At 37.3% G+C, this 61,741-nt stretch overlaps 1 protein-coding gene across 1 annotated transcript; it reads left to right on the forward strand.

Annotated features, from left to right (window-relative positions):
- Nucleotides 1–20,185: 20,185 nt before the first annotated feature.
- Nucleotides 20,186–57,887, forward strand: LOC147404854 (CBS domain-containing protein CBSX1, chloroplastic-like). Its single transcript, XM_086440948.1, has 8 exons — nt 20,186–20,519; nt 44,304–44,391; nt 44,472–44,536; nt 45,688–45,736; nt 53,062–53,114; nt 57,010–57,125; nt 57,240–57,297; nt 57,610–57,887. The coding sequence occupies exons 1-8, from the start codon at nt 20,304–20,306 to the stop codon at nt 57,682–57,684; spliced, it is 720 nt and encodes a 239-aa protein (XP_086297074.1). The 5' UTR covers nt 20,186–20,303; the 3' UTR covers nt 57,685–57,887.
- Nucleotides 57,888–61,741: the final 3,854 nt, after the last annotated feature.

Below are 61,741 nucleotides of genomic sequence, written 5' to 3' on the forward strand. Positions count from 1 at the left end.
TTTACGCATCTAATGAAATGATTGTTAACTTCCCAAATTGCAAATGCAAGGTTAGGATAGGGTCGGATCAACGAATTATACCCTACTCTTCGATTCAATGAATCGACAAGGTAATGTTAGGATAGGGTTGGATCAACTAGGATTGTCAACGGATGCTTATCAGTTCGGATACAGCAATATCTGAATCTGAATCCAAAATTTTTATCTGATATTCAAATTCGAATTTGAATCCAACAGGTGTTCTAAAACTCTATCCGAATTCGAATTTGATTATCTTTTAGAAATCAGATAATATCCAATTAGAATTCGAATAATTTGTAAATAAAAAAAACATAATTTTTCTTTATCCAACTGATTTTTCATTATTAAAAATACTTATTATATATTATATTATTTATATAACAAATAAATAAAATAATATATATAATATATTATTTACATAATAAATTAATCAAATAAAATATTATATATCATATATTATTTCGAATAAGAAATTATCAGATTCGAAATGTTAATATCTAAATCCGTATCCGATAAGGATTTGAAAATATATAAAACTATCTGAATTTGAATCGGATATCAAAAATTTTCGAATATTATCTGTGGAGGGATAAAATCGTCTCCTATCTGGATCATCCATTCACACCATCAATACTTATCTCGAGGTGGACACATGGCATCATTTAAAGAGAGTTCTATCTTATTAGGGAAGATTTCAAATTTAAAAGGTTTATTCTCCTTGTTATGTAATTGTTAAGTTGGATAAGGGGCAAGATAGTCAATTGTAATTAATTAGGGTTAAGACTTTAATTAGGATTTCTCTATTTAAAGAATAGGAGGTTATTGTAAAGGATGAGGGGGAGAAAAGATGAAAAAGGAGGAGAAAAGATGGATAGGGGGAAAAGAGGTTATGTAAATCTGAGATTTATAGTGAAATGGCTCCCTGAGCCCGTGGACGTAGGCACGTTTGCCGAACCACGTAAAAAATCTCTTTGTATTATTTCTCTTTTTCATTATTTTTCCTATTATTTATATGATTTATTGGTAAATAATTTTGTTAATGATTAAATCTCGAGGTCAATCATAAAAATGACCTCCACAATTAGCGTCGTCTGTGGGAATCGAATGAAGAACACTCACGAAAACCACATTGGTGAAATTAAATTGAAGAAGCCACGTTTAGTTATGGGGTCTTTATATCAAAATTTTGGGATTGTCACCTAGAGGAACTGAAAGCGCCCTCGATCCACGGGGTGCGTGGATCCGCTTTTGACCTTTGAGGTTTAGGAGTCGCCACCTAGTTATTGCGGTCTAGGAACCAATCATTGACTCTATAAAAAAAAGACAACTAATCTACAAAAGAAAATATTAAGTCCGGGGATCACATTACGGGGTTAGAAGGTGTTAGGCACCAACCCCGCCCAGCAAATGCCAGTCTCTACTAATTTTCAAATAAACTACATTGATAAAAAGACCTAAATAAAAATAAATAAATAAAAAAAATTACCTTCACGAACGCAACGGTTTTGTTCCCTCAGATCTGGTAGAATAGCTCCTTGTACAACATTCCTCGCTTCGTTCTATCATCAGATTCGTTTCGGATCTCCAAAAAGAGGTACTTTCTTCTTAAATCTAAATTTTCTAATTTTTTTTCTGAATTTCTCAGTGTTTTTGAAGAGTTTCTAAGTGTTTTTTGAGCTAAAGTTGGGGTATGGATGTTAGGTAAGGAGTTGGGGCTTCAAAATTAGGGTTTATGGGAGGTTAGGGAAGTTTTTTGACCTACGTTTTCTAAGATTTCATTTTTTATACGAAAATAGGGTGTGGAGGCTCTTATTTATAAAGTTTTTTAAAAAATTAAGGTTTAATTAGGATTTCTTTTAGGGTTTTGACTTTAGTCTTATGAGATTGACTTAGTCTTTAGGATTTTAATTTAGGGTTTTGACTTTAGTCTTATGAGATTGACTTGATTATTTTAGATTAGGATTTTGACTTTAGTCCTATAAGATTGACTTGATTAGATTAGGATTTTAATTAGGGTTTTGATTTAAGTCCTATGAGATTGACTTGGTCTTAGGGTTTGACTTAAGTTTTACTTGATTGACTTGATTTTAAGATTTGACTTAAGTCTTACTTGATTGACTTTAATTTTAATTAGGATTTCACATTACATTAATTAATATTTTAATTATTAATTTTAGAATTTTTAATTATTAAAATTGTAAAATTATCGTTTTGCCCTCGGAGATGATTTTTCGCGTTTTAAGTCATTTTTCAATGTTCCAGGGTGTTTTGGAATCGATTTTTTTAAGGAATTCAATGGAAATGTTGGTTTGTGTTACTTATGAATTTTTGTGCAAAATGGTCGCGAATCCTATGAGGGGCATTTTCGTAATTTTGTCAAATTTTGTGAAAATTGGCGAAATGATTTATTTGGTTTCAATGTGTTATTTTATGTGTTCGAAAGGATTTTCCTACGCGTGATGTGGGCTCTAGGGTTGTTTTGATGTTAGGGGTATTTTGATAATTTGGTCATTTTTTAGTGATTTTTATCGTAAAACTTCTTTTTGTCTACAAGATGATGATTTCTATGTTTTTGGGTTTATATTTTCCTAGCGTAGCGTAGTTTCTAAAGTTTTGTTAGTTTGAGATACCTCATCCGAATTTCTGAAACACATCTAACAATAAAATATAGCATTGGAATTAACACCTATCATTGGGAACCGTTGCAATCGGATTGACGAGTTGACTAATCAGGCGAATGCAAAAATGGGGTGTCTACAAATGCCCCTCTTTGGCAAAGGGTTGAAGCAAACTAGATAACAAATCTATTTTGGTATGTAATGCGATATCTGAATGCTAAAGCTAGTGACAATTCATTTTGCAGTCTGATTTAACAATTCATTGGGGTGTTCGGATCCTTGAGGGTAAAACTCTCCCCGCACTAAAAAATTGTCAAGTCCTTGAGCGTGAACTCTCACTGACGGTGTCAGATCCTTGAATTTTAGAAAATTCTCCTTGACTAATATGTGCAAGTGTATACACTTGAAATCTGAGATAAATCTCAGAGGGTTTGAGCAAAATCTAAGCATAAACTGAGCATAACTGAGCATAAATTGAGCATAATCTGAGTAAAATCTGAGCATAAAAAAGTTGAATGTCTTACTTTACCTACCCTAGGTGAAAGAGTAATGAATAATTTTTTTTTTTAGGGAGTCCTACTCTACCTACTCGGGGTGAAAGAGTAATGAACTAATTTTTTAAAAAAGTTTTACTCTACCTACTCGGAGTGAAAGAGTAATGAACTAATTTTTTGGGAGTCTTACTCTACTTACCCAGGGTGAAAGAGTAATGAACTAATTTTTTTAGGAAGTTCTACTCTACCTACTCGAAGTGAAAGAGTAATGAACTAAGCTTTTTGGGAGTCCTACTCTACCTGCCCAGGGTGAAAGAGTAATAAACTAATTTTTTGGGAAGTTCTACTCTACCTACTCGGGGTGAAAGAGTAATGAATTTTTTTGAGAGTTCTACTCTACCTACTCGGGGTGAAAGAGTAATGAACTATTTTTTCTGGGAGTTCTACTCTACATACTCAGGGTGAAAGAGTAATGAACTAATTTTTTGGGAAGTTCTACTCTACTTACTCGGGGTGAAAGAGTAATAAATTTTCTACTCTACCTACTCAGGGTGAAAGAGTAATGAACTATTTTTTCTGGGAGTTCTACTCTACATACTCGGGGTGAAAGAGTAATAGACTTATTTTCTGGGAGTTCTACTTTACCTACTCAGGGTGAAAGAGTAATGAACTATTTTTTCTGGGAGTCCTACTCTACATACTCGGGGTGAAAGAGTAATTGACTTATTTTCTAGGAGTTCTACTCTACCTACTCGGGGTGAAAGAGTAATGAACTATTTTTTCTGGGACTCCTACTCTACCTACTCGGGGTGAAAGAGAAATGAACTTTTTTCGGGAGTTCTACTCTACCTACTCGGGGTGAAAGAGTAATGAACTATTTTTTCTGGGAGTTCTACTTTACATGCTCGGGGTGAAAGAGTAATGAACTATCTCAGTAAAATCTAAGCAAAATCTGATAAAACCCTCGGCGGTATCTGACTAAGCATAATCCAAGAAAGCCCTCGGTGGCAACTAGCTGAGCATAATCCGAGAAAACCCTTGGCGACAATTGGCTGAGCATAATCCGAACAAACCCTTGGCGGCATCTGGGTGAGCATAATCCGAGCAAACCTTCGGCGGCATCTGGCTGAACATAATCCGAGCAACTGAGCAAAATCCAAGATAATCTTGGCGACAACTGAGCAAAATTCAAGATAACCCTTGGCGACAACTGAGCAAAATCAAAGTTAATGATGAGTATTTCCCAAACACTCAATTATACGCACATTTTCTGGATATTTATCTTGATTTTTGTACCTATTCCTACATATTAAGATAATAATCATGATAAGCCTCAAACCACTACGTTGCATGTTAATTAGGCTTAATTATATATAAATAAATTCATTTACTAGATAAATCTAATTACGTGTGTTTCTTGTGTAGAAAATCAATAATTTGGAATCAAAATCTCAAGGCAAAAGCATTTGGGCCCACTTTGTAATGCCCTAACACTTTGGAATGCCCTAATCCTTTGGAATGCCCTAATCCTTAACTCATATTCTCCTCTTTTGTCTTTTTGTGCAAAGAAAAGTGGAGGCTACTTTTAGACTCTTCTACACACATTTTTCTCTATAAATAAAGCCTTCATTTCTAGAGAAAGGGTCTCATCTTGGTTCTCTTATCCAAGACTCCTTTAATCTAAGGCTCTTTGCCTATTCTCTTATTTTTTGTATTTTCATTTTCTAGTTATTTCCTTTTGGCTAATTAGTCTTGTAAGAAGTAGAAGAAGAAGAAGTTGTAATTTTCTCCATGAAATGAAGAAAAGTTCTTTCATCTCTTATCTTCCCTCTCTTGCAATGACATTAGGCTAAGTTCCCCTCCATTGGAGAGTGGAAAAGCCTAGAGCAAGTTCTTGTGTTATTTTTAATTTCATGCCTTTCTTTTATTTAAAATGCTTATTAATTCTCTTTAAGTTTCTTGCACCTATTATTCTTAATATAGATACTTTATACTTAGATTAGATCAAGATAAAGTATGCTTAAACTAGATAATTGGTAGTAAGAAGTTTTCAAAGAATTCTACTTTGTTTATGTTCCCTTATTTCATTTCATTTGCAAAACTTTCCGATCTAAGGAGCTAACACCAAGCCCTTACGATTGAGTTATAAAAAGGCTTGAAACTAAGAATTGCTCATCAACTTGTTCTAGGTAGATCCACCTCTAATGGTGTTTTAATTTCATAAGTTTACTTACTTTTAATTTCATTTACTTTAGTTTCTTTTCTAGTAATTTTACATTTTCTTATAAATTCAAAAATACAAAGAAAAATAGTTTTAATTCCTTTTAGTTAATTTGAATTTTATCTTCTTAGCTTAACTCTATTCCTCCTTTCTCTTGGGTTCGATCCCCTACTTGCCCCACAAGTAAGGTAAACGTAAGATTATTATAACTCCGGTGAGAAGAACAACGATAGTCTCATCAATTAACCCTTGCAGCAACTAAGCAAAATCCAAGATAACCCTTGGCCGCAACTGAGCAAAATCCAAGTTAACCCTTGGCGGAAACTGAGCAAAATCTAAGATAACCCATGGCGGCAACTGAGCAAAATCCAAGTTAACCCTTGACGGCAACTGACCAAAACTGGCTGAGGAATGAATAAATTTTGGGAAAACATGAATGAATCTGGACAAGAATGATTAAAATGAATCTGGATGAGATTGAAAATGAATCTAAAAAAGAACGATTGAATCGGGGAACGAATGAATAAATTTGAAAGATAATGAATCTGGAAAAGAATGATCGAATCTAGGAATGAATGGAGCTGTGAATGAAAGAATGCCCTATCTCCTGTTCTAAGTAAATGAGTTATTCTCTGGGAAAAAAATCAAAATGAGATTAGGAAAGCTTTTGTTTGAACCTCAAGGTTTTTTTTTTTTAAGTTTTATGAATTTAAAACCTGAGTTTCTATTTCTTTTGAACCTCAAGGGTTTTTCGAAAAACTGTTATCAAGAGGGTAACTTTAAGTTTAGGGTTCCCCTTATCTTTTAGAATTAACATTGCTCAAAAATAAAATGCCCCTAGTTTGACAATAAACATGGCATTGGAGATAATTGAATACAACTCGAAAAATAAATGCCCCTAGTATAAGGGGGAAACTGTACTCTTTAAAAAAAGGAAGTGCCCTTGTTATGAAAGTTTGAAATCCTTGATTACCGCAAGCGCAATAAAGGTTTAACTTTTAATTTTGACTTTTTATATTGAAGATTTTGAGTCAGGCTCAAAGAAATTGGAACAAAATATTTCTTTCTGAAATTCATCATAGAATTTGTTCTTTCTCCCCGTCGGTTCGCTTAGGGACATGAAACTCTTCAGATCAATCATAAACGAGATACTTGTGTCCATTGAGTCTATATTTGGTTCAAACTGGGTATTGAAACTTGATCATTCGGACTTTTGATGTTTTGGCTTGGACCGCCTTTACAACTTCTCAACTCAACGGAGATTTTCTTTTATTTTATGGTTGCTCTAAATTTTGCCTAGATTGCCTTTCCAGGTTTTCAATCTAGCGAGCATGCTCTAGCTTTTGCCTAGATCGTATTTTTAGGTTTTCGATTTAGCGAGCCTATAATTTTTTTCTCTTTTCTTTTCTCTGATTGTTGTCAAGGTCGTCTTTTCAAATTTTCAACATTGCGAGCTTGCCCTAATTTTTGCCTAAGTTGCCCTTCAAAGTTTTCAACCTAGCAGGCTTCATTTTTCTTTTTCTTTCATTTTAAACTTCTGGAGTTACTGTCTGATCATGCTTTGCTATCTTCCTTGACTTATTCTCACAATACTTAGGAGGACTTTTATGGGTAGGCTTAGGACTGGGCATAAAAAGAAAGGGATTTTGAGGCTCAAAAACTCGAATGCCCCTTGTGTGGTATTTCTTTTATTTTGCTTTGAATTTTCTTTCCCATTTTGAAGATATTTCTTTTTTCTTTTGAATTTTTTTGTGTGGGGAAATAGATTTTTTTATTTTGATGTGGTCAGGCCTGAAGTAACTTCTCAGGTTGCCTACGTACCCCAAAATTTTGGGATCAGACCAAAACATAATTCAAATCTTCCCTTCCCTAGGTTAGGTGATCAAGCTGAGAAAGGCATCATTTTTTTTAAAATGCTACAAAGGGCTGAGAAAGGAAATATTGAACTAGATAGCAAGAAAATTGATTCAGCCAAAGATGACCTCCTTAAATGTAGTACCGCTTGATCTGGTCAAGGTTGATTGACTCTAGTAGTTCAATTCTATCATGATATTGAAATCTGACGATTTTTTAAGACAATATTTTCTTAATGAATGAATCTCTCCAATTAGGTTTAAACTTCCCTCTAGGATAAAAAATAACTACTCAATTCTCTTTGAAATCTGATGATTTTCCAAAGTATTATTTTCTTACTGATAGATGAATCTCTCCAATTGAATTCAGACTTCTTCCTATGGTTGAGGACGAGTGCTCAATTTGATGGTTAAATCATTGACTTGTAAGTGGAGAACTTTGATTTTCTTATCAAACGTGTGAGTGCCTCTTTTTTGATGAGTTTGCATGTGGTACAAAACTCTAAGTTGTTTTTCTTCAATCAAGTTTAATTCTTCGTACCCTTGACGAGTCTAGTCTATTTTTAGCAATTGACTTTCCAGCAAGACCTTGAGGTACGGGATTTCCATTTCAACTGGTAAGACTGCTTCCATATCATGTACTAGAGAGTAGGGAGTAGCTCTAGTGGAATACTATATTGAAGTATGATATGCCCACAAATATGAATGACAACTTTTCTGATCAATCTCTATGTGATTAATACATTCTCCTAATGATTGTTTTGAGATTTTTATTAGCAACTTGCTTCAACCGCTCCATTAATCTGAGGATGGTAGGGAGATGATGCCGGATCTTGAACTTTGAACACAGAGGAATGACCTAAGCTTTGAAATACGACCTATTATCCAAGATCAGCTCAAAAGGTACCTCCATATTGACTGAGAATATGCACTTGAATGAACTTTACAACTCGAGATACCGTGAGAATAACACTGATATATTTTCTAACATCTTCTATGATTTCATCGATATAGACGAGTATCTATTCCGTGTTGAACAATACCCAAGCTTGCACCTCAAGTCTTTTAAAATTTTTGAGTAATTCATTACCCCCTCGTGTTCTTTTGGGAATAGGATAATTCTAATTCGAATTTCTTGAGAATTATTTTTTGTTCTGAGATCAATGACCTTTGATTTCTCGATTAAAGGTTGAGTCTGACTCTTATCTTTTTATTCAGGAGAGGAATCTATCCTTGAAACCAGATCATTAGTTAATTCGTTAATACGCTCGAGGTATTCAAAAATTTCATTTATCCAATCAAATTCAGATGGGGTGATAGACACCTCTATGACTCGACAAACTAACTCGACTCAATAGAAAAAAAGAGTCGACTCGAAAAGAAGACATGACCTTGATGAATAAAAGGGACTCGAGCTAACCTAAATGACTCATGAAAACTCAAGACTACCCACAACGGGCTTAATTAGGACTAAGAACTGAGACATTGCTTACAACCGGCATGACTGAGGCACTGTGATTTTTAAGGAACAACTGGGAAATGTTGAGATATTCTAAAGGATTTCTGATGATTGATTTGGCGTTGACGTTCATTTTAACTGACCGGACTAGTAACCTTAACAAAACGGTGAACGATTGAGCTTAGGTGCAATGATAACCTTGAGACCCCATCAAATGTGAATCTGATCAATTTCAGTGTTACCCCCTTGATAACATTTTAAATGAACCCTAAGGTTTTATCGAATTATGTGCACCAATCCATTAAACAATTCATTCATGTAATGATTATTCAGAAGGAAAATAATTTTACTGCACAAATCTGATTATTTTTCACAATCATTTTTTAGGAAAATATATTTTAGTAATTTTTCAAGGTCCATGCAAAAAAATATATTTTTTTGTAAATCATTTTTCCTTGAAAAAAATAGATCTTTTGTAAGTCATTTTTCCTTCATTTTCTTTTCTTTTGAAAAATATTCTCTTCTGGAAAATCATTTTTTCTCTGAAAAATATTTTTCATTTGGAAAACATTTTTTTTGGAGAACATCTTTTTTAAAAATGGATGGAAGCTCGAATTCAACAAAAAGTTTGAATACCATTTTTATTTGAATGGTCCAACCCATCATGATTGTTGGATCGAGATGGACTGGGTCATTATGAATTATTACGAAAAATGGATTCTTTATTGGGTCGGTGCACCCATTTTAATCAGGTAAAACAAAATCTTAATCATTGAGAACAACAAAATATTTTGATCTCATACGTACATTTTGATCTCATCATTCACATCATCACATACATTCATCAATCACAAGCTCCCATTCAATAAATAACCCGGGAACACTCACGATAAGTTCGAGTCGTGACCTACAGGGGAGGTTTCTAGACTCTAAGCTTATTATATGCAATGCATTTTTATCTAGCCACCCTTGCCCAAGTACACCTATATACCAAACGGTACATGATGACTTGGTTTGATATACCGTATAGGTGATAATCTAAAACTTCAACTCACTTTTCTGAAGTCAAAAATAGCCAGTTTGATCCCCAGTTGAAAGGTGGTGCACGATGCTGAGCAAGGGCCCATTTAAATACCTCTCGTCTAGAATAGACGTAGTCTATCCCCCTCGTACAGTAGGGTACAGCAGGGCAGGATCTCGCTTAGGCAACGATTTTGATCAAGAAGTGCAATTGATGTACTTAGATTATCTTTGATATACCTATGGGTACAAGTCAATAATTGTAGCTTTCATAAATAGTTTGACATCCCACGAAGGGACCCACCACGTATTAGTACTACGTTGGCAATCGGGACATGTAATTGTGTGGCTTACAATAAGTCAAAGGCTCAGGTTGCTCTAGCCTGGGTGCATCGATATACCTTTCAAAGTCACCTGATCAGACGGTACTGATGCCCCAGTTTGATATACCCTAAGGTACGTGACTGGAGTTGTGGTTTTCATGAATGACGTCTCATCTCCGACGAGATCAGGCCACGCACTAGTGTCACGTTAGCTATATGGGACGTGCAAGCGTGCAAAATAGGGTAGGGTGTGCCCGGGGCCTTTTCCAAACACTGGGCCCATGAGCCTGATCATACCATCATAACATTGATACCATATATACATGAATCAAAATAAACATTATTCCAATCACATTATTAAATATACGCACATCAAACCTATCAAGATCATGTCACTGATAGATAGGCAATTGAGACAAGGAATAATAATTGGATCCAATTGTTGGCACAAGCTCATTATTTTTAGTCCAAACCAAGGATATTCTTTTTATGGTCCAATTAAGGGTGGTTTTTGGTGACCCGAAATAAATCGAGGCTTCAATGACATTAAATTGAAGATAACATGATAGTTGTTGTGATTTGGAGTGATGAATCCCTTTTTTTATTTTTATTTTTATTTAAAAAAAAAACTAATTGATTTTAAAGAAAATAAATTCCTTTTTTTTTTTGGTTGCCAACACACAATTTTTTATTGCTGCCAAAACATCCAACATGCCGTCAGCACATACACCACTCATTTTTTCCGTATATGTTGCTATCTAATAATACACAACAACAACAGTACAACAGCAACACACAACACTCAACAGCAACACCAAACAACAACAACAACACACAACAGCAACACCCAACAGCAACAACAACACAACAACAATACCTAACAGCACATCAACACACAACAACAACACCCAACATCACCAGCACATTTTTTTTTGTTGCTGCCAACAACACACAACAACACATTTTTTTTAGAAGAAAGGAAAAAAACAATATGCTGCCAAAGGTCAAATCGACACGTACCTAATGAACAGCCAATAAAATTTTATTCTCTTATGTATATCATCAAAGAACAAATCGGCACACACCCAAAACTTTTTTTTTAAAAGGATAGATCTAGATAAAAAAAATATATAAAAAATAAATAAATAAATAAATAACCTGATCCGATAATCATTATTCTACCATCAACAAAAATCACATCTTTGCAATCTCGCATTATTTTGGGTCATCTTAAACGACCCTCAATTGAACCACAGAAATAATACTTGATTGAACCAAAATAATATGCTAAAAAAATAAAAAATTGTCGAGAGAATATAATACAAAGCTAAAAAATAAACGAGTCAAATAAACTAAATAAAAAAATAAAAAAAAAATTTAGGTCTAAATGGCAATGTTCCCATACTTGGGCTTTTCAAGTTTGATCCTCAAAAGTTCTTAGTGGAGTCACCACTAAAAGTGCCTTCGATCCGCGGGATGCGCGGATCTGCTTTTGACCTTTGAGGTTTGGGAGTCACCACCTAGTTATTGCATTCTAGTAATTGATCATTAACTCTAAAAAAAAAGACAACTAATCTACGAAAGAAAATACTAAGTTCGGGGATCACATTACGGGGTTGGAAAGTGTTAGGCACCAACCCCACCTGACAAACGTCGATCTCTACTAATTCCCAAATAAATTACATTGCTAAAAAGACCTAAATAAAAATAAATAAAAAATTATCTTCACGAACGCAACGGTTTTGTTCCCTCAGATTTGGTAGAATAGCTCTTTGTACAACATTCCTCGCTTCGTTCTATCACCAGATTCGTTTTGGATCTCCAAAAAGAGGTACTTTCTTATTAGATCTGAATTTTCTGATTTTTTTCTGGATTTCTGGGTGTTTTTGAAGAGCTTCTAAGTGTTTTTTGAGCTAAAGTTGGGGTATGGATGTTAGGTAAGGAGTTGGAACTTCAAAATTAGGATTTATGGGAGGCTAGGGAAGCTTTTTGACTTACTTTTTCTAGGGTTTCATTTTTTATTCGAAAATAGGGTGTGGAGGCTCCTATTTATAAAGTTTTTTAGAAGAACTAGGATTTGATTAGGGTTCCTTTTAGGATTTTAATTAGGGTTTTGACTTTAGTCTTATGAGATTGACTTAGTCTTTAGGATTTTAATTTAGGATTTTGACTTTAGTCTTATGAGATTGACTTGATTATTTTAGATTAGGGTTTTGACTTTAGTCCTATGAGATTAACTTGATTAGATTAGGATTTTAATTAGGGTTTTGACTTAAGTCCTATGAGTGACTTGGTCTTAGGGTTTGACTTAAGTCTTACTTGATTGACTTGATTTTAAGATTTGACTTAATTCTTACTTGATTGACTTTAATTTTAATTAGGATTTCACTTTACACTAATTAATATTTTAATTATTGATTTCAAAATTTTTAATTATTAAAATTATAAAATTACCGTTTTGCCCTCGGAGAGGATTTTTCGTGTTTTAAGTCATTTTTCAATGTTTCAGGATGTTTTGAAATCGATTTTTCGTAAGGAATTCAATGGAAATGTTGGTTTGTGTTACTTATGAATTTTTATGCTAAATGATCGCAAACCCTATGAGGGGCATTTTCGTAATTTTGTCGAATTTTGTGAAAATTGGTGAAATGGTTTATTTGGTTTCAATGTGTTATTTTATGTGTTCGAAAGGATTTTTCTATGCGTGATGTGGGCTCTAGGGTTGTTTTGATGTTAGGGGTATTTTGGTCATTTTCTAGTGATTTTTATCGTAAAGCTTCTTTTTGTCTGCAAGATAATGATTTCTATGTTTTTGGGGTTATATTTTCTTAGCGTAGCGTGGTTTTTACAATTTTGTTAGTTTGAGATACCTCATCTGAATTTCTGAAACACATCTAACAATAAAATATAGCATTGGAATGAACATCTATCATTGGGAACCATTGCAATCAGATTGACGAGTTGATTAATCAGGTGAATGTAAAAATGGGGTGTCTACAGGAACCCTTCGATGATTGAGCATTTTTTTTATTTTAATTTCGCCGAGGAAGAAAGGGAGAGGATTTTGAGAAGGCTGTTGTAGAACCGTGTGGGAGGTACATATTGGCAGTAGATTATACTGAGGGTTAATGGTGGCAACCATGGTTCAAATCGTGCCCATCGTCTAAGGGTACACACGAATTCTTAATAATAAACTTAGATATTATACAGGTTCGAGAGCTCTAGCAGTAGGAATAAAAAGGGGTTGTAAAAAAGAAAAAGAAAATGAGAGACGAAGGAAGAAAGGGTAGACTATTGGGTTTCTTGATGGGGTTGCCTTCTGTTTTTAACTCACTGATTTTATCTTTGGTGGGTGCTGTTGTATGGGTTCTGGTAAGCCATGGAAATTCTTGGCAAGATCTCGAGGAAGAGACTAAAGGCTTTGGGCATTTTGGAAGGGATTAAAGGCTTAAGTTTTAGAGAAGGGTTCTTAGCTTGGCTAGATATGGTTCTATGATTGTTGATTCTTATTCTAAAGGCAAGATTGATGATGCCAACCGGGTGTTCGACGAAATGTGGAGGAGAATAAAAATGAAAGGAGTAGAGGACAAAGAGCTGGGCATTAAGTTGTGAAGGTGTTGATATCGCCAGGACCAACATGATGTTTCCAAACTTATTTAATGGGTTCATGACCCATATTGATTTATGTAGCCATGGGTTGTCACCAGCAGCTACAATGCTTGAAGGTGTTGATACCGCCAGGACCAACATGATGTTTCCAAACTTATTTAATGGGTTCATGACCCATATTGATTTATGTAGCCATGGGTTGTCACCAACAGCTTCAATGCTTGCTCGGGGGCTCGTGCACTCTCACAACGAAAGTACTCTGCAGGAAGGATACTTATAAGTAAAACACCGATTCTATCAGGTATTATTTATTATTTACATTAAAAAGGTAAATATAGAAAATTTAATTTTACTACATTGCTTATTGCTTATTCGATAAAGTAAATAACAATAGCAATAAAAGGTACACGTATCAATACTTGATGTATATTAAATCCATATTCTTGTATAAGGAAACACAAGACAAGAAGGACATGGGTCTAATTTAATTCATTGGGATCCCCAATCCCCATCGAATTGCATCAAACAACTGTATTGCTCAGGGGTTCGGGTCGCACCCATAATAAAGTGCCATGTGACACAATTATTACGACTTAACTCATCTTTTGAAATTAACATGGGGGCTAATATTTTGGGGCCTAGTTTGAGCACAATTCATTTGTTTGGGTGGCTCGACAAAAGAAAATTTGGGGAATAGTTCTATGTCCAACTCGGTCAAGTCTACAAACTCCAATGAGTTAAGTAGCTTAATTTATAATTCAATTTATTGATTGTATGATTGGAGGCTTAGTTCGAGCTCGTAATAAGGGTCCTATGTGACCCAATTTGTTACTTGAGGAGGCTTCGATTTAAAAGTAGTATGGGGGTTAACCTCGTATCCAATTTGATTGAGTTTAAGGACTATGTTGAGGTGGGAGGTTCAGCCCATAATTCTAACCCACCAAGATAAAATGATTATATTTTATGAATATTGTGATCTCTGTTGGTTCAAAATTTTCAGGTCGATTTAGCAAATTTTTATAAGGCGAGAAGGGCGGTTCCCTCTGTGGACCAGTGTGTTACTCTATGAGGTGAGTGGCACGAAATTCTAATAAGGTCAGTTCCCTCTGCGGACCTGTGTGTCATTTTATGAGGTGAGTGGCACGAAATTCTAATAAGGTCGGTTCCCTTTACGGATTCGTGTGTCACTCTATGAGGTGAGTGTCACGAAATTCTAATAAGGTCGATTCCCTTTGTGGACCCGTGTGTCACTCTATGAGGTGAGTGGCACGAAACTCTAATAAGGTCAGTTTCTCACGGACGCATGAAGACCCGAGTGTCACTCTATGAGGTGAGAGATGCAAAATCTAATATGGTCGATTATTCTATTATTTATCAAAGTCTTGGATCATTTTGGGATCTAAGCCCGACTTGGGATTTCGGTCGGTTCTATGGTTATTTATCTAAGTCTTGGATCATGTTGGGATCTAAGCTCGATCTGGGATTTCGATCGGTTCTGTGGTTATTCATCAAAGTCTTGGATCATTTTGGGATCCAAGCCTGATTTGGGATTTCGATAGGTTCTATGGTTATTCATCAAAGTCTTGGATCGTTTTGGGATCTAAGCCCGATCTGGGATTTCGATCGGTTCTTTTCTTATTTATCAAAGTTTTGGATTATTCTGGGATCTAAGTCCGATCTGGGATTTTGATCGGTTCTTCTATCACTTACCAAAGTTTTGACTCATTATGGAAATCAAGACCAGCTTGCGGTTAATTATATTATTGAAGCATTTGCTAATTATGGGAGTTCAATCGAGTTGGATATCAAGTTTGCAAAAAATAGGTTCAGGAGAATAATAATCATACTAATTCAAAAATCAGGGATGGAGTTCACTCAGGTCAGAAGTATTTCTCGAAGGCGGATCTTAATATATCGATCTCCACCTTCGAGAGGGGGCTATGTGAAAGGATAAAATCGTCTTCTATCCGAATCGTCCATTCACACCATCAATGCGCATCTTGAGGTGAACACGTGGCATCATTTAAAGAGAGTTCTATCTTATTAGGGAAGATTTCAAATTTAAAAGGATTATTCTCCTTGTTATGTAATTGTTAAGTTGGATAAGGCGCAAGATGGTCAATTGTAATTAATTAGGGTTAAGACTTTAATTAGGGTTTCTCTATTTAAAAAACGGGAGGTTATTGCAAAGGAGAAGGGGGAGAAAAGATAAAAAAGGAGGAGAAAATATGGATAGGGAGAAAGGAGGTTAGGTAAATCTGAGATTTATAGTGAAATGGCTCCTTGAGCCCGTGGACGTAGGCACGTTTGCCGAACCACGTAAAAAATCTCTTTGTGTTATTTCTCTTTTTCATTATTTTTTCTATTATTTCTATGATTTATTGGTGAATAATCTTGTTAATGATTAAATCTCGAGGTCAATCACAAAAATGACCTCTACACTATCCAATTTTCAAATTAGAATTCGAATGGGATTCGAATTTTTGACTATCCATTGACACCCCTAGGTTCAATGAAAAGGGAAAAAAAAGGGAGAAAGTACCTGCGCCAGTCCCTTGAGTGATTCTTCAAACAAGAAGTCGGGATCTTTGTCCAATAAGTCGTAGACAACCCTCTTGTTGCCCAAAAGACGAATTGACTCCAAGATTGCCTGAGCCACCTCACCCTCCTTCAAGGTAGAGTAAGACTCGAGAATAGATTGACCTTAGATCAAGAGGATGGTAAAAAAAGCCTTCAGCACAGAACAGGTTGGTTGAATTCCAGGGGCCTAAAAAGAAGACCCAGACCCCTTATTAGAAGTTGCGTGTGACTTTTGGTTGGTAAATGTAGCAGAAGCTACATTCACCTGCTGATCCTGAAGGAGATAATTTTTTTTTGCCTCTTGGTGGGAAGAGGCAAACCGTCCTTGAGACTGGGTCAGAACCAAGATTTGGACGTTAGGATCCTAATCAATATGGGTAATAGGGGGTTGGCAGAAGAGCGAGATGGGGTGGTTTACGAACTAGAAGGGGGTTACTCATTTTTTATTTATTTTAGTCACGCAATTGGTAAAAAGATGATTGGGGGGGGGGGGTAATTGGCTTTGGGGTAATTTTGGGGGTGGTTCAGAGGTTGAGGCTGGAAGAGAAAGAAGTCTCGGGTGAAGAGGAAGAAAGTGAAGGGATGAGATTGAGGGTGATGGGTTTTGATAATGAAGGGTCGATGAGGTGTCACTTTAGCTTTTTGTCTCGGAAAATGGCTTCGAGAACAATAGGAGGAGGAGGGTTGTCATCCTTTGGGTAGCCTGCAAAGCAAACAACAAATATGAGACAAATGGAAGAGAAGTTAGGGTTCAACAGAGGAAGGGTTTAGAGAACTTACCCCCAATACCATTGTACTATAGAGGAGGGTCGGGGCTGACCAGGATCGTGTTCTAGAACCCATTCAGTTCGATTGGAAAAATGGACTACTTATTATCAGAGTTGGGGGGGGGGGCTAAAAAACATGTCCCTCTCCTTCCTCTTCGTCAGGTAGAAATGACCTCTCTTTGGGCCTCATGCCATAATAAACTGGGCTCGGATGTAGTCAAGCCTGAGCTATGGTGCTCGTTCAACTTTAGGTATACTAGCTCGATCATACGGATGAGCCGGTAAAAATTTCCAGTCCTCAAAGCCTTGCGATAATAATTAAGAATGTCAGAGATATTATCAGAGTTGGGGGGGGGGGGGGGGCTAAAAAACATGTCCCTCTCCTTCCTCTTCGTCAGGTAGAAATGACCTCTCTTTGGGGCTCGGGCCATAATAAACTGGGTTCGGATGTAGTCGAGCCTGAGCTATGGTGCTTGTTCAACTTTAGGTTTACTAGCTCAATCATACAGATGAGCTGGTAAAAATTTCCAGTCATCTGCCTCAAAGCCTTGTGATAATAATTAAGAACTTTGCGGGTCAGGGGGTTAAGGTGTATTTGAAAGCCAGCACAAAACTAACCCCAGTAGATACAATGGTGCCCTCATCCCACTATTGTAGGGGCCTGGGATGGTTAGTGTTGGAAATGGCCACTGAGTCAGGGATTTTGAATTGATCCCTGACAGATTCTATGTTGGGGCAATAAGGAGGTTTGTAGGGCTTCCTTCCCATGGTAAAAAAAAATTAAGGAAAATAAATTGAAGAGAATTAAATGGTAAGGAAAGAAAAGAGTACTTGAGAAAAAATGGAGATGACAAAAGCCAAACAAGGGGACATTGAGAATGGGAGAACAAGAGAAGGAAGAAGGTAGTGATAAAGAGGTAGAGGAGGCAGGACACTCCTTAAATAGAGAAGAGAATCTTGGGATTGACAAAGAAATCAATGGGCAAGAAAACATCGAGATTTGATGTTTCAAAGGGGATGAACATCAAAGAATGAGATCATCAAGGAGAAAAAATGAGCATAATGAGGCGAAGAAATTGATGCGGCCATGTAACAACGACGCCTTACCGAGCCAATCAGAATGTGACATGTATGCATTAATGATGCGCATCCAACATTGTGACGCACAAGGTGGAGGGGTGTCCCAAATACGCAAACGACGTAGTGAATATGACTGATAGTAAAACGACATGTGGACAAAGCATTGATGAGGAAGTTAAGGCGTGTAGTGAATGTGACCGTTCGACTAAGAAAAAACCAAACGATGCCATGTGATTGGTACACCGAGCCTTAAGATCGGATAACAAGTTTCAAAAATTTAGGTTACACCTGAATTCCCAAGAGGGGGCATTGTGGAGGAAAAATTCGTCAACCTCGGAATAAAGACACGTGGCATGATAAGTACTTAGATCTTATCAAGGAATGGTAAATCAGAACAGTTTGAGAAGAAAGATCTAATAACCTCCTTGAATCCCACAATATCAGGGATCCTAGATAAGACGGTCAAGTCTAAATCGAAAAAGAGGGAGAGAATCATGGAAATAGTTCGATGAAAATAAGGATTGAAGTAAAGACCAAGAGAAAGAGGAAATCAAGGAAATTTCTTTTTTATAAATAGGGCATTCCACAGAGAGGAAGGTACGAAAAAATGAGAAATCTAAAAAAATTCGTAAAATTTTCTATGAAACTAACTTAAGCATCGAAGTTTCTGTGTAACAGGGGACGGAGACGATAGTAAGGAATAGAAGAAACAAGCTTAGAGGAACAATACCGAGATAATCACAAAAATTACCTCCACTGTTCTTAATACCAATAATACACCCATAAATTGTAGATGTATATTGCTATTATTATAATTTAAAAAAAAGAGTGGGGAAATCAAAATTTGCAAGCTTGAGTTAGAACAGTTTGACACGCTATGTGGAATAGTCCTATTTGTCAGCCACGGATCTTCTTGTTCGTCTAGAGACACGGCTTCTAGGTGTAAATTTGATTTCTTGTAATAGAACAAAACCCAACTTACTTATCCATTGACTTTTGGGCTTTGGAAATTTGAAAGAGTACATGTATACATCTTGCCTTTGTGTTGAAACAAATGGAACAATGTGATGCGACCAACAAGCAGCCATTAACATTGACCCAAAAGATTTTTCTATGATTGGAGTGTAGGATGAAAAAATAATCGGAAAATTACTTGATGGGGACCTAATATGGATTTTTATTCATCTTTTAACCTTAATACAAAAATGCATCCACATTTACTTTAACCTCATTATTACCAAGGTCATTTTGGTCAAAAGAAATACATGTGCGGCCACATACAACCAAACCCAATATTTGTTCCTAAATCCTAATAAAACAATGCTTTGGGCAAACTTTTGCTTTTTAAATACCTCTTAACAGTAAAAGGAAATTATGATTCCCATGTAATTACAAAAGATTAGACATAATTTTTTATGAGTCAGGTTAGCTTATAAGTAAACAAGATTTTGAATTTTACTAAGAGAAGGTGGCATGAGTAAAAGCACATACATCAAAAAGATTTATTTATAATTTAAAATATTGATTAGAGAGCTCTTGAAGACTATATAATAAAAAATAATATTTTTGTAATTTTAAAAATTAACCATTCTTATAAGGTATAATTTTCTTGGTTTTTATCAAAATATCTTAATTATAGAGAGTTGATATTGGCACCCCAACCTTCACTTATTACACCCCAATTTCTTCTTTCGTAACGACGGTGAGCATTATGTCTGATCAAGACACTAGTCTACCCTCTAATAGAGAGTGCTATGGAAAAAATTACGTACTGAACTAAGGTTTAGCAGTGCTTATCACTCAGAATCAAATCAATGGAAAATCACCTAATGTGATAATCCATGGGAGTCCAATGACCCTTACTAAGATTTGAAATCTTACTAATATAGGAAAGTATTTTTTAGTTTCTAATTTCTATCCATTCCACCTTTGGTGACACAATCAACATGAAGTGATTACAACCGTTCATCTCAACCGTCAATATCATGGAGAACATCAAATTGAGAAGCCCATTTTGGTAAGTGTCATTATCAAACGTAAGGGGGGTTATTAGCATAGAATCACCCAAAACAGGAGTCAAACTGTAATTTAACAATCCCATATTCTCATAAATCTTCTTGATTCCAACTATATATAAGAGCAGACCGACATCACTACTGCCATAATTAGCGTCCAACATCCCTTCTTCCCCTCCATTCCCCCCATCTTTAGATTTTAATACTTTCGAGAGAGGACGGGAAGGAAAAAACAAAAAACAGATGATGGACTCCCTTTTGGTGTCGAGCGCTTCCGTACACACGAGGCTTTACTTTCCTTCGGCCACCGCATCACCTCCTTCTCGGCTCCCTTGTTCCATATTCTTACTTCCCTTCAGACTACCTTATCCATCTCTCACTCCTTCTTTCTCTCTATCCTTCGATCGTCGCATCTCCGCTGTTGCTGGGACTGGTGCTTTGATGTCTAACTCTGTACCGGTTCGTCTCCTCCTCCTCCTCCAATTAAATATTTCAAGTTTATGTGTTTCTTACACTTTAGGTTTGTTATATTTCAGATTTATCAAGATTGATTTACTGAATTTTGTTTAGTTTGAATTTGATTAGTGTGAATTATAGCAAAATTCCTTGTAAATTATTTGCTGTTTATAATATAATTGACCTCTTAATTCATTATGTTAGATTTAGAATGAATATTTAGAGTTGGTTTTTGCGGGGTTTTGATTTGGATTGACAGATGTGATATTGAAAATCTTGGAAATTATGAAATTATTGATTGCTTGAGGTTGTTTTTGTATCATTATTATTTTTTATTGGAAAGCTGGGGTTTGAAGTGATCTGCAGATGCAATTTTTTTTTGAGATCCCGATTAAGATTGTCACGCCCCGAAATCCCAACACGAATCCCTATGATTCATCGGTTAGAATCTCGAGGTATGAGGTAATCAATCACACAATCTAACAGAACATTCATAAATAATAATAGTTATGAAAAGAAAATACACGCAGCGGAATAAACATTTAACTAACATCTATACGAGAGTCTAGAGTAAACAGAAGAAATCGACAAACACTGATATAAGTCAAGATCTTTAATCTCATAATTCATCAGGTTACAAAAATTTCTAAACTACCATGTTTCTTATCTACAACCAGAAACCGCTAAGATCCTCTACTAGTCCTCAAAGACATGGCGGCGGCAAGACATCAATCTGATCCTCCTCGAGGACCTCCTCAAAAGACTCCTCAAAGAACGGTTCTTCAAAAGTTGAATAATCTGAAAGGGGAAGGATAGGGTGAGTAACAGGGGAATGTTACTCAGCAGGATGAACGCCGTTCTAACAACGAGTCATACTGCACGAGTAATCAGTTGAACAGTTAAATAATGTAAGTTTTTCATAATGTAACATACGATAAATGTCTAAGCATATTCAATAAACAGTTAAATAATTTCAACCTATCATTTAAAGTAACATATGCATCTTTTAAATGAAAACATCTATCAATCATTACAAAATAAGAAAAAGATACATAATAAGAACACGGCGGTGTAATCGATAAGAGAGCAGAGGAACACGCCGATATAACCGCCTCGGCTATGGCAATACGATATTCCAAACTTAACCTCCGATGTGGAATCCCATCGTTATAATCTGATTTTGTGGCCGGTCTAGCATACCACGGTTGGATGACCATTTATCCGGCTCAGACTGGCCGTTGACCAAGAACCCAATACTGAGTTCAACTAACGGTGAGGTCGACCGTTTGACGACTACAGACTAAAAGTGATCACTAACTAGCCCAGGAGACCCCTCGCGTCGAAGCCTATCAAGAGGCAATGCATGTGAACCCCGCCTATCTCTACACTATACAGAGACCGCCTTTACACACAACGTTCCCCAGAAAATAAGTAGGAGAAATTCCCGGATTTCATAAGCTGTAATATGCTCTAAGGTATCCCATACTACCGAAGAGCATATGACATCTAGTGTTATCCTAGATTGACTCGCCGCTTCCGGATACACAGCAACGCGTCACTCTTTATGGGTTTTCTACAAACCTTTACTGGTAAACAAAATAATTTATTTTGTATATAATATATCATTTCTTTTTAATCGAAAATACAAACAAACTCTGGTAGTGCCTTCCAGTGACAGTTATCTGTCATTTCCATCCATCAACCATCTCATCCCTCTATCTATCTATCACGTTTTACGTGGCATGGCCACTACGTAGAACTGGAGGCACTGTCCCATCAATCAGTCGAGAACATACGTTCTCTCTATCCATCCATCGATTAAATCGATCAATCTATCATCTAATTTCCTACATATCTATCAAAGTAATTTTACTTTTAAAGAAATTCGAAATCCATAGAGCATCAACCAATTCCATTCGATGGTTTTGGTTGATTAGAAAGACTCGAAAACGAAGATAAAACCATAAGACATAAAAGCTGGAAATCTATGCAAATTTAACTAAGTGTTGAAAAATAATTTTTTTCAAAGTCGAAATTGAAAATGAACTATTTATTTATTTATTAAAGAACTTAAAGTAATACTAATTATTTTTAATGAAATAAATGTAGGAAATGGGTATACATACTATATGGAAGCAACACAAAACAAATTAGAACCAAACTCAACATTCGGATACTTTTCCGAATTGCTGATTTTTCGTCGAAACTCGACCAAAATCGATCCAAATATCATATTAACTATAAAATGATTATATTACATCAAATGAACTAAAACCAATCATAAATAAGCATGCAAACATGATTCAAATTGTTCAAATATGTATAAACTTAATGAAACAATCGATTTATCAACAATCATATGGATTTTCTATGAAATTATCGCATAACTAGAAGGTAGAAGGGAAGGCAACCTACATTAAGCTATTTTCAACGGTTGAACGGACTTTAAAATCGCCTCCGGCCAATCTCCAAACTTTTCTTCCGGCGAAAATCGGATTTCTTTGCGTCCACGCGTAACCCTTGGCGAGAGGAACAACTTTCCTTCTTACGCCTAAGCTCGGATCGTTCTCGTTTGGCGTAGATCTGAGTTTCAAATATTGAAGGAAAAGGGTTGAGATTTGTTTGGAGAGGAGAATAAGAAAAATCTGATTTTTCTAATAGAATTTAGATATTTATATCACTTAAGTTGGGACATACTTGTCATTTTGGGAATTGTTTTTCCCGAATGCCGAATTGGACAAACTTATACTCTATTTTGGGTGATTTTTCGACACGAATCTAATGGTATGATCGGTTTCCTTAAATTACGTCTCTAAGGTGTCGTTTACCTATTGGGAAAATATCTAATGCGAAACTCGAGGATTTGATAACTTTTAAATCAATGCACAGATCTAAAATTCTTTCCTCGAGATACATTTTAGGATTTCAGGTCATTACATCCTCCTCCCCTTAATAAGAATTTCGTCCTCGAAATTAAACATACCTCAATCGAAGAATAATTCTGGAAATTGAGCACGCATCTCCGTTTCTTTCTCCCAAGTCGCTTCCTCGACATTGTGATGTCTCCAAAGCACCTTAACTAACGGAATAACTCGTGACCTCAACATTTTCTCTTTACGGTAAAGAATCTGTATTGGCCCCTCTTCATACGATATGTCTTCCTCTAGATTCAAGGACTGCCAGTCAATAACGTGGGATGGGTCCGGTTCATACTTTCTCAACATCGATATATGAAATACGTTATGAACCCTTTCTAACTGAGTAGGTAAAGCCAACTTGTATGCAACCGTGCCAACTCTGTCTATGATCTCAAACGGTCCTACATACCTCGGCTTTAGTTTACCCTTAATCCCAAACCTACTGATTCCTCTTCTAGGAGAAACCTTCAAGAATACAAAATCACCGATCACGAACTCTAATGGTCGTCGACGATGATCTGCATAACTTTTCTGCCTGCTCTGTGCTACCCGCAACCTTTCTCGAACTGTCTTAATCTTCTCAGTAGTCTCCAAGACGATGTCGGGGCCCAACAGAATACTATCTCCGACTTCTGCCCAACAATTTGGCGATCTGCATGGTCTGCCATATAACGCTTCAAATGGTGCCATGCCTATACTAGATTGGTAACTATTGTTATAGGCAAATTCAGCTATTGCCAAGTGATTCTTCCAGTTACCTCCAAAATCTAGTACACAAGCCCTCAACATGTCTTCCAATATCTGAATAACACGTTCTGACTGCCCATCAGTCTGTGGGTGGAATGCTGTACTCATCTTCAACTTCGTACCAAATGCAACTTGAAAACTCTGCCAGAATTGAGATGTAAAACGTGGATCCCTATCAGATACAATAGAAACTGGGACTCCATGTAACTTCACAATCTCTGATACATAAATCCTGCTCAGCTTATCCACAGTGTAAGTCATCTTGATAGGTAGAAAATGAGCAGACTTAGTAAGTCTATCTACGACCACCCATACAGCATCAATCCCATCACTGGCCTTCGGCAACCCACTAACAAAATCCATAGTCACGTGCTCCCATTTCCATTCTGGTATAGGAAGTGGTTGCAATAATCCTGCAGGTCTCCTATGCTCAGCCTTTACTTGCTGACATATCATACAACGACTCACATACTGGGCAATGTGCTTTTTCATTCCTGGCCACCAAAAATTTCTTTTCATGTCCTGATACATCTTGGTACTCCCTGGATGAATAGAAAAATGCGACTTATGGGCTTCATCCATTATGTCCTTCCTCAACAAGGCGTTGTGAGGAACCCAAAGTCTACTATTGAACCGTATACTACCATCATCATGAATCCTCCAACTCTGCTCACCAAAGTCCTCTGCTTTCTCTTGGTACCCTTCCAATTCCGTATCAATCTTCTGCGCTTCAATTACCCTTTCAACAATCTGGGGTTGTACTCTCATGTGAGCTACATAGGATTTCTGCTCATCTGTTTCTGAGGGAATGTTGAATGCATAATCGGTTGCAGTTTCTAGCATTTTCCATTCCTCAATCTTTATGTGAGCAAACACCCCATCTTTCTTACGACTCAACGCATCTGCTACTACATTAGCCTTACAAGGATGGTAATGCAATGTAAAGTCATAGTCTTTCAGGTACTCCATCCATCGCCTCTGTCTCATATTTAATTCCTTCTGCGAGAATAAATACTTGAGACTCTTGTGATCTGAATACACTTCAAAGGTCTCCCCATACAAATAGTGTCTCCAGACCTTGAGTGCGTGCACTATAGCCGCCAACTCTAAATCATGGGTCGGATAGTTCTTCTCGTGGATCTTCAACTGTCTCGATGCGTAAGCAATTACCTGACCAACCTGCATTAATACACACCCAAGTCCCGTATGAGAAGCATCAGCATAAATGATATATTTCTCTCCTGGCTTAGGGACTATCAAAACGGGTGCCGTGGTTAGTCGAGTCTTCAACTCCTGGAATGCTGTTTCGCAACTATCGGTCCATTCAAACTTGACCCCTTTCTGAGTTAACTTCGTTAATGACGAAGCTATCTTCGAGAAGCCTTCTACAAACCTACAGTAGTATCCCGCAAGTCCAAGAAAACTCCTGATCTCAGTAACTGTAGTAGGCCTCTGCCAGTTCATAACCGCTTCAATCTTCGAAGGGTCCACCGATATCCCATTCTTGGAAACCACATGACCCAAGAACTTCACTTCATCTAACCAGAATTCGCACTTAGAGAATTTAGCATACAACTTCTCTTGGCGCAACCTATGAAGTGTGACATTCAAATGATCCTCATGCTCAAATTCCGTTTTCGAATAGATCAAGATATCGTCAATGAAGACGATAATGAAGACATTCAAGAAATCCCAAAACACTCGTTGCATGAGATCCATAAACACCGCAGGTGCATTAGTCAAACCGAATGGCATTACTAGGTACTCAAAGTGCCCTAACCGAGTTCGGAATGCTGTCTTCGAAACATCCTCCTCTTTGATCCTCAACTGGTGGTATCCCGATCTTAGATCAATTTTTGAGAAGTACTTGGCACCTCTTAGTTGATCAAACAGATCATCAATCCTGGGGAGCGGATACTTGTTCTTTATCGTCACTTGGTTCAGTTTTCGATAGTCAATGCATAATCTCATTGACCCATCCTTCTTCTTTACGAACAAAACTGGAGCACCCCAAGGCGAGCTGCTCGGACGAATGAAACCCAAACCTGTCAACTCTTCCAATTGACTTTTTAGCTCCTTCATTTCTGCTGGGGCCATTCGATAAGGTGGAATCGATATGGGTCTAGTTCCTGGAATCAGTTCGATTGAGAAGTCAATCTTCCTGATTGGGGGTAACCCAGGTAACTCTGCAGGAAAGACATCGGGATAGTCACATACTATTCGGATTGCTTCCACCTTTAGTGATTCTTCATTCATCTCACTAACGGTAGCATTCATGCTATACAAACTATCCCAATCAGTCTCATTCCTAGATGGTTCTATCACTCGGATTACACGATTCCGAATTCCCTTAAACTTGAATTTGAACTCTGGCTGTCCCGGCACACCAAACTTAACTGTCTTCGCATAACAATCTATAACCGCATGGTATGCAGCTAACCAGTCCATGCCTAAGATGATGTCGAAATCTCGAAGTTCTAAGACTATCAAGTTCAGTTCAAATGAACTATCTCCTATCTTGAGAATGCACGAGTTATACACTCGATGTGGCATTGTTTTGTTTCCCAGGGGAGTCATCAACGAAAGTGTCCTATTGGTGTCTGTTGTAGAAAGTTTTAACTTTTCTACCATGCTAGAAGATACAAATGAATGTGTGGAACCTGAATCCATCAATACATGTGCTAAACAGTTATATAACATAATTATACCTTCCACAACATCCTCTGAAGCTGTAGCGTCGGCTTGTGTCATAGCATAGACCCTAGCCTGAGTCATCGAATCACGGGTCTGCTGGGGGATTTTGGGGCACTGTCTCCTCAGATGTCCCAACTCTCCACACTCATAACATCTAATCAGCTCTCTACTGGCCTGACCCGTAGGTGCCCTCTGCAACTGTAGTGGAGGTCTAGCAGTCTGAACCTGAGGCCTCGAAGTCTGTCCCTGGCCTCTAGTCATCTGACTCTGCGAAGTGATCTGCAGATGCAATTTTTTATTGGAAAGCTGGGGTTTGAAGTGATCTGCAGATGCAATTTTTTTTTGAGATCCCGATTAAGATTGTCACGCCCCGAAATCCCAACACGAATCCCTATGATTCATCGGTTAGAATCTCGAGGTATGAGGTAATCAATCACACAATCTAACAGAACATTCATAAATAATAATAGTTATGAAAAGAAAATACACGCAGCGGAATAAACATTTAACTAACATCTATACGAGAGTCTAGAGTAAACAGAAGAAATCGACAAACACTGATATAAGTCAAGATCTTTAATCTCATAATTCATCAGGTTACAAAAATTTCTAAACTACCATGTTTCTTATCTACAACCAGAAACCGCTAAGATCCTCTACTAGTCCTCAAAGACATGGCGGCGGCAAGACATCAATCTGATCCTCCTCGAGGACCTCCTCAAAAGACTCCTCAAAGAACGGTTCTTCAAAAGTTGAATAATCTGAAAGGGGAAGGATAGGGTGAGTAACAGGGGAATGTTACTCAGCAGGATGAACGCCGTTCTAACAACGAGTCATACTTGCACGAGTAATCAGTTGAACAGTTAAATAATGTAAGTTTTTCATAATGTAACATACGATAAATGTCTAAGCATATTCAATAAACAGTTAAATAATTTCAACCTATCATTTAAAGTAACATATGCATCTTTTAAATGAAAACATCTATCAATCATTACAAAATAAGAAAAAGATACATAATAAGAACACGGCGGTGTAATCGATAAGAGAGCAGAGGAACACGCCGATATAACCGCCTCGGCTATGGCAATACGATATTCCAAACTTAACCTCCGATGTGGAATCCCATCGTTATAATCTGATTTTGTGGCCGGTCTAGCATACCACGGTTGGATGACCATTTATCCGGCTCAGACTGGCCGTTGACCAAGAACCCAATACTGAGTTCAACTAACGGTGAGGTCGACCGTTTGACGACTACAGACTAAAAGTGATCACTAACTAGCCCAGGAGACCCCTCGCGTCGAAGCCTATCAAGAGGCAATGCATGTGAACCCCGCCTATCTCTACACTATACAGAGACCGCCTTTACACACAACGTTCCCCAGAAAATAAGTAGGAGAAATTCCCGGATTTCATAAGCTGTAATATGCTCTAAGGTATCCCATACTACCGAAGAACATATGACATCTAGTGTTATCCTAGATTGACTCGCCGCTTCCGGATACACAGCAACGCGTCACTCTTTATGGGTTTTCTACAAACCTTTACTGGTAAACAAAATAATTTATTTTGTATATAATATATCATTTCTTTTTAATCGAAAATACAAACAAACTCTGGTAGTGCCTTCCAGTGACAGTTATCTGTCATTTCCATCCATCAACCATCTCATCCCTCTATCTATTTATCACGTTTTACGTGGCATGGCCACTACGTAGAACTGGAGGCACTGTCCCATCAATCAGTCGAGAACATACGTTCTCTCTATCCATCCATCGATTAAATCGATCAATCTATCATCTAATTTCCTACATATCTATCAAAGTAATTTTACTTTTAAAGAAATTCGAAATCCATAGAGCATCAACCAATTCCATTCGATGGTTTTGGTTGATTAGAAAGACTCGAAAACGAAGATAAAACCATAAGACATAAAAGCTGGAAATCTATGCAAATTTAACTAAGTGTTGAAAAATAATTTTTTTCAAAGTCGAAATTGAAAATGAACTATTTATTTATTTATTAAAGAACTTAAAGTAATACGTAATTATTTTTAATGAAATAAATGTAGGAAATGGGTATACATACTATATGGAAGCAACACAAAACAAATTAGAACCAAACTCAACATTCGGATACTTTTCCGAATTGCTGATTTTTCGTCGAAACTCGACCAAAATCGATCCAAATATCATATTAACTATAAAATGATTATATTACATCAAATGAACTAAAACCAATCATAAATAAGCATGCAAACATGATTCAAATTGTTCAAATATGTATAAACTTAATGAAACAATCGATTTATCAATAATCATATGGATTTTCTATGAAATTATCGCATAACTAGAAGGTAGAAGGGAAGGCAACCTACATTAAGTTATTTTCAACGGTTGAACGGACTTTAAAATCGCCTCCGGCCAATCTCCAAACTTTTCTTCCGGCGAAAATCGGATTTCTTTGCGTCCACGCGTAACCCTTGGCGAGAGGAACAACTTTCCTTCTTACGCCTAAGCTCGGATTGTTCTCGTTTGGCGTAGATCTGAGTTTCAAATATTGAAGGAAAAGGGTTGAGATTTGTTTGGAGAGGAGAATAAGAAAAATCTGATTTTTCTAATAGAATTTAGATATTTATATCACTTAAGTTGGGACATACTTGTCATTTTGGGAATTGTTTTTCCCGAATGCCGAATTGGACAAACTTATACTCTATTTTGGGTGATTTTTCGACACGAATCTAATGGTATGATCGGTTTCCTTAAATTACGTCTCTAAGGTGTCGTTTACCTATTGGGAAAATATCTAATGCGAAACTCGAGGATTAGATAACTTTTAAATCAATGCACAGATCTAAAATTCTTTCCTCGAGATACATTTTAGGATTTCAGGTCATTACAAAGATCCCACACATAAATCACTACTAACACAAAAAAGAAAGAATACGAGATATTTTTACGTGGTTTAGCAAAGATGCCTACATCAATGAGCTCGGGGAGTCATTCCACTATAATCCGTATTCCAATGTTACCTGATTGCAAGGTAGGTTGTTAAAGGTGTTAGCGGGGCCTAGGTGACAAAAAAATAGTATTTTTTTAGATTTATTAAAAATAATGCAAAAAATAAGAAATAAGAACAAAATAATGACAAATATGCAATTTCCAAGGTAACATCAACTAATTAGCAAACTTGCAAGTTAATAATCAATTAAAACTCATAACCCAACAAGTCAACCTAACATTAGCAATTTAAAATCCATCAAAGTAACAATTTAGAAAAATATGTAAATAGAGTATCTTAACTTTAGTTTTCATAGATATCAACTAAATTAACAAAATCCTCTAATCTGAATTCAATATTGTCCTCATCCCTCCAATTGACTGGGGCATTGTCGCCACCACCATCATCGTTGCCGTCATCTCCCTCCTCCACTTGAAAGTGAGCCCCAGCTTTCAACTTTGAGAAGTCTTAGAAATATAAATACTAAAAATATTTTTTTATAAAACCACTCAAAGTTTTAGTGAATATTTTAGGCATCCCTATGTTTTAAAATAATCTAATAGGACATCCTAGACCATGGTCTTTTTGAAAAGACTAAAGAAAAAAAAAGTTTTTTAAAGAAATTCCGCTTTAAGCATTGGGCACGTGAGTAGGCTAGGCGGTCGCTCCTACACTTAGACCCCGCTTTTGACAACCATGCTTGATTGCATATAGCCCTTTGGCTATCCACATTCCATCTCCCCTTTCCCCCCTGATCTTTCTTTTCCCATCCTTATCCAAATATAATAATTATCGAAAGAGGGAAGAATCCTCCCAAATTAGGATTCTTTCCTAATTTGATAGGATCTCATCCGAATAATATTACTTGTATGTCTTGAGATACGTGATGATTGGTGCAACATGAATTGTCTAGATGAGAGTGAATTTTATCCCTCTGCAATAGCTTCCTCTCGAAGGTGGATATTGATGTATTGATATCGACATTCGAGAACTTATAACACATGAAATACTTCTTGAATGAGCCCCGCCTCCGATTCCCAAATTAGTATTTATTTCTGTGCTTCTGAGCTTATCTAATCCCTATTTAGTACAAATTCGATTTTCCACTGAATCAAGCTTTTCGTCTAATAACCCGACCAACTTGGGGGTCGGGATTGGGATCGGTTCCTTGGGATGAACCAAGTCTTTCCGTTTCCATCTTGTGCATCGACCAACGAAGAGGTTGGACTTGGTTCCTTCTTCCGTTTTCATTTCATGCACTGGCTGACAAAGATGTTGGACTTGGTTTCTTTGGAGAAAAATTTTTTTTCGTTTCCATCTTATGCACCGACAGCTTAGTTCCTTGGGAGGATCCAAGACTTTCTATTTTATGCATCGAGCACCAAAGAGGTTGGGTTTGGTTCTTTGGGAGGAATTAAGACATTTCGTTTCCATCTTATGCATCGACCACCAAAGAGGTTGGGCTTGGTTCCTTGGGAGGAACTAAGACTTCATTTCCATTTTATGCACTGACCAACAAAAAGGTCGGACTTGGTTCCTTTGGAGGAACCATGACTTCCAATTTCCATTTTATGCTCCAACTAACAAAGAGGCCAGATTTCCATCTTATGCACTGATCAACAAAGTGGTCGGGCTTGATTCATTTGGAGGAACTAAGAATTTCCTTCATACAAAAATCTTAGGTAACACCCAATTCCAAGTCCTTCACTAATTATACTCGGATCGAGCTTCCTCATATAAATTAATTATATGACATAACGGTATTAAATTGAGCCCTCTGTTTGTACCATTTGACTTGGTCGAGTAACCAATTAACAAATTGGGTCGAATTAGAACCTTTGATGTTTGGAGCAATAGTTAACAAACTTGACTCTATGAGTGGGCTTAGACTAGGTCTTATTTGAATCAATGAGTTGGGCCTGAAATTAACTCCCATGCTTTCCTTTTGTCGGGCCGACACAACAAAACAAATTGGATCACATGGGATCCTTATTAAGCCCCCTAGCAATTAATTGGCTCGGTATAATTTGATTATAATTGGAGATCCCAAATTGGACCCATTTCCCTTTTACTCTTTAATTGTTCAGATCCCTTGTACAATGATGGGTCTTGATGCACATCAAATTGGATGTCTATTGATTCATATCCCAACCACCTCTTCACCATTTATGCATGAGTTGGATTTTAATACACATTAAAACTGGTGTAATTCAAGGCATTCAATTCCCTTTTCATTTTCCTTGTTCTTTTTACCAAAAGATGGGCTTCAATACACATCAAAGATGATGTGCATGTTGAAGTCCCAACTTTGCTAAGTGGTAAGACGTGTGGATTGTTGTTCTAATGTCCTAGGTTCAAACTCCTTTGAACCCAACTTCATTTGCTAACCATTAACCCTATACCTATAAAAAAAGATGATGTGCATGTCCAACACTCAATTCACCTTAACTTACTTTTAACAATTTCTTTAGTATATTTTACTGATAATTTTTTAAACAGGAGGAAGGGGTCCCATACATCAACGATGATGTATAGGCCATGCATTAAAATTAAATTTTAAAAGTAAAGAGTCTTGGCGTTATCACATCTTTCTACATGTTGTAACCACCCTCAACACATAAACTTGGTCATAGCAAAATAGACCTGGCAATATTGTTGCTTGGATCAATTCATTCAACACATAGCATTCTTCTGCACCTACAAATTAACTTGTGGTGTACATAATGTTGAGTGTTGTGTTATCCACCTCTGCTCTCTGGTGTCACGTGCTTACACATTGTGCCCCAGTTCAACATGTGACCTTCTTATATTCATTGTAGTGCATTCCCCATAAGATCGGTCTTTTGGGGTAAAGGTTTGTCAACATAGTATTAGAGCGTTAGGTTCGTATAGGTCACAGGTCCAAGACTCAAAGGAATTTTCCACCCTTATGGGTGAGGGGGAGTGTTATCCGCCTCCACTCTCGGGTGTCACGTGCTTACGTATCGTACCCCAGCTCGACCCTTGACCTTCTTATATTCATAGTTGTGCCTTCCTCATCAAATCGATCTTTTCGGGTAAATGGTTGTCAATATGGTATCAAAGCGCTAGGTTCGTATAGGTCATGGTTTCGAGTCTTCTTGAAGGAGTTTTCCACCCTTATGGATGAGGGTGAGTGTTAAGTGTTGTGTTATTCACCTTTGTTCTCGGGTGCCACGTGTGAACATATTGTGCCCCAGTTCGACCTGTGACCTTATATTCGTAATTGTGTATTCCCCATCAGATCAGTCTTTTGGGGTAAATGGTTGTCAAAATATAAACCTTTCTTCCCCATGGTGTGCATGCCATCTTTTTTTTTTTATTTTTATTATTTTATATTTTTAACCTCATACATGAGATAAATGCCTTTACTTGAAGTTCCCTTTATCCACATGTGGTGCCCTTAGAGTAACCTTTCTCCAAATGTAACAACCTCCTCACACGTTGCCTTGCATTGCAATTTGTCACAACATTTTCACACATGCTTACCTGTACCCCTCACATGCGTGTTTACTTGCACATGTTTCCTACACCACGTTCATAGCATGTTACTTCCTTTGCATGTTACCACAGAACACCAACCCATTTCTCCCTTTGCACATTACCATGTGATGCCACGCTACTGGACTGAGGATAACACATGTATCTTGAAGGCTCTAAATCATCACCACCGTTGGTTGAGACAGGAATTTCAAATCAAAGCGTTTTGCAACCCAGTCAGAAATTGATGAGGTAACTCCTCAACTCTTCCATACCATTAACTGATATAAATCACAAACTTTTTCAACCTAATACATATAGATAAGTATAACACAAATCTTTACATCATGGGGGGTAATGAAAGATCCGATTGACAAACTATGCTCCATTCCTTGGCAAGATCAGATTTGAACTTGATACCCACGAAAACTTCATATTGGGGGCAGCCCCCAACTCCTGATGGAATTCTTGATCGTAAAAGTGGTTTCATGTGCTTTCCTAGTCCATTCCTACGGACAATGCCAAATTGTAGATGAAATTTTTTTGCATTCATCTCGAGATCCTGATTAAGATCCCACACACAAATCACAACTAATAGAGAAAAGAAAAAATACGAGAGATTTTTACATGGTTTGACAAAGTTGCCTACATCCACAGGCTTGAGGAGTCATTCCACTATATCTGTATTCCAATGTTAAGTGATTGCATTTTACCCTTTGGCTACCTAGTTTCCATCTCTCCTTTACCTCCCGATCCTTCTTTTTCATCTTCCATCAACCCAGAAAAGAAAACCTGATCCTGATTAGATTGCAATTGCCATATCCATCCTAATGTTGTCAAATGCAGTCACATATGCTATTTTCAAAGTGAAAATCACACATGCTATAGTTGCATACCCTATTTTCAAAGTGAAAATTGCTTATGCCACAGTCGCAATCCTCAAATAATACTATTTGCCAATATGCGGTGGCATATTTTTGTGTGTGATGGCATATGCGATGTGGCGTTGGCATATGCAATTTGTGTGATGGCATATTTTTTTTTTCAGTTTTTTCTTCTTCCAGCATTTGCCACCGCACATGCGATATGCGGAATCGCATATGTGAATAGCATGTGCTGGTCGCACATGCTATTTAACAACATTGATCCATCCTTATCCAAATATAGTAATTATCCAAAGGGGAAGAATCCTCCCACATTGGAATTCTTTCCTGATTTGATAAGATTATCTAAATAATGCCACTTGTATGTCTTTGTATACGTGCTGATTGGTGTGACATGAATGGTCCAGATGAGAGTGGATTTTATCTCTCCACAAGAGCCACCCATTCAATAAAGAGAAAGCAAATCAACTATGGACGTAGTAACAAGAGAGATCATCTTGAAGCATATCAATCAAATCACTTGGAAAGATAATCTCCTCCAAAAGCAGAAAAAAGGTCTTTGACAATAGCTCTCTATTGAACTAAGAAATCAGTGCACGGTTAGCTTATTGCCAAAAAAACTTAAAAGAACAAGATTTAAAATTTTGGCCCAATTCTCTAATGTCTCGAAGTAATCTTAAATACTTCCAAGCAGGTTCAACCTTTCCATTAATCATCTTTATCGTATAGTTCGAGTTCGCACTGATGACAATCCTATTTGTGGCTTTGAAACTCATGAATCTCAAAGCTTCGTAGATCGCTTGCATCTAAATTGAAGTAATTTTCTCAAAATTTGCTCCTCCTCAAGATACGAACTAAAAAATGACCCTCCTCATTTCTACCAATGAAACCCAAACCACCTCTATCAGAAGAAAGTGAACTATCTCGGTTCACTTTATTCAGAACAGTCCTTGGAACACTCCAAAAACAAATTTCAGACAGGTTGCAATAATTGAGTCGAAAATTCCAATTGTTTGCAAAAAAAGAAAAGAAAAAGAACTTGAACCATACTGGTCATCTCTTATAATAGAACCATAAAAAATGCCCCTAACATCTTCTGAAATTTGGCTTAGAAATCTAGATGTGGTGGTGCCGTCTTCAAATATATATTCAAGTTTCGTTCATGCCAAATGTGGTAAATGGTATATGTAAAAGCTACATTGAACATGGCTGGAACCATCTACTAGGTGCCTTTATGTTATGCATGAGCTATCTCTTCTCTGATTGTATTAGTCCCCATTGTTGTAATTCCAAACCTGCTAAGAACGTGAAACCAGATCTTCTCACTGAAAGGGCATTTGAAAAATCAGTGGTCAATGTCTTCATCAGCCTCTTTATAGAGATAACATCCAAACATGATGTAAAACCCTCTCTTTATCAAATTTTATGCAGTCATCAATCTGTTATTTATTGGAAATATTAGAATAGATAGTTAGTTCTAGTTTGATTTATATAAATTTATTTCTGTTATGCTTTCTGTGTAAGGGCATTTATGTCCATTTCTTTCTTATGGGTTATAAATATATTTCAAGCTCTCTTTATGAGACTTGATATTTTTCTCTTCTAAAATTCTTCTTGGTATCAGAGCCAAAAAAAAGAAAAAACCTAACTCTGTTCCTCCTCCTCCCTACTTACTTCACTCAGCTTCATCCGGATTTTCTCCCCTTCGGGGGTTTCTTTTTTTTTCTGATTCTTGTCTTCTCAATCGCATGATGCGATAGAGACTTTAGTAACCCTTCACATGCTGCAATAGAGATTTGCACTGTGATTAATATATTTTTTTTTGTACCCTACGTTAGGGTTTCTTTCGGCAGTCAGCCCACACATCGCTTCAACAGATCAGAATTTGACCTGCGATCAGCCTTTAGGCTTTTTTAATTCCTTGCGACAGTAGCAGTAGGTCTGAATCTCATCTGCGATCAGACCTACAAGCCCTAAAGTGTTGTGCGATAGCAATAGGAGGTTCCTACAGGTCTGTCTCCCACCTACGATCAGATCTAGATGCTCTTCAGTGACCTGCGACAGCAACAGTAGGTTCATACAGGTCTGTCTCCCACCTACGATCAGATCTAGATGATCTTCAGTGACCTGAGACAGCAACAGTAGGTTCATACAGGTCTGTCTCCCACCTACGATCAGATCTAGATGATCTTCAGTGACCTGCAACAGCAACAGTAAGTTCATACAGGTGTTGCGATTTAACTTACATGCTCTAGAGTGCTGAATCTCATCTGCGATCAGGTCTATCAGTCCTATAGTGATCTACGACAGCAACAAAAGGTTTCTACAGGTCCGTGTTCTTACAGCAGGTGCTTACCTGTGTTGCGATTCCACCTACACTCTCTCGAGTGCCTTGCGACAGCAGCAGTAGACCTCCTCAAGCCTATATCTTTCTTACGATCTGTCTAACAACACCTTATAGCACCTACGATCAGTTCTATTGCACCATACAGCAGCAGTCCACTATTGGGTACACCTCGATCAGCCCTACAAGACCTGATTTGCTCTTCGACAACAGCACACAGCTGTCGGGTGATCGATAATCAGCCCCTACAACAATTAGTAGGATTCTTTGGGGCTGTTTCTTCGATTAGATCACACCCACAACAGCAGTAGGGTCTGTTTCTGGGTTGCAGACAACTATTAGTAGGATTCTTTAGTCTTAAACAGTACTACTACGAGAGACCTCCCTTCAATCCAAATACAGTACTACTTGTTTGCAATGACTACGACTCACGAGACTAAGGACTCTACCACCACTCTTGGGGCTAATTTCTCCGTCCAACGCATCACCAATTTAGATGGTCGTAACTTTCACAGTTGGTCTCGGTCTGTACGCCTTTATTTGGGTAGTAGAGGGAAATCTGGTTGGTTGTTAGGCAGTATTCCTAAGCCACCCCCCACTGATCCCAAATTTGAACAATGGGAAATTGATAATTGCACTATTCTTGGTTGGTTATTCAATTCCATGGAGCAACGCATCTACACTATGTTTATGTATCATGAGACTGTCTCTTCTTTATGGGTAGCTCTCACTCAGACATATGCACATGCTCGCAATGACTTGAGGATTTATGAACTGTACCGGGATATTGCTCAAGCTACCGAAGGACATCAGAGTGTTGCAGATTATTTTGGATACCTCCAGTCCCGTTGGGAGGAGCTCTCACACTATGAGTTTATGGCTGAGTTATCTGCAGAGGCAGCCGGGTATGTGGTCAAGAGGATTGCTCGACATCAGACATACCAGTTCCTCATGGGTTTACACCTTGAGTTTGAGGCACTACGGACCCAAATCCTTAATACCACTCCTTTACCTTCATTATTTGAGACATTTGCAACTATTGATAGTGATGAGCGTCGTCGCCGTGTCATTCCCTCACAGACTCAGTCTCCTGCCACTATCTCCGCTCTAGATACAGATCAGATGGCTCTTGCAGCCAATTCAGATTTTTCTAATTCCCGTACTCAAGGATTCGCGAATCGAGGCCGTGGGAGCCGTGGGCGTGGTAAAAGAGGTGGTCTTACATGTAGTCATTGTCGGAAGATTGGCCATGAGAAAGCTCGCTGCTTTCAGCTCTATCCCCACCTGTTGAGATCTTTTGGGGGATAGTCCCGTGCTGTTATTGTGGAATCTACCTCTGTTGATCATGCTTCACTTGGTACTCTTGATTTGCAACATCTTCAGACACAGATTACAGCTATTGTACGAGATCAACTCCAGGCTCAGACTCCCTCATCCTCGACAGTCGCATCTGTTACTACCATTCCTCCAGGTACCTCTTCTGCATTTCATGCCACTCAGTCTGGTTCTGCTCCTCTGACTTGGGTCATTGATTCGGGTGCCTCTGATCACATGACCGGTGAGTCCAATCATTTTATTTCTTCTATTTTTCCTACTACTCATAAGGAGGTTCGTATTACCGATGGATCTCTTACCCCAGTTTACAGTAAGGGTTCTATATCTCTAATCCCTGGTTTTTCTCTTGATTCTGTTCTCCATGTTCCACACTTATCCCTTAACCTTCTGTCTTGAGTAGTATTACAAAATCGCTTAATTGTTCTGTAACATTTTTTCCTACTCACTGTGTCTTTCAGGACCTGACTTCGAAGAGGATTTTTGGCAAGGGATATGAGAGGGATGGGCTGTACATGTTTGAAGCTCCATCTACTGCTGCTCCAGCTTCCGTGCTTCCCACTCACTGGAAATCATAATTTTTCTTTTCAGACTTTAGACTTATGGCATGCTCGCTTAGGACATGCTAATTTTCAGCACTTATGTTCATTATTCCCTAATTTAAAACAATCTTGTAGTGGACACAAATTTCAGTGCTCTGTGTGTGAACTTTCTAAACACACCCGTACCTCTTATATTCCTCGCATGCATAGAGTTAATGCTATTTTGATTTGGTTCATTCTGATGTGTGGGGACCTTCTCCTGTTACTGCTTTTAATGGTCATAGATATTATGTTACATTTATTGATGACTATTCTCATTGTACTTGGGTTTATTTAATGCGTTCTCGCTCTAAGGTACTACCTATTTTTGTTAATTTCCTTAAAATGATTCAAACTCAATACAACATTACCGTCAAATCTCTTAGAACAGATAATGGCGGGGAATATATTTCTGATGGGATTCGCTCCCATCTCCATGAGCATGGTATGCTTCATCAGTTAACTTGCCGATACACTCCTGAGCAAAACGGGGTGGCGAAACGTAAGAATCGCCATCTCATGAACATCGTCCGTTGCCTTCTGCGAGGGATGCATGTTCCCAAGTCATATTGGAATATGGCAGTTCTTACTGCTGCTTTCCTCCTAAATCGTGTTCCGAGCCGTACTTTAGGGGGACAGGTGCCTCTTCATGTTCTTCGACCTGATAATACTCTCTTCCCTATTACACCTAAGTTTTTGGATGTACTTGCTTTGTTCAGGATAGAACCCCTCATCGCACCAAACTAGATGACAAAGCTACCCGTTGTGTCTTCTTGGGTTACTCTTCTATGTCAAAGGGGTATCGGTGCTATGATCCCCTCTCTCATCGTATTATTCATTCCCTGGATGCCACTTTTTTTGAAAATATTCCATATTTTCGTACTTCATCTTTTTTGCAGGACTCTTCTTCTTTACAGGATTCTTCTCCAATAGTGCTACCATCTCCAATTTTCTCTCCATCTTCATCTTCGTTGCCGCCGCTGCAAGTTTATTCTCGTCGCCCTCCCCCCTCTCAAACTTTGCTAACCTCCTCCTTGGACTCAGGTATATCCCCCTCTACATTTCCGCCTGCCCCTTCTATTTCTGACTCTCACTTACCTATTGCACTTCGCAAAGGTAAGCGAGGGTGTATTACTGATCACCCTATCGCCCAGTTTGTTTCTTATCAGGGTCTTTCTCCTTCCTATCGAGCCTATCTTTCTACCACAGACTCTATTCGGGTTCCTCGATCTGTATCTGAGGCTTTACGTGATCCTATGTGGACTAGAGCCATGACTACTGAGATGGATGCATTGCAGAAGAATCACACCTGGGATCTTGTTTCTCTTCCTTCTGGGGAGCGAAATGTTGGTTGTAAATGGGTTTTCACCGTTAAGTATCTCACAAATGGTACTGTTGATCGCTACAAGGCTCGACTCGTCGCTAAGGGATTTACGCAGACTCCGGGAAAGGACTTTGGGGCCACATTTGCTCTTGTAGCCAAACTGTCTACTGTCCGTTTACTAATCTCTTTAGTGGCCTGTCATTCATGGCCTCTTCACCAGCTTGATGTGAAGAATGCATTTCTCAATGGTGATCTGACAGAGGTCATTTATATGGATCCCCCTCCTGGGTTTCGTCTTCAGGGGGAGTATTCTGGGAAAGTATGTCGCCTTCTTAAATCTCTGTATGGCCTAAAACAATCTCCGCGAGCTTGGTTCCAACGTTTCTCTGAGGTCATTTTATCTATGGGATTTTTCAGATGCCACTCTGACCATACTTGCTTTATTCGACGAGGAGTAGATGGCCGTAATACCATTGTCTTGGTTTATGTAGATGATATTATAGTAACTGGAGATGATGCACATTGGATTGACAGGGTTAAGAGTCAGTTGGGTAGTGCTTTTGAGGTTAAGGATTTAGGTCCCCTCAAGTACTTTTTGGGTTTAGAGATAGCGCGCTCACGCCGTGGCATTTCGTTATCTCAACGTAAATACACATTGGATTTTCTTCAGGACACTGGTATGCTTGGTTGTCGTCCTGCTTCTTCTCCGATGGATCAGAATCATCGCCTTCATGCTGAATCTGGGGAACTTTTATCTGATCCCTCATCTTCCCAGAAACTCGTAGGCCGTTTGATTTATCTGACTAACACTAGACCGGATTTGACCTTCGCAGTTAGTGTAGTCAGTCAGTTTATGCATGCTAGGCGTACCTCTCATCTTGATGACGTGTATCGTATCCTTCGCTACTTGAAGTCTCGTCCTGGTCTAGGCTTATTTTATGCATCTACTGCTCAGCCACATCTGTCATGTTTCACTGATGCTGATTATGCGGGTTCTCTTACAGATAGGAGATCTACATCTGGTTTCTGTACTTTTTATGACGGTAATCTTATCTCATGGAAAAGTAAGAAACAGAGTGTGGTTTCTCGTTCCTCTACTGAAGCTGAGTATCGTGCTATGGCCCTTGGTACATGTAAGATTCTTTGGCTTAGATCTTTGCTAATAGAGTTGGGATTTCCTACTGTTGGCTCATCTTCGCTGTTCTGTGACAACAAGTCTGCTATCATGCTTGCATCTGACTCAGTCCTTCACGAAAGAACTAAGCACATTGAGGTTGATGTTCACTTTCTCAAGGAGAAAGTTCGATCTGGTGTACTTAAGACAATCTTTGTTTCTTCTTCAGATCAACTAGTTGATATGCTTACAAAGTCTGTTGGACCTTCTGTCACAAACTCTCATCTCGCCAAGCTGGGCCTAGTTGATATATTTGTCCCAGCTTGAGGGGGAGTATTGGAAATATTATAATAGATAGTTAGTTCTAGTTTGATTTATATAAATTTATTTCTGTTATGCTTTCTGTGTAAGGGCATTTATGTCCATTTCTTTCTTATGGGTTATAAATATATTTCAAGCTCTTTTTATGAGACTTGATATTTTTCTCTTCTAAAATTCTTCTTTATTGATAGTCAACTGCGCAATTAAAGATTGATCAGGGATGCACCTCCTGTTCCAAGTCACATTCTTTCATCCAACTTTGGTGTCTCTTTCGCTTATAATGTCTCAAGCACTTTTCATATTAAAATCGCCTTTAGTAGATGAAGTCCATAACTCCAAATCCTTCTCTCCCTGGATAGGAACAAGCTGAGAATATATGATGTCACACACTCCTTCATTCGGTCATTATGCTGCTTTTCCAAGACCCAAGCATTTGAGTCCAAGATAGTAGCATTTCGGTGGCTTCCAAATTGGTAAATGATCTTTCTAACAAATTGAGTAATTAGAGAGGATCCATTAATCCATAAATCCTTCCAAAGGAGTCTAAAATCACCTTTGTCAAGAAGAAATCTAATATGAGGAACAAAGTCTTCTATAACTCCAATGACTCCATGCCAAGCCCAAGAAGCATTTTAAGGGCAAGGACTTCACCCAAATATCATCATTAATATCATATTGGTCTCTAGCCCATCGGCTCCATGGAGATTTCTTTTGAACCACATTCTAGAATAGCCTCATCATATCTGTTTTATTCCAGTCTTTTCTTTCTCTATTCTAACGCCAAGACCCTCCTCATCCAGAGGCTTATACACTTTACTGCACCTCATAAGATGAAAAGAGGACTCAAGGTTTTGCCCACTCCACAAGAACCTAGCAAATAGGGATTCAATCTTTTCAATTGTAGATCTTGGGAGCTTAGAAGCAGAAGACCAATAAATGTGAAAAGAACCGAGGACCGAACAAATAAGTTCTAGGCAACCCGCATATGAAAGGAAATTTGATTTCTACTCTTCCAATCTTTTATAGATACGATCAATTAGAGGTTGGCACATAGAATGGCGCAAACAAGAAGAAAATAAAGGAATATCAAGATACTTAATTTGGAGATTACCTTCAGAGAAAGGAAGGCAATCGAGAAGCCTATCTTTTACCCGATCATGTGGCACTAAACATCACTTGAATTTTTCCATGATTGACTTCCAATCTAGAAATAACGGAGAACTCATCCAAGAGGATTTTTAATTCCCTAGCAGATCCAAGATGGTTCTTTGAGAATACTATAATATCATCTGCAAAAATCAAATGAGACTCCATGTTTTGGTGGAACAAGAATCTCTCCATTAGAGATTTTCTTCTCAAGAATGCAAGAGAAGGCCTCTGTAGCAATAGTAAAGGGTAGAGGAGAGAACGGGTCACCCTGATGAAGTTGCACTGACTCAGAAAGTAATCATGACTAACTCTATTAATGATTATTGAAAATCTAGGAGAGGAAACACAGCCCATTTAACCCAAGGAAGAGGGCACCCGACCTGAAGAAGGAAGGATTCAATGACATCGTAGCCTATCGTAAGCCTTTTTTTAAATCAAGCTCAGGAAAAAGAAATTGCGGAGACACCTTAGAGTGAAAGGATTTAACTGATTCATGGGCCAAAAGAATATTTTATGAGATATTTCTATCCTTTGCAATGGCCACTTGATTTTAGCCTATGATACCTAACAAACAGATGGCGAATTTATTGGCTAGGATTTTTGAAATCACTTTGTAAATTGGTCTGAACTTATCAAGGAAATTGGTCTGAACTTATCAATGGTCTCGGCATTGGAATATTTTTAAAATTAAGCATATAAGAATGACATTCATCTTCAACATTTCCCATGTCGGAAAAAAGTTAAAATTACATCATGCACATCATTTTCCACAAGGTTCCATAAATGAAAAACTTGATAAAATAGACATTAACAAGATATATATATATATATATATATATATTAATAATTGAATGAGAGGACAAGGATTTGAAGTTGATACCTTAAAGAGATCAGAGAAGTACTTTGTTCCCCATTCACCAATGCTTCTTTCGTCTTGGATAATATTTATTGTCATCTTGCAATTTGGATGTGTCATTCGTAGCTATATGCGAAGCTATTGATGTGTAGAAGAATTTATTAGCCTTGCAAAAATTTCTCCTAGATCCAATTTGTAATTAAATCCGTCTTCTGAAAGGTCTTTTGATCCCATGGTTTTACCCCTTTTTTAGGGTAACATTATATAATTTGATTAATGATATTTTTTTTCCAATTAACTAAATGCAAGGTCCATGCTTTACACATGCTCAATTATTTCATACAATAATCAGGCAAAGGGGTAACATCTTGTAAAGGCCTAGACCCCTCTGTTGGAACCTAGCCAACAGTTCATAATTGTGCTATTAGTCTCATACCTACTGAACAATGTGGGTTTGGGAACTTTGATGGATTATTGCTGCATGTAGTCTCTAGAATTCTGTTCTAGGTTAGTGCCAAAATCTACACGATCTTCTCATAAACTTCCATCCCCACAGTCGTGTTGTGGATAAGAAATTTTAAAGCTTTGATACCAATTGTAACAGTCGTGGAGTAGTTGGCCGTGAAGGGACCATTCGGTGCATTAATCGCGACTATGGACCATAAGTATAAAAAGTAATTAAGAGACATAGATTATGAGTGAACAATTAATTTAGGATGTATTTTCCAATTTGTGCAAGTCAGCAATTATAAACACAATAGGCCTTATTTAACTACTTGAAATAAAATCTAGTATGTACACATAATCTTACTGGAGACTTGATACAAAATAGTAAGTTGTCCTTTGGATTATTCATTATCAGGGTTTCTTTTTTCCATAGGTTTAAAGTCTATATCATAATCATTTATTAGATGTTGTAACTTGTATGTGTTCTATCTTTAAGTTGCATAGTCTTAACCTTCTATATTTGTTCATCTGGCTTAACAATATTCTTGCATTTTCCTTGGCATGTTGGTCTGCAGTCTAAAAATGGAGCATATACGGTTGGTGATTTTATGACTAAAAGAGAATATTTACATGCGGTAAAACCTACGACCACCGTTGATGAAGGTATTTGGATACATAAATTTGATGTCATAAGCTATGTTATAATGCTTCTTTTTCTTATATTTCGGTGTTTGCATCAACAGCACTGGAGATTCTTGTGGAAAACAGAATTACGGGATTTCCTGTGATTGATGATGACTGGACATTGGTGCGTTCATAACTTCTTCTGTGACTAATAGTGTTTTATAAGTTATTTATACGCTTTTATATGCTAAACTTAATCTGTTTCATCAATCTCAGAATTCGAAATGATATCTGTTTGCTTCTCTGCTATTCATAAATTCTTCTTCTGCTATAATATATTTAAGCCATTCATGGTACAATGGAGCTGCATGATACCCTTTTCTGGAATAGTTAAGATGATGAATTATTGTCAGATTTAAGATGTTGATAGAAAATTGATATGTGGAAATAGTTCATTTTAGATATCTGACTAGCTGTTATCCAAAAAATTAAAAATAAATTTCAGAATAATTGTTGCCTAATGATTTAGATTGTATTCTGTATTCATCTTATCATATAATTTAAAGCTGAGATTTATTTTTTTACTTTTTAGTTTTTTGCAAATCATAAGCATCATCCATTAGAACTCCAACTTAGGAAACAAACAAGTTACATTTCTCCTGAATTTTTTTTCCAGATCAAAGTATCCTTCAAGGAAAGAGTGGGCTCACAGATGATAGGATTTGGGTTTGCAGTTTGCCACTATAGAATTATCCCAGTTCGTACGGGTAGGCAGAATCAATTATTTTCTTGTTTCATTTAGGTCTATTGGTAAAAAAATAGAAAATAAAAAAATTCTAAGAGAGGGAGGGAGGGCTTTATTGGTATTCCTTGAACCCAAGTGAACTGAATTGCAAACTACAATTCAGCATGATAGGAATGAATCTGGTTACATAGTTTCCAAGTTATGAGCACACTTGATTTAAAAGAAGACATGCCTTCGGAGAGAATTGAATGGAGAAATATGATACATCCAGTCATAACCAATTTTTTGTGATAATGCTTTGATGATGATGACCAAAATTAATTAAGTGGCCTTTGGAGAAGCCCGTATTTCATTTTTCTAGCCACAATCTAGTCTTACTGTTCTTCTTTGCTTATATGTTTTGTTTTTTGTTTGTAGTCTTTTCCAACAATTAATGTATTCTATTCCTCTCATATATCAAATGTTCTTAGGTCTCTATATAAAGGCATGTTATCAATTGAACTAGGTCTTTTGGTTTTTGTTTTTTTTTATTTGAATATTTATTCATAAATCTGTTCAGTGCATTGACCATTGCTTATTCCTGGCTGCAGGTTGGTCTAGTTTCGGATTATGATTTGTTAGCGCTAGACTCCGTATCAGGTATTTTTCCATCTTTCTAAGGTCAAAAGGGACCTTGCCATTTCTGTTCATTTGAGGAAAACATAATCTGCTGTTCCTTTGTCCACTATTTTCAATGCAATTTGTTCAAGCACCCTTGTTATTGAAGTCTTAAACTATTATAGAAGAATAACATGGTTGTTTTTGCGAAGCATCACTCTCAATGACCTAACATTTTCCTATAGAAGTAGTTCTCTACGATCTATGATGTTGGGACCACAACTGGTTATTTTATTTTAATTGTCTTTGGTATTGTTCTTGGTCTGATATTTTGGTAGATCACATACATGGGTTTTGAATTGTTGACAAACTTTCCACATTAAAGTGTAATCTATTTATTGGTCCATTTTGATGACGGGCGTCTTTTTTATTTTAATCTCAATGGACTTGTGCATGTTGGGACCACAACTGGTTATTTTATTTTAATTGTCTTTGGTATTGTTCTTGGTCTGATATTTTGGTAGATCACATACATGGGTTTTGAATTGTTGACAAACTTTCCACATTAAAGTGTAATCTATTTATTGGTCCATTTTGATGACGGGCGTCTTTTTTATTTTAATCTCAATGGACTTGTGCTCATGTTTTGTTTTGGATTTTTCTCTCTTGTATTATTATTAATTTTTTTTTTTTGTTGTTGAATTAAAAAAGAGGTTCACACTATTTTCATCTGTGGATAATGTGCATTCTTCTCACGAGTTGATACATCTTTGCAACTCTTCTGTGATGTTTCTCTTGCTTCAAGACTATTTCATCCTTGTCGAAATTTACTGCTCATCTTGTGCAAGACCTAGGTTCAGCTTAAATGAGAGAAAATCCACAAGGTTCCTCAAATAACACTAAAGAAATTCATTAATCAACTCTAAGGGAAAGCAGCTCCGGAACTTTGTTTTGATCAAATCTCTATATCCCAATCTAACTCATATTCAAGTAAATTTATATTTACTTAAATCTACTTGGACATTTAAAAAAATCTTATTTCATCAACCAACAAAGAGTTTCCGATTGACAATGTACCAAAGAAATGAAACATGACTTGTCTTAACACTTTCAACAATGCAAATGCACAACTATCACTTTTCGAAAAAGGGGGCAAGATTGAAGTATAGCCCCAGTTCGAAGAAAAACACAAGTTGGAAGTTATAAAAGAGCAAGAGGAAGACCCAAAAAACGTGGATTAAGGTAGTGAAAGCGAATATTACCACATTTGCATTAAAAAGACATAATGGGGGGGGGGGGGGGGGGGCATGTTTAATTGATCCTAAATTTTTTGGGTTTGTAAACATAAATACAACAAGATAAGAAGAGCAAGAATGCAATATTTATTGACATAGTTTGCTGCCAAAAATAAGTGATTACATCCCTGGCTCCAAAGATTTGACTCACTATCTCTCAAATGTATTGAAAGACTTCCTACATGCTTTTGGCTCTACGGATCAATTCACCTCCTTCTCCCGTAGGTCTCTTTAAATAAAAGACTAATAACAATTGGCCTCCATCAGTAAAGGGATACTTGATCGAGTTATTGGCGCTCTTGAGCCACCTCTGAGCAATTGATCACGAAGCCGTCACCCTATTCAACCATCTATCCTGGTGTCTTTGTTACTGGCTTGTCCGCTTTTCATTGTTAAACCAGTTTCAGTTTGGCTCTCGTCCTAGAGTTCTTATTCATACTCTAGTAAATTCCACATTAATCAAGCTAGATAACTTTCTATCTAATTTAAGCCTCCTATGTAGGATATGAATTGATCTAGTTTATTTCTTGATTTGCGTTGCGATGGGCATACTGGATGGGATTGTCTATATCATGATCTCAAGATGTGTGTTGGACTGACCATAGGATTTGTGTTGACCCATTTGCGAGATTTAGATAGGGTCAATCTCAGGATCTGAATTACACTATCTTTAGTGCATCTGTCTGACATTTGTTGGTTTCACAATATCACCCTTTTGGTGGTGAAACACAATTTATCTCTTGTCTGCCTTCAATGATACTGGTTCCTTTATCAGTAACTGGGCTTTTTTCATCTTAAACATCTTTAAATAAATATTTGTCAAAATATTCCTACTTTATGAAACTCATTATCAATGGTCTTTAAATTGACAATCCCCCCAAGCTCATGGAAATTCCCAACTCATCTTGGCCTTTAGCTTACAAGTATTTAATATGGTCATTGCTCACAGAAATTCTGAACCATCCTCACCCTCATTTTAGCTTAATAGAGTTTTCAACTTATCATGACCCTTAGCTAATGGGAATTTCAAAACTCATCAAGGCCCTTGACTTATTGGGTACATAACGTGACCATTAGCTCACAGGAATTCTTAACTAATCCGGCCCTTAGCTTATGGTTCTTTAGCTCAACCATTAAGTCACTGGAGTTCTCAAATGCTCCAACCCTTAGCTTATGGGTTTTTTTTCCTAGTAGTTATTAGCTTATGAGAATTTGAAAACCTAGTTTCCACTCAAAAAAGGGCACTGACAAGAGATAGAACTGGACAAAGCTTCCCAAACATGTCTGAAATAGAGGTTTGGTGGGTTTTCAGATACTCAAATGAAAGGAACAACAGGGTTCAGAATATGGAATGACTGATTTGATCAATGGATAATCGATTTTTTTTTTTAATAAGTAGACCAAAATATATTAAGAGAAGATTGGTTGAGATAACCAGCCAAATAAAGTTATAAGTTACAAGAAATAAACAAAAAAAAAAGCAATATTAATTTGAACACAAAGACTCCCATTTAAACACAAAATCGTTAAAGAACACCCCAAAGGTACGTCTTCCTACCCAAAAACATGTTATGGTTCCACTCTTGAAAAACGGACAATACCGAATACATGAATATCCATGCACACTGAAATAGACTTAAGAAATGAGCCCATAATTTAAGAACAAGTCATAGGATAGTGAATCAAAATATGAGAAGTGGACTCCCCATTTTCTTTGAACAAGAAGCAAATAATTTGCCCATTGAAACCCCTAGTCATAAGATTATCAAAAGAAAGAATTTTGCCCAAAGCGGCTGACCAAATAAAAATACCTTTGAAGTTACCTTTTGACCCCAAATGGGTCCCATAGGGAACGAAGATAAGCCCGATGGAACCAGAGAAACATGGAATGAACTTACAAAAAAGAAATTGTCCTTTAGTGCGTGGCCATACTCTCTTATCACACCCCGTTAACTCCTCAATTGTCTGGTCCAACTTGAAAGTCAACTCTTTCAACTCCTGAATTTTCCGATCATTAAAGTCCCTTCTAAAGCCGAAGTTCCTAAAATTTCCTAACTCAGGATGAATAAAAAAGTCAACAATTAAAATTTTCTTTTTCAAGTTAGTACATAAAGCCTCGGGAATTGGGTGGACAAAGTAGAGTTACCACACCAACAATCCTCCCAAAATTGAATCCTCTCCCTATTCCCACATTAAAATGTCACTAGCTCCTTAAATTTTGTTTAACGCTGATGATTCCCCTCCACAAGCTACATCAATAGGGTGACCTCATTTCTTTACTCTCCCACCCAAGTAATTTTTCCCCATATTTTGCCTTAATAATTTTTCACCACAAATTTGACCATTCTTCCCCTAACCTCCATAACCATTTCCCTAGGAGTGCCACATTAGAAAACTTAAGACCTTTGATACCCTAACCCCCTATTTCTTTTCGGTGAACAAATCACCTTCCACTTAATCAAGTGAAATTTTCTTTTTCCATTCTTGTCATTCCACAAGAAGTCCCTAATCATTTTTTCCAATCTTAATTTCACACTCCTAGGGATATGGAACAGAGATACTTGATAAACCGGTATGCTTGATAGGGTACTTTGGATTAAAATAAGTTTACCCCTTTGGATAAATACCTTGCTTTCAATGAGCTCAATCTCTTCCCCTTCTTTTCTAGAATCGGCTTCCAAATTTCTTTGTACCTAGAACCCACCCCTAAAGGTAATCCTAGATAAATGGAAGGGAAGGAACCTTGAGCACATCCAAACGTTACTGCCCACCTAGGAACATCTGGAACATCTCCTATGACAAAAAGCTTTGTTTTTCCTAGATTGATACGCAACCATGATATTTCCTAGAAACAACAAAGAATATCTCTTAAAAATCTAACCTGGTCTAAGGAAACCTCAAGAAAAATGATAGTGTCATCTATGAATTATAATAATGAAACCTAACGACCCCCACCCTCAACTTGAAAATCTACCAACCAATACTTAAGGCTCTCTTAACCATTCCCTGACAACCCCCACCCTCAATTTGAAAACCTAACAACTCGCCAATACTCGAGCTCTCTTAACCATTCTCCCTAGGGCTTCTGCTACTAATACAAAAAGAAATGGAGATAATGGATCTTCTTGTCTCAACCTGCTAGAGTTGTTGAAATGACCCATCAGACTACTGTTGACTAGGATCGAGAAAGAGGCAGAAGAAACACACTTCATTATCCATTCAATCCACCTCCTCCCAAATCCCATCTGTTCCAATATATACTTCAAGAAATTCCAATTGATATGATCGTAAGCCTTTCAAAGATCAATCTTGCACAACAACCTTACCTTTCCCACCTTTAATCTTGAATCAATGTATTCATTTGCGATAAGCATACCATCCAAAATTTGGCTATCTCTGATGAAGGCCTCTTGTTTCTGACCTATCATGCTTGATAGCACTTTTTTTTATCTTGTTGCCAAGACCTTGGAGATGATTTTATAAGTGGAGCCTCCAAAGCTTATGGATCTAACGCCACCCACATCCATAGCCCCAGGTGTTTAGGAATTAGTGCAACAATGGAATTGTTCAAGCCTAAGTCTAAAAAGTTTTTCTCTTGAAGATTCGCCACCACTCTCATTAAGTCCTCACAAATTGTGCTCCAACAACTCTTAAAAAAAGCCATTGTGAAACCATTTGGGCGTGGAGTTTTGTCCCTGTTCATATTTGACACCGTCCTAAGAACCTCTTCCACCTCAATTGTCCTTTCGAGTCAAGCTCTTTGTTATAAAGAAATAGCACCGAACTCCAAAAGATCTGGACGAGGGCGACACATATGTCTTTTCTCGTACAAATTTTTGTAGAAATCCACAATCTTCGACCTAATTAACTCCTCCCCTTCAAAACTTTCCCCATTGACTTCCACCCTTCTTATACAAGAAACCTATCAAGTCTCGATAGTCTCAGTGCCTCCTAGTTATTTGACCATGTGAAGGATCTACCTTGAAGAGGCCAGTCTTCGAGTGAGAAATGGTTCAAAAAATCCCTAAAATCCCTCACTTTTCAAAACCCTACCTCCACCCAATTTTTCATAAGCAAACCTAACAACATTAAAAATCCCCTCCTAAACACCATGGCCTATCCCAATACCAGTGCACATCGCACAATTCCTCCCAAAATTGATGTTGTTTGTTAGATTTTGATGGCCCATACACACTTGTGAACACCCAACTAAAACTACTATCAACACAGGTGCACAGAACTAATACTGAAAACACCCCTACCAATTCTTCATCCACCCTCAATTTATTAACCTGCCACATGATCTTAGTATCCCCTGATGCCCCTATTGATGGTTAACAACACCACCCCACCTTATCGCTCCAAAGCTCCTTTATAATTGCCACATTGCATGTCTTTAGGGTGATTGAAGGGTTCAGCTGGGTAGTTCCATTTAGTTGGGTTAGGGATAGGTTTAACAAGGGTTTGGATGGCAGGGATGGGTTTGGCTGTGATGATTGGGGCTGAATATGGATACGACAGGGTCTGCTGAAGTATTTTATGTTTAATGGGAAAAAGGGCTGGAATATATTCTTACTCGGGGTTTATTGTAACAAAAAAAAAAAAAGGTAACAAACCCACGTATATCTCATGTGAATTGAATTCAAAACTTTTTTGGTTAGGATGATTGCCTCATCAAAAGGAGGACACTCTTTGAACTAATCATCTCATTTTGAAACTTCTAGCTTCACCAACAGGGGATTAGAATTTGAAACATTCTGGACCATCCGTTTTACTATAAAGTTTGAGATTAATTTTAATAGGATTAGAAGTTTCCAAACGGTCTGATTTTTATAGTATGATCTCCTTGATGGGGAGACAAAAAATCAGGCTTGAACTCATCTCGATGGGAGTACACATAGTTAATTGTAGTAAGTCCTTCTAGGTGTACATATGGCTCATGTGCCTTGAAAAAATAGGGACCTGTCATTCTATGGTTCTACCTAAGAGCCCTTCTATGTCAAGCAACTTATTAGATTGGATGATCATAGCCATTTATCTCATTTTTTTGGCTGGTCAGAAGAGAGTCTGTAACTTATTTTCTAATCATCTAAAAGAATGTTTAGGTTTAATGATATATTCATTTGATTGGGTTATCATTTGTAGTAGGGATACTCTAAGTGAGATTCATCAATTGGGTGAATTTTGTACTGGTGATCTTCTAGGTGGGATCCATTGAATGTTTGTACGTTAAGGATGGTATGCAATCCATGGAGTTTATTCGAGAGGCATCCTTGATATTCTCATATTACTTAACTTTCAAAGTTAATTAAAGCATTCTACCCATTCAAGACTCCTGTCATTAGGGTAAGCGGTTTGCATTGGACTAGTTTGAATGTTTATTCTCATTTCTTTCTTTTGCACCATAGATTGACTATATACATTTTCAGTCCTTACTCATAATAATTTGCACTTATTTTTTAGAGCTGCTATTAGCATCCCAGCTTTTACTTATTACACCCTAATTAAAAATAAAAAGAAAAGTGAATAGTTGAGAATAAGTAAATTTTGGCGTACCAATTGTGGATTTTATATGAGCCTAATCCTAACTGTAAACAACTACTAAAATTGTTTGAATGAGAGTTATAATGTTTTGTAATGTTGATTAATAACTTGAGACAGATCTTTGTAATGCTTGAATGGTGTGTTTTAATCTTTAATCGGGGTCATAAATAAATTACAAAATTGGGGTGTACTAAGTAAAAGTTGGGGTGCCAATAGCTGCTCTCTTTTTTGGTAAGTAAGATATACATGAACTTTTCAATGATTGAATTTTAGCCACTCAAATTGATGCCCCATGATGCAATTTGGTCTTTGTTTCGTTTTTTCTTCTAGTTACTTGTATATATGGTAGCTGATAATAGTTTTTGGCTTTTTAGAGTTAGCGGGTGTTTGCCAAATATTCACTCATGTTAGGCTGTGGGAATTTTTCATGGAAAAAAGAACAAAAAAAATTCAATCAAAATTGGAGTTTGAATTATGAGTCATAACAATGACCTATTTTTATGATAATTTTTCTTATTTGGTGATAAGGTGGTGGACGAGCTGATACAAGCATGTTTCCTGAAGTCAATAGCACTTGGAAAGTAAGGACTGTTATCGCTTAGTAGTTTGTTATTATTAGTTGCAAGTGCCTATTACTGCAATGTCAAAATAAAAATCTTGTTCTGTTTTTATTTTATTTTTTTATAATAGCATTAGCAAGAATTTGTGCTTTCTTGTGAAGTAGGGAAAGTTGAACTTATAACTTCAGTTAACTATAGAAGACTTGTATTACTTTTGGACTCTCAAAAAAGAAAGGAAAATGAAAATGAAAAATGAAAAATGCTTTAAGTACATAAAGAAATTTTTGGTGTCAAAGGCCTGTCACTGACAAATTTGATGGATGGACTATGACAATCTTATTTGAAGGATCCTCATTATCGAAACTAGTAGCCTTGTAGTTTTTCTCTCTAGTTTGTTGGCAATATGATAGATCTTTACTTGGTTTCTACACTATCCCATTCCCAATTGTAACTTCTCAGGTGCGTAATCTGGTTTTTTGAAAGGCTCTCTTGCCTACACATTTGTTTTTCAAAGAGTTGAAAATTTGTTGGTTAGGGAGATGTGGGAAACTTTGAAATATTTGCTACTGAGCTGGGATTTGAGTGGGATCTCTTGCATTGGCATGTATTGGTTTGCATTTGGGGGGCTTCATTTAGATACAAGCCAATTTAGGATCCAAATGTGGAGAGATTTGAAAGGAAGCTTGTATTTCAGAAAAAGGAATGTGCCTTTCTCATGTGGAAATATAGTGCCATGAATAATATGTCATCCAACTTGAAAAATTGCTAATGGATTTCCTTTGATAAGGAAGTAATGAAGAGCACCAATAACAACTTTTTAAAATGTGAACCATCTCAATCAGACTTTCCCTTTATCATCTATTGGGGCTACTACTACATTTTCATCTATTAGCACCATGGACAAATTTGTTTTTTCTGTGGTAAGGTCTTTAAATTCGTTCTAGTTATTTTTATTGGCTAAAATAACCACAAATGCAACAAGCTACCATCTTCAGATAGGAAATTTTGCACTATGGGTATATTGTAAGTGCATGGTTCAAAGTTTCATTGAATTTTGATTGAATGTTCCAGTTTCAGCCTAGAGCAGAATGAAGCATTCAACATTTTGATGGGGTCTCAGAATATAATAGTTGTGACCGTCTTGGTTTTTCCTGACTGAAACATTTCCTCGAGACATTGGTTAAGAGTTTTTTTTTAGCTATGATATTGGCATCTTACATAGTTGTTTACTTTGATTTGACTACTCCAACCTTTAATTATTTTATGGGTAAGCAGGACTTGAACCCACAACCTCAAAGTTGCTTTGCAAGTTGTCAAAACAACTGAGCTTGGTTTCCTAGCAATAAAAAAACAAAGAACCTCCAACCTTGGTTAATGTGGATATCTACCCTGATTGTAAACAATCTCGGTTTGTATGATGGAATTGTTGCTACTTTCTCAGAGGCATACTAGAGTGGTTAAGGTCAATCCTTTGTTGTCTTTGACTGCATTGATTGTGCACGATTTCTGAAGTGTTATGCTTTGGTACTTGATTTTTATGTTAATTCTTCAATTCCAATATTACCAAAAGGAATGTGTAATTAGTATTAATTAGCTGGTAGGGCATTGATCATCTAAACGCTAAGCATTAGGTTACAGCTCTAATGTGGTACGATGAAGAAACACAGAATGGAATTCAGAATTTGACTTTTACCCTATGAATACAGAAATTCACTCAATCATTAATTATTAAGATTTCTTGATTATTCTAAGCAATAAAATTGTCTATACTGCAAAAATGACAATCCATTACAGCATGGAGGGAAATACCTAGGGCCACAAATTTGAATTTTGACATAATATTGTATTCATCATCATTTTCAGTCATGGTTTTAAATCTCAGATGAGACCTAGATGATTCGGGTCAGCCATCTCGGTCTTGGAGGCGTCCAAGCAAGATTTCCACTGTGACTCAACCAAGTTGACTGGTGTAGATCGTTTTTGGTGTTATGTTTAAATAACAATTGTTTTTCCTGTTTCAAACTGAATTAATTGATGCTACAATCACAAAATCTCATTTTATGTAGATCTCAAGCATTTAGATTCTTAAAATTTGATTATATACAGTCCCATGACATTGTGTTTGGGGAAGGAACCAGTTGGGGCGGGTTTGCATTAAAGAGGGGGAAAGTTTTATCAAAACTTGGTGGAAAACAGCCGAAGAAGAACTGCAGGAGAAGTTTCTGAAGTCACGTCTGAAGAGATTGGGATGATGTACAACAATAAAATAATTGGTGGGGCCGGGGGTTGGGGGTGGGGGGGAAGGTGAATTCTTTGACTTTTGCCATCATAGTAAGCAGGGAGGTTGTTCCCAAGGTCTTAGGTTCAAACCACCCCTTGAACCCCTTCTTATACTAAATGCTAACTGTTAACCAATTACCCCACACACAAAAAAAAAAGGTAAGCGGGGAACATGATGGACCGGAGTTTATATTCAAGGGATTGGAGCAGCCTGTGACAAGGACATGCAAGGAGAGACAAAAATTGTGTAGGAGCACCGCAAGGACTTTTTACTTCTCCGGTGGATCCTAGAAGGGGAGACTTGCTTGAAGATATATGGGAGGATCAACTTGACAGATATTCAGAATAGATGGATCCATTACCATTAGATCAGGCTATCAGAAGGGATCTTTGTGCAGTGAACTTTTGTTTCCTGTGCAAAGGAGAGTCAGTGAATTATCTTTTCTTCCATTATAGAGTTGCTTGGGAAATTTGGGCCCTACTTCTGTGTTTCCTGGATGTAGTTGAGTGTATGAAATGAGCCGAATAGTCGGGCTTTCAAAGGGAAGGAACAGTCCATTCGGGAGATCATTATGTCAATCATGGAGTTCTTGGTTTTTTGGGTGTAAAATCTTTATAGGAATTGAGGGGAATTGTCTTTGAGGATCCCTTGGCAAGATGGATCGGGTTTGTTGTATTGCTATGATTTGGTTGTATGTTTTGGTGCCTGGTGGTTTTCGGTCTTGTTCCGTATAGTGTGTTTTGTATCTTGCTGGTTATCTCAACCAGCTCTTCTTCCATTAATGCAATCTTTACTTAGTTAAAATAAACAATAAAAAAACCCAAGGTATTCTATATATTATTTACCTAAGAACCAATATGCTGTCGTGCTTCATATTTCGGTCTCAAAGATCGAGCTTAGCAGCTATAAGGAGGCTCGAAGACATTAGTGGCAAGATGCCAAGCTTGAGGACGTTAGCACCTTGAGAAGGAACAAAACATGGGATATTGTTCTGAGGATAACACGTATTAGCTACAAATGCATATAAAAGAGAGGGAGAAGGTTAGACGGTATTGTGATGAGAGATAGGCAAGACTTGTGTTGCGGTGTGTGGATTTGCACACGAGTATGGTTAATTTGAAGATGTTCATAAATGTTAAGAATGCATTTCTGAACTATGAGCTTGACACAGAAAGATAATTGGCGCAACTGGAGGTTTTGTCGACAAAGGTTCGGCCACCTTTTGATTGAAAAAAAACGTATGAATCGAAGGAGGCACCGGGAGCTTTGTATGGGTAGTTATGCAAGTTTCTTATGTTCTTTCGATACACTATTTCTAGCATAGATGAATCTATGTGAATCAGAGCAAGGCTGGAACTTGAATATCAAAAATCATTTTTATTTATAATTGTAAAATGTGATTTTATGATTGTAGTATTATTAAGTCAGTTTATAACACGATTTTTTTTTTTAAAATTATTATTTAACTAAATCCATTTGATTCCTTTAGTAAAGGTTTGATGTTACTTTTGGTTTGTGGACTTGGTACCAACCTGAAAATGCTGTTGTGTGATGTTTGTGATGACTAATTATTGAATCATTTGGGGAATTGTTTCACCAGCAATTAGCGTCTCTAATTATTACAACTCTCTGCAGACTTTCAACGAGATACAAAAGTTACTTAGTAAGACCAATGGTAAAGCTGTTGCTGACGTGATGACACCTGCACCTCTTGTTGTTCGCGAATCTACCAACCTTGAGGATGCTGCCAGGTTCTATCTTATTTTTTTTTCCTTCTTTCACACTCTGTTGTGCCACTAAATTTTATATTGAACCTATTCATTTAAACAACACAATAAATTTTAATTTTGTTCCTAAAATGTCAGATTGTTGCTTGAAACAAAATACCGTCGACTTCCAGTTGTGGACAACAATGGGAAGCTGGTAAGATGCATGCACACACACACACACATAATGCTTACTCCTTTGCATTTCTATTGTTTTGGACAGCACACAATTTCCTTGGCAGTTTCTTTACTTTTATTATTAGTATTATCATTTTTAGAGCGATTCTATTGCCACACCAACTTTTGCTAATGCCACCCCCAGATGTGCTAATTCTTTGGTGATTTATATATGAATTGGAGTGACGTTAGCAAAATTTGGTGTGGCACTAGAATCACTATTATTAGTATTATTTTGATAGGTTTGTCCTTCACAGTTTCTCATTGAATTTCTTCTTTTATATATTTAAAGGTTGGAATTATAACGAGGGGGAACGTGGTGAGAGCTGCCCTTCAGATAAAACGTGAAAGTGAAAAGTTGACATAGATAGATCCAAAGTATTTACCACTGGCATTCGATGGGGAAGAGAGTAATCACTCTCCCAGACTTGAGTTATATACATATTTATTGATCTTAACTGCATGAGATTTTTTTCGGCTAAAAGCCATAAATTTAGAGAAAAGTCAAATTCAAATTTATATGTTGAGACCTGTAATATTATTTCTCTAGAAAGAGGGGTTTTGGAATCATTTCTTATTTGAGTTTTGTGTAGAGGATTATTAGCAGCTGATTTCTTATTGTTTCTAGGATTGACACCTCAAAAAAGGTGGGCTGTGACCTGTTTTACCAGATTCGTTCCTACTGGATCCAACTGTGTACCATTGCGAAGCAAAGCAAATTAGTTCGCTTTATAGTTTGTACTAGGTTTGTGAAGACAACGAACCTAAAACTAATCAATTTTGCTGAATTTTATAATTGCCCCCCCTCCCCCTCCTCGGGGTGAATTTATGGGGGAGCAATGGGGGTACTTGCCCTCGTAAGAATTTTAAGTATTATATAGATTTTATGCTATTGCCATTGATAACAATGTCAGAAAAAGGCATTCATCGTTATTGTCCCTACAAGAATTTTTAGTTACCTTCACGTTGATAATATCTTAATTTTACCTGTTTCCCTGTGGCGTCCTGCCAAACGCTAACACAAATCCCAAGGTCATCTCGAGGCATTAGGTGGTGTCTCGAAATTTCGGCATGGTCTCCTCTGTTTATGTTAGCGTTTCATGGAATTCAAACCTGATAAACAATTCCAAACAATCCTTTATAAAGCAATAAATCCACAATGATTAAGAAACGGAAGACGATAGATTTTATGAACAACAAAAGAAAAAATGTCAGAGTTGCGCAAAAAGGTATAAAGTTATACAGGACTACGAATTTTTCCTCACTCTAACATAGACCTAGCACTTGGCCCCAAAAACATATACCTCTCTTAGGATGGACAGATTCCTAGTAGAAGTAGTCATGGTGCTCACCGGGCAAGGGACACTGGTCGTCGATCTGACCAACCAGATGTTCCTCAGCGGATGGTTCAACACTCGCCTCTCCAAGCACAGGTTCTACAATTAAAAAAAAATGGAAGGAAATGGTGAGTACCAATGGTTACCCAGTAGGTCTACAAACAATTCCCACTAATAACCTAACCTAACGTGATCGAATAATCATACTGTATCATTCCAAAGCATGCAAGTTTTACAATTGAAACTACGATTAACTGGTACATATAGCCAGGGATGAGTAACTAAACAGTTTAAAAATTACACATAGCATCAATCATCCATACTCATTATAGATTTTTCATTTATGCAAATATAATTGACAACACTGAAATAGTAGACATGCTTTTCAGTTTATAATCTAAAATATAACACAGATACATAATACAAGTGGTGAAATAATGGAATTTGAGCGTTGGGATTCACGACTTGATCGCTCCCAGTCGGGACATGATGTTACAACATAAATCTGGCTTTTAATTCCTGATTTTGTGGCCGGTCGTTGCACTTATCACACTGGTGACCATTTATCCGGCTCAGGCTGGTCGTTTGATCGTAAGCAATGGGTCTTTTTTCGATGTGTCAGAACGTTCGACTACTACTAGATTGTTAGTGATCACTGATCGATCATCTTCGTCTATGCCTATCAGGCGTGCATGTGATTCCCAAATGACACTCTACTCGTATACGACCACCTTTACAATACACATTCACTGGTAAAGATAAGAAAGGAATGGACCCAGATTCCAGTTGTGACTCCATTCTCATACGCGTCTCATATCACGTATAAGCTTGGTGGTCCCTACCGTACATCCCAGGATAGTGCACCCCTCCGGACGATGTGACGTATTATCCCGTCAGGCATTCACAAACCCTTTTAACAACTCACAAAATAGTTACGTATATATATGATTTTTCATTTAAAACAAAAGAGAAATTAACAGAACAGGGTTGAGAATGGATATCCAGTTCCTACCATGCAACCGTGGTCACCCGGCCTAAAAATAAACAATAGTACTCAGCGCACGCGCTAACATAATCAGAAATAAACATGCAATCTTTTCATTAATAACATAGATATCCTTTCACCAACCTACACACAACATACAATGTAAAATGCAGACATCACCCCTCGGGTGTGATTCTGACATTTTACCGTTCGTTCCCTTTTCCCATTCTCTCGGCATTCTCACTTTTCATCTTTTCAAATCAACCATCCATTTCCAATTTTTGAGGTCATTATTTTGGTCTTTCCATTGAAAACCTTAAAGTTTATTTAAAAACAAGGTCCCGGCGATGACGTGACCAAAGCTGTTAAAACAAGGAAAAGCTGGTGAAAATTGGGCTAAGTCGGAAACTCAATTTTTCAAATTTTTCAAAGTTGAAATTGAAAAATTGAAAACGGGTTTTTCGAAATGAAAGTCTCGATCACGAGATTCGACACAATATAGTTTTTTGTAATCTAATTCAAAGTTATGCGAAAGTTATTACATTTTGAAAACTTGCCGAAAACGTCGAAAAATACGTTTTGTTTCTTGAAACCAAAATTTGAATTTTGATCCTTTGAGATTCGGATCTCGAAACCATTTCCATTGTTCCGAAATGGGGGGTAAAACATTAATTTCATTAAAGAACTTAAAGTAAATGGAATAAATGGTGAGAAATAGTGTATAGGCAATGGGGAAGCCAAGTCAAGAGTCAGAACACAGTTCTGAAGAAAACTGTTTCTATTGGTGGCTGTCGGTGGCAGAACCATAGTTTTGTCGGTGGAACCAACAGATTAGTCATCGGCAGATGTCGGTGGGACCGACGGTCCTGCCGACAACATAAAATTTTATCGCGTTTCGTCAGTGGCAAAAGCTTCATTCTGTCGGTGGGACCGACAGAATGCCTTCGGCAGGTGCCGGTGGCACCGACCCTTCCCGCCTACAGTCTGAACCTCACACGCGATTTTTGGAGTTTTTCGATCCCTTCTTTGGATCTTTGTTCCATTCTTCAAATCCCTCAATCCACCCACGAATTCAACATTTAAAACATAGATTAAAAATATCAAATCCTTATTTCTAATATGAATTTCAATTCAAACAAAGATTTCTACGATTCAAAACAAACAATAAGTTTTGTTAAACCAACCTAAATGCATATTTTTAGAAATCTAAAGTTACCAATATGAATTGAAAGTCCCCTACTTGTTTGTGGACGCCGAAAGCCATGAACTCGTACAAGGATCAAAGTTGGTGGTGAAAGAGTTGGTGTTGAGCTGAGTTTGATGCAAAGAGGATGAGGGTTTGAAATTTCTTCGACAACGACACTCTCCTCCACTTCTACCCTAGAAGACAAGCCTCCACTAGCAAGGTGAAGCTCCGAGTATGACGGTACCCTAAGCTACTTGCTTGATTTCTGATGGAAGGTGAGGAAACAGATGTGAATGGGCTAATAAAGAGGGTGAGATTGTGGCTCTCGTCGTAGCCGACAACTTTGACTTCTTCGTCGGGGTTCAACGGTCCTTCATTCTCAATGAATCTTGAAGTGAAGAGAGGAAACCCTAGGTTGAGAAAAAGGTTGAGGTTTGGTTTCTTTAGAGAGAATGGAAACAAGTGAGAATAAAAGAAAGTTTGTTTTCTTTTATAAAAAGTCGATGGCATACTTGTTATTTCTTTATTTTTTCTAGTTTCGACCGTAACTTGACTATCCAAACTCGAAAAATGACAAACGAGTATACTATTTCGAATAATTTTTTGTTGCGGACCTAATGATGTCATCAAATTTTCCTAATTCCCGCTCTAACGAAACTTTACTATTTTTGTCCCACTTAACGCGAAATTCGAGGATTTATTAACTTTTTCACCCGAACTTGAATTCAAGCTTGTTTATAGGCTAAAACATATATTTCGATCGTTTTGAAACTAATGACGAAGTCCATTTTCAACAAAAATGAACATAGCATAATCTAAATACTTTACTCTAAGTTATCTTTTTAGAATATTCTTTGAATAAATACTATTTGATCTCCTTGAGATACGAGTTAAAAACACAGGTGTTACGTCCCCT

Source organism: Akebia trifoliata, chromosome 4 (genome assembly GCF_017979445.1).
Source record: "Akebia trifoliata isolate Shusen 1 chromosome 4, ASM1797944v1, whole genome shotgun sequence".
NCBI classification, from domain to species: Eukaryota; Viridiplantae; Streptophyta; class Magnoliopsida; order Ranunculales; family Lardizabalaceae; genus Akebia; species Akebia trifoliata.

Bases quoted from the DNA above. Each gene is read 5' to 3' on its own strand.
- LOC147404854 (XM_086440948.1), top strand. From the start codon at position 20,304: ATGATGGACTCCCTTTTGGTGTCGAGCGCTTCCGTACACACGAGGCTT. The intron at 44,392-44,471 runs GTATTTGGATAC...TTGCATCAACAG, and splicing joins TACGACCACCGTTGATGAAG to CACTGGAGATTCTTGTGGAA. The intron at 44,537-45,687 runs GTGCGTTCATAA...TCCTGGCTGCAG, and splicing joins TTGATGATGACTGGACATTG to GTTGGTCTAGTTTCGGATTA.